Source organism: Schistocerca americana, chromosome 4 (assembly GCF_021461395.2).
Source record: "Schistocerca americana isolate TAMUIC-IGC-003095 chromosome 4, iqSchAmer2.1, whole genome shotgun sequence".
NCBI classification, from domain to species: Eukaryota; Metazoa; Arthropoda; class Insecta; order Orthoptera; family Acrididae; genus Schistocerca; species Schistocerca americana.
This window is the reverse complement of record NC_060122.1, coordinates 432,091,042-432,163,130: the sequence shown is the minus strand read 5'-3', so window position 1 is coordinate 432,163,130 and position 72,089 is coordinate 432,091,042. Positions and strand designations below refer to the sequence as shown.

The 72,089-nt window shown below is 42.8% G+C and overlaps 1 non-coding gene across 1 annotated transcript; it reads left to right on the top strand.

Annotated features, from left to right (window-relative positions):
- The first annotated feature begins 37,470 nt into the window (after positions 1-37,470).
- Trnad-guc lies at positions 37,471-37,543 on the top strand. The gene has a single exon. It is a non-coding gene; the product is annotated as a tRNA-Asp (tRNA).
- Positions 37,544-72,089: the final 34,546 nt, after the last annotated feature.

Sequence of the window (72,089 nt, the reverse complement as noted above, 5' to 3'; positions counted from 1 at the left end):
ATGCTGATAATTCTACCAGCCCACGATCGTTAATCCACCGTGTGGATAGAAACCGATTCTTGTTCAACTCCCTGTCTCTCTATCTAGCGCGCTGCGTGCTACGCTATATGAGAAGGTCAATGAATTACTGTTACACGTCTCAAATACTCTTGCCCTCGATAGAGGAGCTATTCAGAGGCTCTGATTAACAACAGGGCATCTGAATACAAGAGCTATAAAATTATGTTAGCTGTGTAAATATCGAGCACACACTGTAAAGAGAAATAAATGACCTGCACTGTCTGCATTTCCGGCAGTTAAATTCAGCCGCAGTTTAGACGCTACTGATAACAGAGCATTTGTTTATCTCATGTCCTCAGAATGGCCCATATTATCATCAGACTCAGCCTCCTGAAGCACCCTGGTTAATGGACTGGCTGATTTTGCGGTAGTGGGAAAAGTATATTATCTAAGAAACGCAAGTGATACTAGGGTCATACACACGACTTGAATAGAGAAGATTCTGTCGAAACACAATGAGAAACCTAGTACTAAAATATCGACCTGCTGAAATCCTCATAACAAAGATAATAGGAAGAGATTAAGCTCTGAAATATCATGATTCAATAACTAATACCTCAGCTTCAATCTATACGTATTTCCACAAACCATAACACGGCGTTTGCGTTCTACTGCATTGACAAATATTATCTAACGCACATGTATCCATCTCTGTAGAACACGATGAAGCGGAGCTCTTCCGAAAACGCTAACTTTTTTTCAAGCGAGCAACAGCGCTCAAGTGCAGTCTGAGTTCTGGACAATGTGGGCCTACACAATGGCGTGAGTTCCACCTGTCTGGTCCGTAGTATAAACCTCCAACTGGAAGTGTAATCAGATCCAGTGTCCCTGACATGCTGACACCATGGCGGCCATTCTTGTTGTGGACACAATGCCTGTATGGGTTGCACACTCGAATCTGTCTAAGTAGCATGACTTATACGAGTGGTAGCCCTAAAATTTTAATTCTTATTCGAAAAAACAAAGGATAATTAATATTTGGTTTGTTCACAGATACCTGTCTGCTGTCCTGTTACACACTGAAAGCCCTACATCTGAGTGCCATGACTCCACTACAGGACCCCAAAAAATGCTTCAGTCCATGGATAAAATGGGCTATCGTGTGAGTATTCACTTCCGGGATTTGAAGAGAAACAACGCTGCAGCAATCCATGTTGGATTAGAGGGAGAGTATGTCAATAATGAACCATAATATGACGCGATGGTTAGGTGGCCTATAGTTTCCAATGTGGTCGAAGTTTGAATGACGAAGAACGTAGGCAGACGATCTCCCTGTGAAGAACCGGAAATCAGAAGAGAAATAGAGGTCATAATGTTCGGAGGGCGACGTATCACATTTCCGGCGGTAGTAGAAAAACTGAAAATCAGTCATTAATGGTTCCAACATCTCGCACGACATTTGGAACCTGACAATAATCGTTGTCCGCTGGCTTCAGCAGCTGCTCACTCCCATCCGCTGCCTTCAGCGGCTGCTCAACCCCAACTGAGGCCGCAGCAGAAAAGTTTCAGCAGTTTCAGGTCAACCCAGCTAACATCTTTAGCCGCCTGACCACCATATCGTTATGAATCCGACCCAAAGCAGGAAGCAAGGAGTCGAAATATGTGGATTTGCTACTGCGGAAAAGGCGAAGACAGAATCGTCATCGGACAAGATGGTGCATTGTGTGTTGCTGTCAGATTAAACCTGTAAGGGGCAAACAGTCGCTGGAGACTTGCCTTGCCCCTGTTTTACCAACACAAGTGGTCCCTGCAGTCACTCTCTTCCCCTGATCTAATTTAATGGCGTCGCTCTTTCTTCTTGCCTCAAAGGCAGCCAGTCTACGAAATAGTCGCGGCTCGCAACCAGGGACCATGCTTTCCCATATGTGTTCCATTAGCTGTCCTCTCGTCGCCCTTATTTCTGCCGTTCCCCATCTCACTCACACCACAGTCCGTATTAAAACTATTAGCGACGCAGAATTGAACACCAAGTCCACTTATTTACATCTTGGCTACACATTAACGAATTCAGCTGTAATATGTAATGTTTCCTCATTAGTGGATGTGCAGCTGGCTGTTAACAAATCAACATGTTAGTTCCACTCAAGTGTCGGTGGGACCTCCTGCATTTTCCTTTCATATTTCAACATCGCTTGACGGCTTCTCACAGCATGAGCTTAGCGTACCAATCATGTTTTACACACTGTCTGAGCTGGGACGTATTCGAGCCATTATCTCTTGAAGATGCACCTCAGGAGTGTTTGCAGAATTGTGCATTCACATTTTCAGCCTTCATCCACCTCACATCGTATCAAAGTTTTAGCAACAGCCAGAATCTAACATTGTTTCGTCAAAGCAGTGCACTTGACCAACCTTCTAGTATAGACATCTAGAGATTAGTGTTGTGGAACTGTAACTTTGCAACTTTTGCTATTTGCTTATAACCTATTAATCTAATATTTCCAGAATGAGATTTTCACTCTGCAGCGGAGTGTGCGCTGATGTGAAACTTCCTGGCAGATTAAAACTGTGTGCCCGACCGAGACTCGAACTCGGGACCTTTGCCTTTCGCGGGCAAGTGCTTTACCAACTGAGGTACCGAAGCACGACTCACGCCCGGTGCTCACAGCTTTACTTCTGCCAGTACCTCGTCTCCTACCTTCCAAACTTTACAGAAGCTCTCCTGCGAACCTTGCAGAACTAGCACTCCTGAAAGAAAGGATATAGCGGAGACATGGCTTAGCCACAGCCTGGGGGATGTTTCCAGAATGAGATTTTCACTCTGTAGCGGAGTGGGCGCTGATATGAAACTTCCTGGCAGATTAAAACTGTGTGCCCGACCGAGACTCGAACTCGGGACCTTTGCCTTTCGCGGGCAAGTGCTCTACCATCTGAGCTACCGAAGCACGACTCACGCCCGGTCCTCACAGCTTTACGTCTGCCAGTATCTCGTCTCCTACCTTCCAAACTTTACAGAAGCTCTCCTGCTTCGTTCGCAGGAGAGCTTCTGTAAAGTTTGGAAGGTAGGAGACGAGGTACTGGCAGAAGTAAAGCTGTGAGCACCGGGCGTGAGTCGTGCTTCGGTAGCTCAGTTGGTAGAGCACTTGCCCGCGAAAGGCAAAGGTCCCGAGTTCGAGCCTCAGTCGGGCACACAGTTTTAATCTGCCAGGAAGTTTCAAATCTAATATTTGTTGAACGGCGCACGTACACACCCACACAAAAGAGTCTGCAGGGAGGGGAGATATAAACTTCCCTTCAGTACTGAAAAGAAAAATTTCATTTTATGAGTCATACTAGATGACAAAACCCGACACCGCCCAACTTTTCGTTTTGCCAATGTTGACTCGACTGTAAGAGTATATTAGTAGCAAAGAATAAATGTATTAAAAGTTCATGCCTGATGCGGCATTTTTTTACGCTTCTCATGTAAGTAGGCTGTTTAGGTTTTTATGTTGGTAACGCCACGTAGCGCTCTGTGTGAAAATCACTGACTGTGCTGTGTGCAGCCTGTGGCTGGTTGGCATTGTTAAAATATTCGCTATTGTAGTGTTGGGCAGTTAGATGTGAACAGCGCGTAGCGTTGCGCGGTTGGAAGTGAGCCGCCAGCAGCGGTGGATGTGGGGAGAGAGTGGACGATCTGGACGTGCGTCCATCAGAAAGAGTAAATTTGAAATACTGGATATCATGAACTGATGTATTAATATGATGACTTTTGAATATTATTAAGGTTCAAAAATGGCTCTGAGCACTATGGGACTTAACATCTGACGTCATCAGTCCCCTAGAACTTAGAACTACTTAAACCTAACTAACCTAAGGACATCACACACATCCATGCCCGAGGCAGGATTCGAACCTGCGACCGTAGCAGTCGCGCGGTTCCGGACTTACGCGCCTAGATCCGCTCGGCCACCGAAGCCGGCAATTATTAAGGTAAACACATTGTTTGTTCTCTATCAAAATCTTTCATTTGCTAACTATGCCTATCAGTAGTTTCACTCAGTATTAATAATGCCATATCTCTTAAACTATGTGTCACACAATTATATAGTTCTGTAGGTGTATTCATCAGCATATGTGGATAATGTCTACGATATACGTTACGAATATAGTTGATAGCAAAGAAGTAATAAATTTAAACATCATGTATGATGCGGCAGTTTTTCACGCATCTCAGTGTTTATGATGTTATATCTTCTGACCTATGTCTCATACAATGACATAATTTTGTAGGTACACAGAGCGGCAGCTGTGGATATTATCTGAAAAATGTGTTGCGAGTAGTGTTAGTAGCAAAGAAGTAATAAATTTTAATTGCCTGCATAAAGTGGCAGCTTTTTTACGCATCTCAGTGTTTATGACACCACACATCCTGAATTATATCATGATATAATTTTGAATGTGCATTTAGCGGCATACGTGAATACTCTCTGCTAAATTTATTGCGAACAGAGTTAGCAGCACAGAAGCAATAAATTTAAACGTCATGGATGATGCGGCAGTTTTTCACACGTCTAATTGTTTATGACGTCGTATATACTGAGCTATCGTACGAAGATGGTTCTTACCCCCAGTCCAATGATCCAATGATTTAAGAGGAGATGAGGAACACACACACACACACACACACACACACACACACACACACACACTCAAACGTGCGCCTGCGTACATCCATTTTTATAATATGTATGGGTTAGTCCATCAAAGGTATGTAGGGGGAATTCCTTGGAGTTTAGGCACTGGGAATGAAGTTACATGGGACAGTGAACTAACCTTTGGAAGGAAGCCAATCCCAATTCTTTTCCTGTTATCCAGATTTATGTTTTTCGTGATTTCTCTAAACTGTTTAATGCAAATACTGGGATGGTTCCTTGAAAAACGATACGGCCAATTACCTTTTCCATCGTTCCCCAATTCGAATCTGCGCCCTGTCTCTTACGACCTCATAGTCGACTGGACGTTAAACCCTAATTTCCTTTCTGAAATTGGTAAGAAGCACTGAGAGATAGAATTTTTGAGGCAGGTTGTAAAATTCTCTGGGTGACTAAGGCGGTAGGATGAGTGTCAGCGAAGATAAAAGTTTGTTTGATACGTTGTTCTAATTTGTCACGGAATTTGATAACACTGCTGAGTGAAAGACATTCTAGTTCCTGACTGCTCAAAGTTATTCTCGTCTCTGTATTCGTATTTATCTGACGGAATGAAGGAATTTTACGTCGGCATCATTATCGTGAAATGATGTAGGGAAATCCCTGTTAGCCGAATTTTGGCAGGTCTTAAATACTGCACCAGTTCGTACGCACTTTCCGACGTGTGTGTGTGTGTGTGTGTGTGTGTGTGTGTGTGTGTACGTGCGTGCATACGTGCGCATATCCACCCGCCTTCAAAATGCGTATTGCGTGTTTCTCTCTCAGTGAGAAGAACTTTTGCAGCTTAATTTGAAACACTGTGAACAGAGATATTACTTTCATTCCTGCATTATTCACATTGTACTTCCCTCGGTAGGCTACACAATTCCATCAAAATCTATTCGAGTCAGAACGAAATCTGAGAGATGTAAAATAAAAGTCTAATGTTAAAATGTATTCCGACTAATGACAATTTTTTAAAGTGGTAGTGTGGAATCCCGTGGAAATAGAGCGATAGTGCATACAAAAACAATGATATTGCCCACTGTAACAAAAAGCCTCAGTAACTCCATTTACGCTCTAGCAAAACTTTCACATCTAAAACCTGATTTGTACATAGGTTCTTTTCAGCATACACAGACCTTGGAGATGGATAAATAAAAGTAAAATACAAGTTGTAAACCACAAATGTATGCAATTAGTCTGTTAGAACATGGACTTAAACTTAAAGCAGATAGATGGGAATCAATGCTGTACATTGGTCGCTAAACGAAATGCCACTAGTTGAGAAACCAATGACTTTATTTGACGCGTTTCTGAAGATAGCTGTATCAGTTACAACGCGTCTTTATGCATCTGAATACCTAGACGTTCATGACTATCTGATGATTGGTATCTCTCGAAATGTGTCAAAGTCCCTGGTTTTTAACTAGTGGAATTTCATTTAGCAATCAATTCAGCAATTTTCAGCACTCATTTATTTGCAGTATGGTTGCATTCTTCCCGCGTTACTTTATGTCACAATTACAATATAGTCGGGCACTGGTAGGCTATGGTAGTGGACGGCGGTCGGGAAATAGCAAGAGAAATGTCCAGTCCAGTGTCACACAGAATATCAGAGGAACGATTGTAGACACGACAGTGACAAGGTCATACAAAACTGACATTTGTTCTCTCTGATGTATGCCTGTCACAGGCAGCCGTGCCTGTCACAGGACCAGGTGCAGCTGCAGCTTGGAACAGCATCAATAGAGACCTCAAAGAGAGAGATTCTACCGTCTTGTTTTTCGTTGTTCATTACTTGCATACCAGATAGCCGAAGGCTGACATTCACAACTTGTTAACAAGTCTAAATAAAAACTAGTATTTGTGCGAGTTTTCCTACTGTTGATGGTGCTGTTCGGTGACCCCAATAACTTAGGCTGCATTTTAATTTCAACACGCTATACTATTCGAAGTCCTTCCCATGTCAGCCAGCAGATGTAGCTGGTTAGAATGATATTTCTCGTCAGATCTAGAACGAGCACACTCTCTGAAGGTTAACTAGCATTTGGTTGATTCCGAATACGCGAACGTGGGAAAAAATAACTGTCTCAAATACTATTTAGAGTTGCCATGTCCTAATTCAATAGCTGGATCTAAACTAAAGGATTTCAATAAGCTGGGATGCGTTTATCTCTGCCCACAGGCAAATATTATTTGATTATATCATCTGTCACCAAAAGCGTCTATTTCCTTGTGGGAACTTTTGGTATTTTGAAGATTTTTAAATACTGTTAAAACAAGTCTTCAAACATGTTCTTAATATACTGCAATTTTAACGGTGTTCTGGAATCTGTGCACAGGGTGAATCCAAACTCATCCGATGAGATTTCCTCAACTACTCTCACGCAGTTCGGAAGCAATGTGATGGTGCTTTGTGCTGTTAAGGTCACTTGTGCTGTGTTGTAGGCGAGCAAACGAATGTGCATGATCGAACAGTACATATCTATGTCACCCGCCAAATGAGAGATGATGGAAGATGTAACAGAGGCCACATTTCATCCGTTGTAAGCATACTCCAGAGAAAAATCTCTCCGCCAGTTGTTTGGACGCTGTTCATAAGCAACATGACATCGATGCTCTGAATGACTGGAATGCAATGTTGGAACGTTGTAGCGTCATCTCAGAAATTCACGCGTATCTTCCGTCCGCTAAAGCGTCTTCAAGACTCTCTCAACAGCAACCTGCCATGCAAGTGCTGCTGCCAAAAAAGATACCCTATCTCGCTCACCCCTTCAGTTGCGGCTGCTGTTTTTATTCTAGCGGTAAGTGACGCCGTTCCCACGGCATCACAGAAGCGCTGCACAAGAATTACTATTTATCTTATCATTGACTTTAAGTATTCCGTAAATTTACGTTAATGACATTGGAAAATCGTCGGAAACTGCTGGTCCTGAATGCATGCATACTGAAAGACCTGGACAAATTTAAAAGCGTACACAAACAAAAATCTCTAGAAAAATTCAAAAATTAAAATTTAGAAGAACGTTACAGTTTTGCGCTTCAAACTGTTACATTTTATCAGAGGATTGCAGAACTGTATTTGGATTTCGGCTAGGTAAGTTATTAGCAAAGTTACTGATATGTCTTTAAGAATGTACATTTAATTAATGGTAGAACCAGAGTGTCTCAGGTGAATACAATATTCAAATAACTTACCGGTAAGCAGCCGGATTACATCGTCGACAGCCGCCGATATTTCGACGGGTGTCAGTCATTTTCAAGACAAAACTGCAACGAGTAAGCGCTGTGCAAGAGAATTTAAAACCTCGATTTGGAGAGCTATTCCCGAAACATAACATACACACACACACACACACACACACACACACTGTAAACACACCACATGGTCAAAGATGACCGACGCCACAAGGTACTGCTAGTGAAGATTATTGAAAAACGGGTGAAGTAGCATTAACTCTGTCCGTCTGTTTTTTAAAAATGGAGAGAGCAGGTCAGGAGGAAGGTTGATGGATCGTTGGGCATGTTGTTTACAGGAAGACTACTCACATTCACTTGTATCTACAGGCCGGTAGTTGTCACCATCCGGGCCAGCGTGAAGTGGTACTTCATACTTCGGTTCACAGGGCCCACGTCATTTCATGCCCTCAGAGATTGTTAGATGAGGTCACCTTCGGTCAGAATGGATACAGTGAAAGACAAATCAGACATGTGTTGCGCTGTCGACAAACCGTCGACCGGGTGAGTGGTGATAACGCCGACTTTGCGTCAAGGTCTACAGCCCTTCTGCCTAGTGCAAGGCAACAAGATTGGTCGTAGTTTGCGGTAATGTGATTTAAAAGGTGTTTTCCGTCCTCCAAGATTAGAGTCCTTTTAGGTTCCGTTAAGGATGAGTTATTGTGTGCATAAGGCGGGTGTCTACTGTATTCTTTGCAGTTGTGTCAGGTCCTATACTGGACACACTATCAGGACCGTGGAGGACCGGTGGTCAGGGCATAAGTGTCACACACTATTACAACAGCCGAGCAAATACACCATTGCAGAACACTGTCTTGGCACCGGTCATCCTGTGGAATATAAAATACAGAAACTCTACATACACTGGGATAGTGTTATTGCAAAGCAGTTGAGATTAAATTAGCAGTTAACTTTGTACATAGAGATGGAGGTTTTTGCTTAAATTCTGCGTGGAATTCTGCTGTCTCTCATATCAAAAAAACAAAGGGAGAGAGTTAATGCTCCCTCCCCCGCTATCGATAACGTCTAGAGTCGGTAATCTTTGGTTGTGTAGTGGCGATGGTGTTTACAGTGTGTGTGTGTGTGTGTGTGTGTGTGTGTGTGTGTGTGTGTGTTTTATCTTCCCTGAGTTGCTCTGCAAGCCGAGGTTTTAAATTCACTTGCACAGCGCTTACTTGCTGCAGTTTTGGGCTGAACACGACTGTGTGGTCGTCTGTCGAAATACCGGCGGTTGTCGACGACGTCACCCGACTGCATTCCCGAAAGTTATGTGGATAATTACTAGTAATTAAAACTTTGTCTCTTAAGTGGAAATAGCTATCAGCAGGTATTTTCACCTCATACTTTGACTGATATCGCATCAACTGCTTAAAAAGGCTGTTCTAATAGAATATCAACATTAAGACGAACGGTGTTTTCACATCAGGCTTTGCTAGATTAGTTGCTGGAAACCATCCGTCACAAGAAATATTCACTGCGTATAAGTGGTGGTTCTGATTTCCAGTACACGTTTGTTACGTTGCGAGTAATTTCGAAAAGAGAAGCCTCATACGAAAACTTGAACCACACATGAAAATCTGGTAAAGAAAAATAAGTACACAAGGACATCATTCATCCGGCTCTCACTAACCCGGATTTCCGATTTATTCGGATTCATCTTTTGTTTCCTTCTCTTTTTTTAAAAAAAGAAGAAAAAGCGAACATATACAGCTGTTATGTTGGCACCGTTGGTGGCATAGAAATCTCCAACGATTCCAGCTACCCTTACTGCGGTCTGTATGGATCTATTCCTTAGAGAGTCAAGAAGCTTATGGCGGCTTCCCTTTTCCTCCGTTCTCTAACTTTTCTCGTTTTATCAGCAATCGGCCCGTAAGGAACCTAGCAGTGCCTAGTCGGTGTCATCGACCTATGGGAACTCCAGATGAGTCTGGGGCCTGTGTAACTATCCGCGTAATTATCAATTATCTCACGGCAGAATTTCGACCCTGCTTTACTGTATCTAATTCAACAGCGACTGCTGAAGGCAAATTTGAATGTTTCACGTCTGGTGTAAAATCACCGTTTCCTCAGAATAACTCCCGGAATATTTGTTATTTGTTGTTACGAAAGTACACAACTTATCCTCCGTCCACAAGTACCTCTGATTAGTCCAATGATAAGTTTTTACTGTCATACCACAATACAAACCAATAACAATCACATGCAGTAACATTTAACATGCACGCCACTATATTTTACTAGCGTCATTTCAAATCACTAATGACCCTTTATAATGATTCAGTACAGTCAAAGAAACCGTTCTAGAGTATTCGGAGCGGAACACATCAGTAACACTGCGCACATATATTATTACGGAACAGCAGTTTCATTTAACACATTTTTTTGTAGTAATTTTCTGCGCCGGGATCCTTTGTTGATTGCTCTTTCCCACAGGGTCCTTGGCTGCCAGTCGCTACTTACAGCTACTCAGTTTACTGATCATTTAGGTGCAGCGTCGCCCCATCACTTACGCAGATCTTTCTGTAACACACTATCCCGTATGAGGAACAACCGCAGCCATAAGTAGACATCTTGAATAATAAATTATTTACAAGCTCGGCCAAGCGCTCATTACTCAAGATGTCCCTCTGTAACATTTTTCAATTCTTTCAATTCTCTTTAATACAAGAACCCCCTGGTTTCGGACAGTGATTGCCCCTCCTCAGCTGTCCTTACAATGTGTCTTTCGAACATGCTGATTCGGCGTGAACTCTGAGGATTATAATTAAAGACTGCCGATGTAGCCGGACAATCACAACTGTACCAGTAACTCTCTTCTGTCCCGCGTTTTAAATGTGCGAGAATGAAATGGCTTAAAAGCGAAGAAGGAGACAGTTATTTCGATGGACAAAAAGTTGGACGTGCTAAATAAAATAGACAAAAGAGAAATATAGCGCAGAATATGTTTTAGAGACATCAACTGTATCAGATTGGAAGAAGACCTAGAAAAAAGCCTGAGGACTTCAGCTTCAGAATGATGACTAATACTAGTGTGTAGAAGTGCAGTACAATACAGAAGGCAAGAAATGAAACACTCGATAAAGCATTATACGTTGGGTTCAGTTGGAAAAGAGAGTACGGTGTTCCGATATCTAGTTCAGTCCTACAGGAAAAGGCGCTAAGCTTAAACATCAGGCTACCCGATGGCGACCGTAACTTCACAGGCAGCCAACGTTGGTTGGAAAGGTGGAAAGCTCGTCATGGCATTCACCGTCTTTCAGTGACGGATGAAAATTTTTCGGCGAATATAGTGGAGGCAGGAAACTTCAAAAAGGAATTTGAAGCAGTTGTTTCTTCCGAAACTTAACTTTCAGTGACTACAGAGTTTAAATGCCAAAAAACTGTTTTTGTAAGTGCCGAAATAGAAAGATTTATGTAGTACACTACATATCTGAGTTTTTGCGTTAAGCAGAATATTTCCGGATTATCGGGAATTGTCGGTATTCCGGATTGCATTCGGTTCTACCTAGGTCGGGTAAACGAAGTTGCTGTGTAAAACGATCAATATGAAAAGGGACTGATAATTTCTATGAATTTTGTGTAATATCAGAAAGAGTCTGTTACTTTACATCTGAACCAATTTTTGTTATGCAGAATGTAGATTACGAAGAACAAAACAGTTTTTATGTGAAGCAATCGATTTGGAATAGATCGAGTGATCAAATGTAATCTCGGGTTTGTGAAGAGCGGGGCTGGTTGAGCAGAATTATACTACAAGCGTGATGCACCGTCTCATTGTACTCAATGGCTTGTATCGACCGATATTCCTCGAAACTCTGCTTGAAACGACCCTAATCTGTGTAATGCGTGTGCTCCGTGATGGACAGCGAGGAAAGGCATTCACAGAGGGCGGTGGCGTCTGTGCTCTGTTATCCAGCATAGAATTGCTTTGACTTGCTTCACCGTGCCTATTCCATTAGGCGACACGATCCGCGCCAGTTGGCGGCGACAGCTGTCACCGACAAGTTGTTCCCCTAGGCAGTTGACTCTGGCGCAACATTTTTCCGAGAATACCTTTAACGCGACGAAACGTAAAAATTGCCGCCCGACACGGCTACTGCCGTTGAATGCCCTTGCATCGGGCGTCCTCGGACGATCAAAGGTGCTGATATCACGTATCCTCCCCCGACCTTTGTCACAGTCGACGGACTGTACACGGTCTGACAACACACAATCACATTTCCAGCTACATCCTCAGGGCGATGACAGAACTGCTCTCTCTCCAGTAAAAATATATATAAGTTGTTGGAAGCCGTGGTATGCACAGAGATTCGTTACGTGGACGTGGCCAAAAACTTGGAAGAGACAGAGAAATTCGAGACAGAAAACGAGGCTTAGATAGCACTGAAGTCACAGTGTACAAATCGCAGAAGTAAAGGAAGTGGCTTTCTTGATGGGCAAATTGCTATTGTATGAGTAAAATCTAATCAGTGCCTAGTACTGACAAAATAGCATTTATTTCCATTAACAATCGCGACTACATTTTCTCATTGACGGTTTCAACCGCATCAAACGGCCAGCTTCCGATCATTACGCAGATCAGTAGTCTTAGACTTCTTCACAACAGTGCATGGCCGTTCCACTGACAATGAGCGGTCCGTTCCTGGTTCTCGACAAAGCTACACAACGATCTCAGGTTGGTAGTTTGAAACAGGTGCTATAATCTGACTGCTCATATGTGCAGAGTCTTGTAAAATCGGATTTATCTCTTCGAAACAGCCATTACTTCTACACGCATTATGTGATCAAAAGTATCCGGACACATTATGTAATGCGGGAGTGAACACCAGACGTAACGCGAGATGAGCCCGCCAATCCAAAAGGCGGCGTGAGTGGTGTTTCGTCAGTAGAGAAACAACAGCAGAAAGTTATTTTCATCATGGCAGCAACACCAGCAACCGTTACGAAACTGTTTCGAATGAAAAACAGCCCACAGTTCCACTAATTATGTTTATACTAAATCTTGACCATGGTTTCAACTATAATAATATAGCCTTCTTCAGAAGTCCTAAAAAGTGATCAAAATAATATTTAGACCAGTATTACAATCTATACATTACGTATGTGATAACATAATACTTACATAAGCTTTTAAAAATGAAAAACGTCTTAGCCCAGCGGCTGCGTCACGATCAATAAAGTGAAATAACTTCAACAGACATCAGCCTGTTTTATCATAAGTAAAACTACATGTCCTCCGCCGCTACATCTACACTCCTGGAAATTGAAATAAGAACACCGTGAATTCATTGTCCCAGGAAGGGGAAACTTTATTGACACATTCCTGGGGTCAGATACATCACATGATCACACTGACAGAACCACAGGCACATAGACACAGGCAACAGAGCATGCACAATGTCGGCACTAGTACAGTGTATATCCACCTTTCGCAGCAATGCAGGCTGCTATTCTCCCATGGAGACGATCGTAGAGATGCTGGATATAGTCCTGTGGAACGGCTTGCCATGCCATTTCCACCTGGCGCCTCAGTTGGACCAGCGTTCGTGCTGGACGTGCAGACCGCGTGAGACGACGCTTCATCCAGTCCCAAACATGCTCAATGGGGGACAGATCCGGAGATCTTGCTGGCCAGGGTAGTTGACTTACACCTTCTAGAGCACGTTGGGTGGCACGGGATACATGCGGACGTGCATTGTCCTGTTGGAACAGCAAGTTCCCTTGCCGGTCTAGGAATGGTAGAACGATGGGTTCGATGACGGTTTGGATGTACCGTGCACTATTCAGTGTCTCCTCGACGATCACCAGTGGTGTACGGCCAGTGTAGGAGATCGCTCCCCACACCATGATGCCGGGTGTTGGCCCTGTGTGCCTCGGTCGTATGCAGTCCTGATTGTGGCGCTCACCTGCACGGCGCCAAACACGCATACGACCATCATTGGCACCAAGGCAGAAGCGACTCTCATAGCTGAAGACGACACGTCTCCATTCGTCCCTCCATTCACGCCTGTCGCGACACCACTGGAGGCGGGCTGCACGATGTTGGGGCGTGAGCGGAAGACGGCCTAACGGTGTGCGGGACCGTAGCCCAGCTTCATGGAGACGGTTGCGAATGGTCCTCGCCGATACCCCAGGAGCAACAGTGTCCCTAATTTGCTGGGAAGTGGCGGTGCGGTCCCCTACGGCACTGCGTAGGACCCTACGGTCTTGGCGTGCATCCGTGCGTCGCTGCGGTCCGGTCCCAGGTCGACGGGCACGTGCACCTTCCGCCGACCACTGGCGACAACATCGATGTACTGTGGAGACCTCACGCCCCACGTGTTGAGCAATTCGGCGGTACGTCCACCCGGCCTCCCGCATGCCCACTATACGCCCTCGCTCAAAGTCTGTCAACTGCACATACGGTTCACGTCCACGCTGTCGCGGCATGCTACCAGTGTTAAAGACTGCGATGGAGCTCCGTATGCCACGGCAAACTGGCTGACACTGACGGCGGCGGTGCACAAATGCTGCGCAGCTAGCGCCATTCGACGGCCAACACCGCGGTTCCTGGTGTGTCCGCTGCGCCGTGCGTGTGATCATTGCTTGTACAGCCCTCTCGCAGTGTCCGGAGCAAGTATGGTGGGTCTGACACACCGGTGTCAATGTGTTCTTTTTTCCATTTCCAGGAGTGTATTATGCTAGGCGCACGGTCGTCAAATGTGCTGCATCCCGCTCGCCATAGGTGGCGCTCCACACAACGCACCGTTTATCAGGAACCCAGTAGATATCTACGATAAAATATTAATCACAAGCCTACAATTGCAACCGAAGGACTATATACTGTACTTATTAAGACGACTGTCCAACAGTTAAAATGCTGTTGCATACGATCAGTGAAGTGGTCAAACATTAACAAATTCGTATAACAAAGTTTTCATCACTATTTGAAGCATCATTCAAAAACGGGGCTATAAAACTCGGCCTATATCATACGCTCTAACAGCTTACAGGGCTAATTCTACGAGCCGACCTTAATCGTTGTACATAGGCACACTGCTAATGAATGACAATAGTTCTACGAATAACAGTCTAGTGCGTAATTGCGGCAACATAACTGTCTCAACACAAACCACTGTTAACCTAAAACAGCTCATGCCTCTTTACGACAATTTTCTACTGGAGCATTGCCCTCAAACAGTAGTTTATCTCCAATAATCATACAACACTACGGCACAATCGAGTCACCACTAGTGCCTATCTGCTATGCCCAGTACTGGCTGAAAACCTTCAAAGAAGCTGGAACTTTTCAAATAACACTGATCATTCAGTAAATTCCTATTGTCACACATTATGTGTTTGTATATCTGCACCTCCTCTAGTAAATCTAATTTCATACCCTTAGCTTCTTTACACAACAGCTTGGTGTCATTAACAGGTTTGGGGGTATGTCCTTCTTCAATCATGTGTTCGGCAAACGTTGACCCATTCTTATTCGTACCCATCCTCGACGCCATATGTTCTTTATATCTTATGGCTATAGATCTACCCGTCTGCCCTATGTAATATGATAGGAAATAGTGGTGACTCAATTGTGCCGTAGTGTTGTATGATTATTTGAGATAAGCTACAGAATGAGTCGGTCAGAAGAGGTCAGTGACTTGGAACGTTCAGTGGTCGCTGGACGTCAAATGAGGTCATTTCAACCATTGTAAGGCTGCTTAACTAGACTGTTGGTGATGTGATTGTGGTGTAGAAATGCGAAAAAAACCACACATAAAACCAAGACCAGGTAAACCTCATATTCTGATGGATAGGGACTATCAATAACTGCAGAGGGTGGTTGTTAAATATCACATGAAATGAGCAGAAGGAATCACTCATCAGCTCCAAAGTGCTGTAAGCAGTCCAGCCAGCACATATTTCTGTAGTCAGTGGTAGGAGAAGCTTGAGGTGGTGTAAGGAGCGGCACTGCTGGACAGTGAGTGACTGTAAATGGGTAATGTGGAGTGATGAATTACATTGTACCATGTGGTAATTCCACGGAAGGATTTGGGCTCGGCGACTGTCTGGACAGCGTTGTCTGCCATCATCTGCATTGCCAATAGTGAAGTACACTACAGAGCAGGTGGTGTTACGCTATACGGGTATTTTTTCGTGGTTAGGATGTAATCCCGTTTTTGAGTTAAAGAAAACGCTAAATGAAGAAGTGTACGAGCCCATTTTACAGCGTTGTGTTCTGCACACACTAGAGGAACAATTTAGAGATGATGTACGCTTGTATCAACATGACCTTGCACCCTGCCATAACGCAGCATCTGTGTGACAATGTTTTGTGGATAATAGCTTTCCCGAAATGGACTGGCCTGCACAGAGTCCCGACCCGAAAACCTTTGTGCTGATTTACGTCGACTTCGCTCCAGACTACCTTCTCTGGTTTCTGTTATTGAGGAAGAATGGGCTGCCTTTCCTACCCATAGATTGTGACGCCTCATTGAAATTGTCCTTGGCATCATAAAGGCGAGGTGTGAGCACAATCCATATTAATGTCCACTAAAAGCCGTCCGGATACTTTTAATCGTATAGTGTACATCTTGACATATTAGAACAATTTTTCCCGTTACATGCTGTAATGGTATCCTAGACACCTTACTGAACCTATAACGAGCTTATAAATTAATACAAAAATAATATACTGGTTGATTCTCGCAGAGAAGATAACAGCACCCAACCACTTTTTGTGTGGTTGCCGGTTGCTGTTATCTTCTCTACAAAAATTATCGTGTATTTTGTACACCGACACTGACTAAAAATGTCAGTTTTCGACAAAATACCAAAAATAATAATTACAGTAGGTAATAATAAAACTGAAGAAATCATTAGTGTACCGATAAAGGACTTAAACAAGACTGTAGACCGTCACAAACCTTGTCTCTTATAGATATAAATCGGCCGATCTCTGGATAGAGGAACCGCGCGACCGCTACGCTCGCAGGTTCGAATCCTACCTCGGGCATGGGTGTGTGTGATGTCCTTAGGTTAGTTAGGTTTAAGTAGTTCTAAGTTCTAGGGGACTGATGACCACAGCAGTTAAGTCCCATAGTGCTCAGAGCCATTTTTTTCTCTGGATAGAGATTAACAGAAATAAATATGTTTATATCCTTATGTATGCAGATGACGTTACCATTTTGGAAGAAAGTAAAGATGAGCTACCAAAAGCAGTTTATAGATTGTATCGGTAAGGAAAAACAGACTATAACCTTAAAATATCAACAAAGAAATCTAAATTTATGGCTCAACATATCCCAATAATAATAGATATACACTACTTAAGTAGGTCTCCAACTTTAATTTTTTAGGATGCAACGTAAGCTACGACGTAGCGTCTAAGATTAACAAACATTAATCAGTATGCGGAATGATAAAAAAAAAATCCAGAACAAAATACGGAAGGGAACAAAATTAAAATTTTATAAAACCGTGGCTACATTTGTATTGTTATACGAGAGCGAGTCTTGGATCAGTAAAAGACGCGAGAAAGGCAAGCTACAAGCAGTAGAAATGAGGTTTCTTAGGGAAGTGAGGTAAGTAGCAGGGAAGAACATATAAGAAACGAATATATTAGGAATGAATAGATATTCACAAAATTAATGAAAAGACTGAATAAAATAAAACATTGTAGATCTTCACGGCTGGCGTTTTCTTCAGTCAAAACTTACGGGCTAAGAGGTCGTGGTCAATGTATTAAACTGCTTCCTGACACTTCGTCCGCAACTGCAGGAGACATCTTCCGTTTTACGAAGGGAAGATGTCTCCCGCAGTTGGGAACGAAATGTCGGCAAGCAGTTTTATGCATCGACCACGACCTCTCAGCCCGTAAGTTTTGGCTGAAGCAAAAGAAACATTATGGAAACATCACCTGCAAAGTATAAGTGCAGAGGGGATACCACGTCTGGACATATTGTACCAGCAAAGAGAAAGAATGGAAGTAGGAAGACCAAGAATTGAGGTGGTAGAGAAAAGTGAAGACGGAACAAGCACAAGTGCCTAAGCCTTCAAGTTCAGACATGCTGTTTCCCTCTTTAAACTGAAGAGCAGGTTGCATTCAGCAAATTGTTATGCTCTTGTTGATGTACTTGAGGGAACAGGGGTATGCCGACACCCAGGAATAAGGCTTGTAACAGTTGGTTACGCAGAGCAGAATATCGGCGGTACAGATGCGGAGCGGCGCGATGGCGCGTGCGGCGTCGACGCCAGCAGGCGCGTCAGGCTCATGCATTTTAAGTGCTGTTTTGACTGAGGGCGGGCGGGCGGCACGGTACAGCCTCGCAGGCGGACACAACTGCTTCCTCTGCGCACTTACCCAGGCAGCCTGCGCCTCTTCCACGAGAGTGGCGGAAGGCAATAGCGATATGCACATATACGAATGGCGGTAGTATCACGTACACGAGCTATAAAAGGGCGATGCACTGGCGCAGCTGTCATTTGTATTCATGTGAAGTGGTTTCCAACGTGATTATGGCCGCACGACGGGAATTAACAGTCTTTGAATGACAGCTGGAGCTAGACGTATTGGACATTTCATTTCGGAAATCGTTAGAGACTTCAGTATTCTGCTAAGTGAAGTTTTTTCACATGATATCTTGCGAGCCATCGATGAAGGGTATCAGACGAATGCCATATTCCTTGACTTCCGGAAAGCGTTTGACTCGGTGCCCCACGGCAGACTCCTAACTAAGGTACGAGCATATGGGATTGGTTCCCAAGTATGTGAGTGGCTCGAAGACTTCTTAAGTAATAGAACCCAGTACGTTGTCCTCGATGGTGAGTGTTCATCGGAGGTGAGGGTAACATCTGGAGTGCCCCAGGGAAGTGTGGTAGGTCCGCTGTTGTTTTCTATCTACATAAATGATCCTTTGGATAGGGTGGATAGCAATGTGCGACTGTTTCCTGATGATGCTGTGGTATACGCGAAGGTGTCGTCGTTGAGTGACTGTAGGAGGATACAAGATGACTTGGACAGGATTTGTGATTGGTATAAAGAATGGCAGCTAACTCTAAATATAGATAAATGTAAATTAAGTCAGATGAATAGGAAAAAGAATCCCGTAATGTTTGAATACTCCATTAGTAGTGTAGCGCTTGACACAGTCACGTCGATTAAATATTTGGGCGTAACATTGCAGAGCGATATGAAGTGGGACAAGCATGTAATAGCGGTTGTGGGGAAGGCGGATAGTCGTCTTCGGTTCATTGGTAGAATTTTGGGAAGATGTGGTTCATCTGTAAAGGAGATCGCTTATAAAACACTAATACGACCTATTCTTGAGTACTGATCGAGCGTTTGGGATCCCTATCAGGTCGGATTGAGGCAGGACATAGAAGCAATTCAGAGGCGGGCTGCTAGATTTGTTACTGGTAGGTTTGATCATCACGCGAGTGTTGCGGAAATGCTTCAGGAACTCGGGTGGAAGTCTCTAGAGGAAAGGAGGCGATGTTTTCGTGAAGCGCTACTGAGGAAATTTAGAGAACCAGCATTTGAGGCTGACTGCAGTACAATTTTACTGCCCCCAACTTATACTTCGCTGAAAGACCACAAAGATAAGATAAGAGAGATTAGGACTCGTACAGAGGCATATAGGCAGTCATTTTTCCCTCGTTCTGTGTGTCAGTGGAACAGGGAGAGAAGATGCTAGTTGTGGTACGAGGTACCCTCCGCCACGCACCGTATGGTGGATTGCGGAGTATGTATGTAGATGTAGATGTAGAAGAGCGCGCCGAGTATACCGAATTTCATGCATTACCTCTCATGATTCACGACGCAGTGGTGACGGCCTTCACTTACGCGTTTGCGTAGAGTTGTCAGTGCTAACAGACAAGCAACACTACGCGTAATGACCGCAGAAGTCGATGTGGAATGTACGCCGAACGTATCCGTCAGGACAGTGAGGTGAAATCTGGCGTTAACGGGCTACGGCGGCAGACGACCGACGCGAATGCCTTTGCTAACAGCACTAAATCGCCTGGAGTGCCTCTCCTTAGCTCATGATCCTGTCTGTTTGACCCAAGACTACTGGAGAAACCGTGGCCTGGTCAGACGAGTCCAGATTTCAGTTGCTAAGAGCTGATTGTAGGGCCCGAGTGTGGCGCAGACTCCACGAAACTATGGGCCCAAATTGTCAACAATGTACTGAGCGTGTTGTTGGTGGCTTCATAACGGGCTGTATTTACATGGCATGGACTGGGTCCTCTGCACGTTCGGCTGCTTAGAGACCATTCGCATCCATTCATGGACCATGGACCCAAACAACAATGGAATTTTTTTGGATGACACTGCACCACGTCACTGAGCCACAATTGTTCGCGATAGGGAAGAACATTCTGGACAATTCGAACGAATGGTTTGGCCGTCCACAGCGCCCTACGTGAATCCCATCGACCGTTTAGTGACATATTCGAGACGTCAGTTTGTGCACAAAATCCTGCACCGCAACACTTTCGCAATTACCGATGGCTGTAGAAGCACTACGGCTCAATATTTCCGCAGGGGACTTCAAACGATTTGTCGAGCCCATGCCTCGCCGAGTTTTTGCACTACGCCTGGCAAAACGAGGTTCGACACGATGTTAGCAGGTATCCCGTGACTTTTGTCACATCAGTGATCGTGGGTAACAAGTTTATATCGTTATGTGTCCGCTACTCTCTCAACTGGCATATAGTAGCATTTTGTAAGTCATTTCTGTCGTGTTACGATATATTTCTCCCTGGAGAGGAAATACGGAGGATTAAGAGGTCATAGAACTCAAAATGCACTGAACGATAACGGACTTGTAAGTAACTAACGTTTTCGTCGACATAATATTTTGCCTGGCAATGAATGTGAAGCATCCATAAAGGAATGAGGAAACGAAATAAAACTTAACTAATTGACAGGGTTTCTGAAAGTATTTCAGTGACTACAAAATCGATTGAAATTTACGAAGAACTCGGCAGTATCGGCCTAGTTATCAGAAGACGTTGGATCGCCTCCGTCCAGGATGCGTGCACTGATTCGGTTGGAAAGGATATTATAAAGCCCGTGTATTCCCTCCTGACGACGCTGACTAACAGTTGTTGTAACTGGTGCTATATCCCGTATACTGGCAATGGGAAGGAGTTTATGCCCAAACTGGTCCCACACACGTTCTGTCAGGGAAGGGGGGCGGATACAGTGAGGGTGTAGATATGTGGATCTCGCTGGCCACGTGAGTCCCTGAACATCACGTTCACTGTTTGTAAAGTCACGTGTCACGTGTGGACGAGCATTGTTGTGTTGAAAAATGTCACCTCGATTCTGGCAAATGAGAGGTAACACAAGAGGATGCAGAACTCCTACCATCGTGTCGTGAGAGTCCTCTCTATCACTGTCAGCCGTAATCTAAAATCACACACGATCGCTCTCCCCACTATGATGCCACAACATTGCTGTGCCTCTCTAAAGCACTGGAAGAATGGTACTTCTTTCCAGGTTGCTATTCTAATCGCTTAGGATGGTCATCCAGGATAGTACTGAACAGCGATTCGTCACTGAACACAATACGACACACAATACGACACCATTCATCAACAGTCCGTGTTTCCTGATTGCGTTAACACTCCAAACACTGCCGTCTCTGTTATGGCGTTAACCGTAGCCTACGCATGGGATGGTAATTCCCTAGTCCGGCTCATGCTTACCTTCGTCCAGTGGTATAGAATGATAGAGAACGTTGCAGGGAGTCCATTACTTCTTCTCGGACGGCAGGCGCAGATATCAAAAAGTTACGATACACTTGGTGCACATCCACTAGTTTTTCCTTCACATAATATACTTATGTGTCTCAGTTGGATTTTGAAACAGGACCGCAATCACGGAACCAATAACCCTTTTTCTTTCTTCTTTCCTTTCTTAAAAGTGAAGTAGGTAACACAAATTAGTTTCTTAACTCTTAACGAATAAACTTTTTCTCTGATTTAGCTCTCACGATATAATAGATTGCAGTGAATAATCCAGAGTGGTTCGCTGCGTGTTTAGATATCCCATAGCAGCATTAAAGGTACTCCTAAGCAATTCGAACCGGAAGAAAATCTACCAGCCAAAATGAAGTTTGAGGTATAACAAAGAACGAGTTAGTAACACAGCTACACTCGTACAAATCCACCGGCAATACATTGAACAACGTTGTACCTGCTGGTGTCTGGTGCAATATTCCGTTTTATGTCGAACATGGGTGTATGACGGTCTTGCGTGGTCAGTACCCAGAACGGTGATACAGTATACCTCACTTTTGACGATGATAGTCTTTTCATCTTTTCACTTCCTCTGTGACTAGCGGTACCAGTAGGAACATTATCCTTAGTAGGCATTTCGGAAAATGCATAAAATTTGATTTTCGAAACAGGCAAGATGAAATTAATGTTTTGGCAATAATATTAGGTAAAGATCGGCGTCACAAAACTAGATATCGTAGTCTTCTCACAAGTTCTTCCGATATCGAAATCTGTATACGTTCCACGGCTGAACGCGTGCCGTCGAGTTCTTTGGGATCACCACATAAACAAGTTCCTTGTCCTCAGGTACGATGCTCGAACTGTTCTTTCACACTGACCACTCCAAGAAGCTAACAATAATACAGATGTTTCTCTCTCACTGCGAAAGAACACATCTTTCAAATATCTTTTGACCTGGTCAGACGTGTGTTTACAAGATTTCGATGCTGTCACAAGGATATTTGGGGCTTCACAAAGAGATTCTCTAATTCTCGATCCAATCTCACCATTGTTATTTTTAAAACTATGAAAAGATTATCAATTTAAATGAAGCTTCCTTGACTACAAGTGCTTACTTATTACCTGTTGTTGACATATGATGCATTCGGTTGTGGTAATTATCTACTGGCAAAGAGATTCTCTAATTCTCGATCCAATCTCACCATTGTTATTTTTAAAACTATGAGAAGATTATCAATTTAAATGAAGCTTCCTTGACTACAAGTGCTTAATTATTACCTGTTGTTGACATATGATGCATTCGGTTGTAGTAATTATCTACTGGCAGTCAATAGGGCTTCCTTCAACGTGATATAATGATATTCGCCACTCGAAGCTGATCGCACGAACAAAAATATTCGTCTATAATTAATTACATATTACAGTAGCTTTCTCCTGATTTCGTGATGCCGTTAATTAATTACATTAAGTACACTGTTTACGGAAAATATTAAGAACACTGTTCACCATAGCCCTTAGCACAGTCTCTATTATCGTGGCAGTGAGCGGTCTCACTTTCCTTTTCAGTGCGCTTCCAGTGTTCCGAAAGGGAATTCCATCTCAGGACAAAGCCGCATTGCGATAACGACGATTCAGTTTGCTAACGATATCCTTAGTATGACGCAACAGTTCTTTGTTACTAATCCACTGCCAAGATATCCTCAGCAAACGCCTCTACAACCAGAACTCTACCAATCCTCTATCCTCTTCGAATGCCTATTCATACTGTCTATCGTTGATAACCATGAAGCTGCAGTTCGTTCGTTGTTTGTTCGTAATTCATACGAATCTACAGTTTTATTCCAATCATGATGAAATGTGTTACACACTTTACCTCCAAGACAACAGGAGGATCACTGCCCACATAAGATTTAGATTACTATAACAACTATCGGTCCATGTTTCATGGCGCACAGTCTCAGTCTAACAGTCTAAAGTGAAAACAAAAATTTGCTTTTCGTTTTTCGTATAATTAGTGACCGAATTCAAAATGCTGTCGTAAACTATTATGAGGTATGACTTTACATTTAAGGTTTAACGAACTAAGAGAAGTATTACAGTTACACACTGTTTGTATGTCTTCAGGCAACATAAACTCACTGCGCATAAATACCAAACTATATTCATCCAATGTTTCTGATTGAAACACTTAGTGATTTGCAGCTAACTTCTGTATACATAAAGAAAAGTGTTTGTTTGTTTGTTTGTAATTCATATAGATGTACTGTTTTATTCCGACCTTGATGAAATGTTGCACACTTTACGTTCAAGAAGATTATGTAATTTGACTTGAAACTTGTATGTAATTTATGAAGGGGGGAGTTGCAACAAAAATCTCTAGAAGTTCTTGGCCGATTTACTTCAAATTTCTGCACGATCTCCTAATGAACATTTGGGCGGACATAGGCCACCTAGTTTTAATATGCGCAATGTATATTATAATGTATAAACGGAAAACGTTGTTACCAAACATCTCGAAAAGTACTTGTCCGATCTATTTCAAAATTAATGGCCGATTACTTCAAATTGCTACATTCAGGGGACACAATGAAGAAAATTAATGAAAAATTAAATGCCTAACAAAAGAAGTATATCATGGTAAACTGATTGTAATTGCTACCGCGAGAATAAATTGCAGCAACTACACATGTCTTGGAGAGAGTGCCATCGGACTTCATTAGAACGCCGGACGAGCAAAAACTCGAGAATTTGACATAAACGTGATTGCAAATTGTTATTTATCTCTTAATTAGCGTTGTTACATATGTCATATACCACAGAAGATATTTTAGTATGTGTTTAACATTTGTTTTTGTTATTAACATCCACACTACCATGCAAACGCTAAGGTAGATACCAACAAAATACACTAGGTCGCTGGCCGAGCAAAATATCGAACATAACCGGAGATTTTCCCTGACTGTGACGTAAACTGTTCGAAAATTTCGAGATGTACAGGAAGAGGGGAATGGTGGAGATGAATAGCGAGTGGTCGATGGAGCAGGTGGAGTGAGAGAGAGAGAGAGAGAGAGAGAGAGAGAGAGAGAGAGACAGCAGGCAGGATGAGATGGAGAGAGAGGGGAAGGAGATAGACAGAAAGAGGGAGAAGGAGGAGATGGACTAACAAAAGACTGGAATAAATACATACTCGAGAAACGTCGGGTACTCAGCTAGTCACAAATCATTTGAAACCTTTAAGAAACTTTTCTCGCTGACAACCCCCCGCAAAACGACAAAAGGGAAAAAGGCTATCGGTTATTACATTTTCGCTGCTCATGCAGTAAAACCGCCGCATTAGGCATGGCGTTTTTACTTATTACTTCTTTACTAATAATCCCATTCGCAACATATTTGGAGATAGTATCCACACATACCACTCTATGTACCTGCATCATAGTTCGACACCTAATTCAGGGATATCATGTCATAAAGATTCAGAAGTGAGGAAAACTAGTTTTTTGTTAAAATTGAATGCAAATTACACAGACTATAGGTCCTGTCATACAGTGGTTCGATAATGAGCGGAGCTAACGGCTTCCAACAAACTTTAAAATCATTTCAAATGTTTTCTAATCTTTTTTCGCTTGTGTGCGTAACGTCAAACATTTAACACATTAACACATTTATAAAGTAATCAGAAATTTGAAGCAGTTTTATACATGGCAGTCCGATTTTGGACTCGGAAGATTACTGTTATTATTCGATTTGGACTGTAGAATCCACATCAGTAGCCAGACGATGCTTGTTCTCAGCTTTTTTCGTAGAAAAGGAGACAACTGACGTCAGTATTAATATACGCATCAATAGAGGGCCAATTAATGTCTCTGGTGCTGCGGTTTTGGTTTCTCTCGACATTCAGTTTTAAGCCGCTCTTTCACCTTCATCTTTCACTCTCTAAAACAGTTGTTGCAAATGTCCTTGTTTATCAGATAACGTTTCAGATCATTATGTCCTCTCAGTTACAGACACCACTTCTCATTACGTCTGGGACCATATGGAACAGCGGGTGAAATGTACCAGTCAGTAACGCCGCACGGTCACTCTATGGCTCAATGAGTCACTTCAGCTGGATATGTCTTACGTGAGGAAATTTGTGGCCTGTGTTCCACGTCGAGTCGTGGCTATTGACAAGGCTAGGAGCCACTGACTCACGATGTTTCCTGGAGGTAATGAACTTCTGCCCAGCATACTTGTAAATCCCTGTGAAACTGGCACTGTAAGAAATTACGTGTGTGAATGTATGAAGCTTGTAATGTTTTACTTTATGGTTGTATTAACCTCAAATGTCTAAAATGAATATAATATTATCTGTAAAGAATTAACTACCTAACCAAACAAGAACTAGATGCTTTCTTCTAACTTGCAAACGCAGTCATATGAAAAATCGAAATCTATAACGTACTGGCAATGTCGGTAAAAATAAAATCTTATGAAAACGTCCAATAATTCGTAAAAATTTCCACAGCTGTGCTGGAACGGTAACTAGTGTACTACTTTTCTGTTTTTTGCTAACCAGAGAAACGAACTTAACATACCCTCATCACTAATTCGAGACAGTTACTAAGGTAGTATCGAAACACTGAAACACTGGGCAGTTTTTCTGTTGCTACGGGTCCTAAATTCGTATTTTCCGTCATTTCTCTAAACCTTTTGAGAGGAATTGTCCAAGAGAGCTACTGTCGATTCCTCTTACAATACTTGGCTAATTACATCACTGTCGATGGTTCGATGTACATATGAATTGATATGCGACTTTATAACAACCCGAAAACTAGTTTTCTCTCGTGAAGATAAAGTTCAGGCAGTATGGCGCGTTTTCACATTCACTCAGTACATACGTATGCAGTAACGTATAGCACTATAATAGAGAATCTATCTGTGTCTCTCTCTTTCTGTCTCTGTTTGCGAGGGCGCAAGCAATCATGTGTGTGTGCTTTCTAGTTATAAATACTGAATAAAAACTGAACTTACTCATAATTTATTTAAAGCTTGATATGACAATGAATAATATTGCGCGTTAGTCCCATGACAGAATTATTTTCTGTTATCCCTTCTGTTCACGAACGAATTAAATGAAGTGGCATAACTTTCAATCTCTTCTCTTTCATATCGTAGGTGACAAATGATGCAAACCTACACAGCAGTGACATACGCTCTCAAAGAGAGCATCATTGACCAGAATGAAAATACAACATAATCATCCACGAATTTACATGAATCATCGGGCACAGTGTGTTTTAACATTTAGTAAATAAATCGTATAATTCAATAAGTGTATTCCAATTTTATTCTACATGTTTCTGACTGCAGTATTTGCATTACTATTTCGTTTCTGACAAGGGTGACTCTCCCACTTCCAGCGTTGCACTGTTGTGTTCCATCCGACAAGATTTAAAGCGTGTGCTGGGCGCAGACATGAACCCAGACCACTTTCTTACGCGAGTTGTCCTTTCATCAACTCGTGATGCACCTTCAAATTGGTTCAAATGGCTCTAATCACTATGGAGCTTAACATCTGAGGTCATCAGTCCCCTAGACGTAGAACTACTTAAACCTAACCTAAGGACATCACACACATCAATGCCCGAGGCAGGATTCGAACATGCGATCGCACCAGCAGCGCGGTTCCGCACTGAAGCGCCTAGAACCGCTCGGTTACAGCGGCCGGCCGGTCCACCTTCACAGTTACTATTCTGCCAACATCTTTTCACCACTTTCCAGAGTTCGTAGCAGCTACCCTAGATATCCTGTTAACGCAGCACTGCTAAGAGAAGGGGAAGAGAATCTTGCCTGGATAAATGTACTGGCAAGAGAACAGAACGAGAAAGGTGGGCGGCAAGATTGGAGCACCGCTCCAGCTTCACATACAGCTTTTACATATTTGTGACAAGACAGAACTGTACGCCGGCCTCTGCCATCAGTGGACGGGGCGGTAATCGTGGCAGCATCCGTGTACCCCTCATGCACAGCCTATGAATTCCTTTTTATACATGTTCCAGTCACAAGTATAGTATACGTGCGCTTAGTATTGCTACTTCTCTGAGGTATATTTCGCGCGAGTACTAAATTCCTTATTGGCATTACACTGCGTTGTCATTTAAAATAGTTTCAGCAATATTAAATAGAAGCCGACCTTTCGAGCAATCTGCAGAGGTTATTTTCGAGGCAACTAAACAGCAGCGTCAGTTTCCTGAAGCCGACCGCTGTATGTCGCTGTTTTATACAGTGGGAGGCTGATGACTCACTTTCTGGGTCGATCTCTGTTGTTATTCAAATAACAGAAAAAAATATTGTATACAAAATGAAGGTAAGAAATGTCAGACTATCCACCACGTCAATATAAATCCACTCATTAAACACTTTGTTGCGTCCTGACGATGAAAAGTGGTCCACAGAGGAGCACTGTTATTAGAGAAAAATGCTGGAAAAACATTACCGTGGATAGAATGGAAACATGACCACTTACAAAAAAAAATCTTCAGATATATTCTTACACAACCTATTTCCTCCAACGTGGTTTTCTACTGTATGCATTTTCGTAGACAGACAATATCGTTTTGCGAGCTAGCAGACTGATAGGTCACAACCTCATAACAAGCTCTGCGCATTTATATACTCGACTATACATGTGCCATAACCAGGACTTAGAGTACCTCATATGAGAGTTCCAGTAGCTTCTGATCCGCTGGATTAGGAGAAAAAACTCGTCAGTACCGAGCAGTTTTTTGGTATAATTTTTCTCTGGCACAGACAGGAAATTTCTACAGTATTTTGAAAAGAACACAAAAAACTGCGGCCAGATCGGTCTGAGAGTTTATAACGAGTAACTTCACTCCCTGCAAAACAGTATTCATCATTCTTCGAAAAGAGCATTGTTGCAATGCAGTAACTAACATACAACAGACGACCAGTATATTTAAACTGTGCACTTATCCACACTTCCAGTTCTGTAATCCAAGCTTTCGTAAAATAAGGAATAGGGCTTACCAAATAACGCTGCAGCTGAGACAATAAAAAATCTACAGCACTTTTTGTAGGATGAAGAGGACGGCACATTGGAAAGCATGCCACAATTTTACATATCTGCTTGCTTCATTCTAAGTCAAAAGCTGCATCTGCACTCCTCAAGGCACTTTTCAGTGTGCTGCGAAGGGTACCTTGTTTACCACAGTAAACTTTCCCAGTTTCTTGTTCCAATCACAAACGATTTTCTGGAAGAATGATTGCTGGTAAGCGTCCATGTCAGCTTCAATCTCTCTAGGTTTACTTTCGTGGTTTTCTGCGAGAAACACATAGTAGGAGGCAATATATTAGATGACTTTTCTAGGAACGTACACTCCTATAACTTTGACAGTAAATCCCACTGCGATTCCGAGCGCCTCTCTTGCAGCGGCTGCCATTGGAGTTGGCTGAGCTTCTCCGTGGCGCATTAGTGCTTCGCAAATGAACCTGTAACGAAACGCACTGCTCTTCTTTGAATTATCTCTATTTCCTCTATCAATCCCTTCTGGTATGGATCACAAACTGGAGAGCAATATTCAAGTGTTGCTCGAACGAGGGCTTTGTAATCTACCTCCTTTGTGCGTGGACTGTGTTTTCTGAGGATTCTTCCCATGAACCTCTGTCTGGCATCTGCCTCACCTGTAATCAATGGTTCAAATGGCTCTGAACACTATGGGACTTAACTTCTGAGGTCATCAGTCCCCTAGAACTTAGAACTATTAAACCTAACTAACCTAAGGACACCACGCACATCCATTTCCGAGGCAGAATTCGAACCTGCGAGCGTTGCGGTCGCGCGGTTCCAGACTGTAGCGCCTAGAACCGCTCGGCCACTCCGGACGGCTGTAATCAATGTTATGTGTTCGTTCCACTTTAAAACGTTCTCTACAGGGATTCCAAGTTAGCGCGTCATGTAATATATTGATTATTCCTTACTACTGTAGTGTTATCTTGAACCTGTGCGAAAGGAGGACAGGCGTTCCAAGGCGCGGAAGCAGAGACGAAACTAGGAGAGATATTGTTACGTGAAGTAAACAGTAAGGGGAGAGTCTTGCGAAAATGCAGACGCCCCCAGACGCGGTCCCAGGGCATGAGTTACTGTTCAAGGAATTAACATGTAACTTCATATGTCGTCAAGACGCTGTAGTAGGTTGTCACCGTAGAGCTTTGTAACCAACAGGCACGTACTAGTGTATAAAGCCAGCTTGATACCAGCCCTGAGAACAGCAACGTCAGTAGACTCACTAGGGTTAGAAAGAGAGCGAAAACGCCAAAAACTGTTGACACAGGAGTCCCTAATCCGGCGAGCCCGAGGGGCGGGGCTAAATGATGTATAACAATAATGTTGCAAGCCTTATTTAGCAGAGCAGTTACGTTTAGCTTTGAGCTGAACAATGTTGATACCAAATACGGACTTAGTTTGTGCAACTGCATTAACATCTCCGCCTTAGGAGCAGTAGAGGGGACCTAACTAAACCATGATTGGCAGGCACCTGCTAGAGACCTACGGGATTGGCTTAAGGGCTTTAAGTCGGAAAACAGTGCCCCCACGCGACTTTTTAAAACCCCTAGCTTCCGCATTTTGGCAGAGTTCTCAGTCAGACGATCTGGGCGCCGAATACGCGTCCGCCGACTCCAGCCTCGGTCCAGCTCCGCGTAAGTCTGCTCTCTCTCACTTGGAGTGCCTCCGTGAACAGTGTCACATTCATTATGTTTTGTTTTGCAAACTAAGTTGTTGCCTTAATATGCTGCTAGTGTTTGCTACTGTGGTTAGCATCCATTCCTGGGACTGCTGCAGTGGCTTCTGTTGTAACAGTGTTATTCATTCTTTTTCTAACCCTAGAACTAGCCTCCAGTGTATTAGTCCCGTCTGGAATAAACAACTATTTCAAAACCATGTTTGTCCTAGAGTCTCAACAACGAGTTCCCTACCGAGTCTCACCACCTGCATTTCTAGTAAATGCCTTCACTGTGAATTGTCAACCTGCCTTCTGCTCTGTACCGCTCCGGAGCGCAGACTGACCAGCAACCCCTTTTTCCCTCTCCCACCTATGTCAGGACAGGACAGTCCGATTTCTCCGTAATTTATCTACGTATGAAATACTGATTTTTTTTTTCTTCAAAACCTTTCTCCTCATGTAACGTGTCCTTAAGACGTTGTATTCAACTGCTGAGCAATACTGACTGGTGGTTGGCCCTCTATTGCGCTTGTGAACAGTATCGTGGAACTTTAATCTCAGTGAGAGGCTGAATTTGAAATAATGAAAATGAATTTAATGAAATCCCAAAAAAACAAATTGTGTAATCAGTGTACACCAACTGGAAGTTAATACTGAACTACGTTATGAAAGTTACGTAACGTGAAGTGCAATGTCTAACTTAAAATCCCCAGAAAATAAAATATTGCTCAACTTGGAAGAAATAACTGTTTAAGACTACCTTCACTGTTCGCTGTAAATTAATCAGCTTACTTAACATAACACCTGAAAATACTCGGAAGCAAATTAAATCAGCAAATGTACAAAAAGCCAAAGAAAAATTTACTCTCCGCTTTTTTTTTTTTTCCAGAAACAGTCTGCGGCGTAAGGTGCAGTGCACACACGACAAAATATTAGAAACTTTACTAAGGATGATGGAGGAGGCTTTTAGGTTAAAGAGAAGTACTCTTGAAAAATTAAATCTGATAGTTGTCAAAAGATGACTGTACAATATAAGGAGACTCTAACAATTACGAAATTCACTCATTACAAACATTACAGACATTTAAACCAATTGTTTTATTTGTGACATAATGAAAATAAAGAGATCAAATAAACTGATCCCGACTATTATTAGTTATCTAAGGGAGAAAGAATTCCTTCAGTTAATAGTTCCGGCAGACAAACATTTCAGTCTTGCACTCCATTGGCTATCTTGAAATATTCCTCTAAAAATATCATCGGTCCATATAGTCAAGAAAATATCTTTAGCAACAAGTTTTCATCTTCATAATAAAGTGTTTCAGATAGTTACTCCCAGATTCATAATATTATATCTTCTTCTCTGAATCTCAACTGCTGTCTACTATGCCTCTAATAAGACTGCCCTGCCGTTGCAAAAGTGACATGACCAAGACTACGTTAAACACAGAATCAAGGACCTTATCCACTATACGTGCAGCGGGCTTATGCATCTCCGTCTCAATGTAATGAAGGTGAAATATGTACAATGGCCAGAGACTTATTAAAACCTTGCAATGGATGTGACTTCTTCTAATAACTGCTTTGGTGTTATGCAGTAATAGATCTCTTCCCCATTTACGCTCAATACGTTACAACTCTTTATGATGAGGGTCAAATGCCTATTCCCACATCAAACATCGATACTCCGTAGGTCTTCCTGCATTTTGCTACAATTTGCGTTGCGACATATCTCTAGACAAGAGCATCCATATGTAAAAAGTCGACTACTTGCACTAGTCATACTGTAAGTATTTTATCCATCAAAACATGCCATTACCAATGTGCTACTGTACCATTAGTTGCTTCAAAAGCAAGTGTAGGCCTTTGTTCTTCCTACGTTACTAGACAGAATAGAGACTTCGCTTTACGAATTCATCGGTGCGTTCAGTTCCTTGTGTTTAAATTTGCATATAAATCTAACATGTAAGACGAAATACAAAAACTGAGGCTATTACTGGATTCCTGAAACACGTAATTCCCGTTTGAATGAGAGAGGCGTTATTGTCGTCTTTTTTAAGCTCACTACACGACTTCCCGCAGGAAATCCTCTTTCAACATGCGGTCTCCAGCGCGGGCACGCATGCCTTTTGTCAGAAACGCGTCAGTACGTCCGTTCCAGACGAGGAGAGGCGGCTATTGTCTCTCGCCAACGCACTCCACTGTAGTGGGGCAGGCGGCCATTGTGAGGGCAGCGCGTGGACTGCCCAAGCCCTGCACTCTGCCGCCTTTATCGGCAGCCAGGCGCTCTTCCTCGCTGCTCTTTTCAGCACCTCGCCCCTCCACAGTGCCGCTCTTAATCTCCTCCTGCAACTAGACCGATATTCACGATATCGTTCGTTAAAATTGGCGCTAAAGACGTAAGAAACAATTCATCGTTACATCGCCATGCATATTTCTGAGCGTCGTCTCCATCCTGTGCGGTTAGCAGCTGCTCTTAGAGCCTGCTGAAGAGGTAGACCAGAGATCTTCTTGATTTGATTAGAAATATAAACTCATAAAAGCCTTACAGCAAAATTGTACTGCCCGTCATACCACGGAAAAAAAATCTTCCGTACATCAGATTCGTAATTTGTATTCATAATGCAAGTAAGGTGTCTTTTAAATTTCCTCGATGTACCGGAAGGAGTTCCATTAAGAGAACTAGTTCGTAAACACAAGGGGAAATCTTGAAATCTTCAAAAATCTGTCAGTTTCCTGAATAGTATAGCTCAAAAATAAGAGTTTTAAGCCCACGTAATTCTTACCATCTTTTAACACATCGCTTGGTAACTATTTGATGTTTGAATCACAGCATTGATCTAACACTTCTTCCCGATCTTTATTTTCTGTTCCAAGTGAAATAAAGCATGTTATTTATTTATGTACAGCATAGAAATACGTATCTCAAAATAAAAACAAAGTAGAAGCTTGATATTTTTCGGGAATTTCCTTAAACGGTTATGTTTAAAGTAGAGTTTTAAAAAGATGTTACCATCATAAATTATGCAACAAAACTTTTTTAACAACGATTGTCAAAAATTTAGGTAATTAAGTCATACTTTTTCTTTAGATAAGTCTTTAATTTTCAAATTTAATTCATAAGAATAGTATACTTTTAGTTAAGTATGCCTCAGGGCAGTGCTCAAAATTTCAGCCCTCGATCTGTAATAGTTGTTAACCAATGTGCAGCAGAACTTACAAAAGTGAACTTCCGGAAAATTCAAGTTAAAGTTCAAAACTGTCTCTTCTAGCAACCCTGCATAACACTAATGCGTCCTAGCTGCATATTCATCTTGTATCTGGTATTGTTCTCATTCCCTTTTCTTTTTCAGACTTTTTCTTCTTATTCTTGCTTCTTTCATGCATTCCAACACTGTTTTCTCTGCTTCGATGTGTCTCTTCCTGTCAAAGGAAATAAAAGTTATTTGCACTCCCATTAATTTCATAACCTTTAATCTTGACGCTGCACCATCACTGAAGTATACAGAGCATTTAGCACAACTATTTTCAAAGTATTAAGTCCTACTAGAATAGCTTTTGGTATCCGTTCCCATACACAGTTGTTAAAACTCTCATTTGCGTCTTGAATCCTTCCATGTAATTACTTCTCTAATAATCCTGTACACTGAGACATAGAGACTAAAAAGTCATAAAAGCAACAAATTATGTCTTCAACAGAGGTTCCTGCGTCACATGGGGGTGTCGTCATGTGTGCAAACATTTTAAAGTTCTGTAATTTTGACTTTCTTCAGTAGAATATTTTCGAAGCAAACTTTTTTATTCAGAGAATTCAGAGAATTTTTTAAGACAAAAACTAAAAAATCGATTTTTTGACATTTATTCACTTACTAGTCCCCTTAACAGCTACCAAACGTCGCAGTGATATGCAGTTAGGAATCAATAATTTCGCTTTGAATTTGTTATTAGAAAAGATTCTCTTCATAGCGGTTAAATGGTTTAGAAATGGAAGATAAACTTCCGAAACCTTCCAAGACATAGTAAACAACAATGTCCCCAGATGTACATAAAACTTTAGCACATGATGTGTAACCCACAGTCTAGCTGGCCGAGAGAGAGTGCAGATCCTATACCGGTAGCTGTAGAATGAATGATATTACGCTGCTGCAATTTCCCTGCGAGCGTCGAACAGTTGCTTGTTATTTTAAGACATACTGTGTCAGGAAACATTAGAAACACGGAACGTTTAAAAGGACTTCAGCACTGTCCTTGGAAGGGCACATTTTGACATCTTGCGGGGAACGTATGAGTGTTACGTTTATTCTAGGTGTACTTTGTATCCAATAAAATTGAACAAAATAATGCAGTGAGTGGTACCATGACAGTGGCGGAAACTTTAGAGGTTGGGAAGAAGTTTGGATCCGTAGTTATATTCTCCCAGCACTCTTATATGAAAACCTCCGAGCTATGTTGAGTAAAGGTAAGACATTGGACTCTCATTTGGGAAGAAAAGTGCTTCAAATTCCCATCCGAACATCTGGAATTAGATCTTCCATTATGGGCCTAAATCGTCCGAGGTTGGTTCTGTCGAAAAGGAAATGGCTGATTTACTTCCCCGTCCTTCCCCTTTCCGTATCCAGTGAGCTCGTAGTCGAATGGACTTCAAACCCTAATCTTCTTTCCCACTATCATTACTAGTAAGGCTGCCCACATTCGTGTTGCTGCCGTAGATACAGTAGAGGTTTTGATGTATTGTTACGTTTGGTATAAAAATACTTTCTGTCACTAACATTTCACAGTTACGATACCACCATTACATACTAGAAGAAATTCACTCGAATAAGATTGTAAAGTTTTACAAGTATACACTGTTAAGCCGAAACACTATGAGCATCTGCTAAATAGTGTGTTGAGCCACCTTTGGAAAGCAATACAGCAGCGATCCTGAGTGGCATCTGTTCTATAATTCTTTGGTAGGTTTCCGGAGGTACGTGGCGCCAGATGTCTACGTACAGGTCACGCAATTCCTGGAAACTACGGGACAGTGGTTTGTGGCGAGAAGTTGTCACATGATAGCGCACCATAAGTGAACCATCGGGTAAATATGAGGTGAGCGTGAGCTCATTATCATGGGGCTCAAACAACAGTAGCATGAGTCTGGCCTTGTTCAGAGCAGGAAGATGGTATCACCATCGGGGAAAGGGAAAACATCAACCATGAAGGGATGCAGGGGGTTCGCAACAATGTCGATGTAGACCACAATTGTCATGGTGCCTCCGATTACTCGGGAGGACGACGGTTCAATCCCGCTTCTGGCCATCCTGATTTAGGTTTTCCGTGATTTCCCTAAATCGCTACAGGTAAATGGCGGGATGGTCCCTTTGAAAGGGCACGGCCGACTTCCTTCCCCATCCTTCCCTAATCCGATGAGACCGATGACCTCGCTGTCTGGTCTCCTCCCCTAAACAACCCTACCCAGCCCAAACCAACCCAACCCAACCCAAACCAACCCAACCCAACCCTCCGATTACTGCTACAGGTCCAATGAAAGCCCAAATTAACGTCCCCATAGTGTAATACTGACCCCTTCAGTCTGCGCATGTGCATGTTTGGAGCAGTCGTTTGCCTGAATGGTGGAATATCCTGACATGACCATTGAGTGATTTGACAAGGAATGTGTTTCATCCGACCACACGACATTTTTCCACTCATCCACGATCCAAACTCGATTTTAATTGACAACGTTGCTGGGAACTCTTAGGGGTCGACTGCTGCGGAATCCCATGTGGGCACGGGAGATGTGCTCCAAAACTCTTGTACCTGCATCAGGACTGTTCTCCGTCTTCAGAGCTGCCAGAGCTCTTTGAAAGGTCGTCGCCTATCCTGATTTACAGAACGTGGGAACCGGACACCAAATCGTCATAAAAAAGTTACAATTTACTATGCAAGTGACTGAAATTGAGACTCGAAATTCAAAGAATTAACCAAAGAAAGGAGCATTTTTAATTAGACAACATTCTATCTGACATTACTGCGTTCGCCTCCTTGTACAACTAACATGAGTATGACGAATTTCCTCTCACAACATTATGTAAATCTTTAATTCTTTTATAACCCTCCAAAGTTAATGATCGTTGGGCGACAAGGATCATATATTCCGAAAAGCGCTGTTTGTACCAGAATAATTCCTGAATTCATTCAGTTCAGCAGAGAAGTAACACAACAGATTAATAAAATTGTTATTAAATGTTTTCCCTGAGTAGTGGGAAGAAAACAATATCTACACAGTAAACTTGGAAATAGCTTCTGTGATCCTTTCCCTACACAGATGTAATGCACAGAATCCTATCACAAATCTATCAGAATAAATTATTTAAAGTGGTGATCACGAAAAGTGCGAACTGGTAATCAAATGTCGCGATCTCCGTGGCTCCAGCAAGATGGGGCAAGGCGTTAATTTGAAATCAAAAGGTTGATCACAGTACGCTGGTGCTGCGTTTATTTACCAGTAGTAACTGCAGTTGTAGGCCGTGTTGTTGTCGACTGCCTGCAGTGCTCGGTGGTTTGCTACGTAATGACCCACGAGGCCGCAACTGCGCAGATGCACCATCGCAATAAACCACGTGTCATTGACCAGGCAACAGGACAAGTGGAACTACTATCACCGTACTCTCTAGTACTACTATCACCGTACTCTCTAGTATTCTCTAGACACGGTAGGGCAGCCAGAACACGACTCTCTTTTTCTCATTTAGAGTGTAGCGTCAGTTTCTCCTAATCTGCACCAGCGGCTGCCCAATAATCCCCTTGCAACAAAATTTCCGCCAATCCCCCGTCTTCCCTCCAAACACTGTGTGCGCGGGAATCATCGCACAACGCCACACAATTTGTCAATGGCTGGCATCTGGGAAGCGTTTTAAGTTGAAACGTTGTCGAGGTTTCTCCGTCGCTAACGGAACCATCGGAATGTTTCTGCAGAATCCCGCGCCAAGAGCAGGGTGTGAGGGGCTTTTAAGGAGCGCATCTCGCCATTTCGGCCGTAGCAGCGCCAGTCCATCTTTTGTGTTCAAAAATGTTCAAATGTGTGTGAAATCTTATAGGACTTAACTGCTAAGGTCATCAGTCCCTAGTCCGCCCCGGTAGCTGAGTGGTTAGCGTGACAGACTGTCAATCTTAAGGGCCCGGGTTCGATTCCCGGCTGGGCCGGAGATTTTCTTCGCTCAGGGACTGGGTGTTGTGTTGTCCAAATCATCATCATTTCATCCCCATCGACGCGCAGGTCGCCGAAGTGGCGTCAAATCGAAAGACCTGCACCAGGCGAACGGTCTACCCGACGGGAGGCCCTAGCCACACGACATTTCCATTTATATCAGTCCCTAAGCTTACACACTACTTAACCTAAATTATCCTAAGGACAAACGCACACACCCATGCCGAGGGAGGACTCGAACCTCCGCCGGGACCAGCCGCACAGTCCATGACTGTAGCGCCTAAGACCGCTCGGCTAATCCCGCGCCGTCTTTTGTGTTAATACGACGCCTTGGTCGCAAAGAAACGGAGTCTACGTCAGTTTTCCATGCGGTAGAGAAATCACAGCTTTGAGTGTTACGGTGCAGGATGACGGCGCCACCTTCCCCCCCCCCCCCCCCCTCCCCCCGTCCTATACAACGCCTGCGGGTTGCCGGGGGCGGCGTGCCCGCTGTCTTCCTCTCGGGGCCCCCGCGGAGGCTGCTATAAACCGCCCCGGCTCCGCCTTTTCCTCGCCTCATCGCGCAGGGCGCGTTGTGCTTGCTATCAGACACCGAAGCTAACTCAATTGAATCGTCTGCTACAAAGTTTACTATTTGCGTGAAATGCGATATTTAATCTCCACTTGCCCCGCTTGGTTTCTCCCGGGTGAAGGTAACTAGAAATACTCAGAATGATTCTGCAAAACCACGTGCAAATTGCGTAACTGTGTATTAAAAGTGTAAGGTGGGCGAGTGATATGGGCCTTTTACTCATTGTGAACGGAACACCTCGGTTGCCTCATTGCCACTGGCAAATCTACGACTTGCATGCTCTGTGAGGCGGCGTGAAATGTCGACAGCTTGTTGAACACTCGTGGTTTCATTCCTCTTCAGCCACTTATTTTCAAGTAAGATTTTTTTGCTTTGTGCAACCTTCCCAGTCTGGATGTGTTACAAGAAAAAGTGAATTGTGTACAATCTGGACTCAATAGAAAAAGAGGTAAAGGTGCCATTAGGCCCCGAAATTAGAAAAACAAATTACTTAAAAATCTCATTCATTTTATGTCAGGAAATATTGTAATATATTGGTGGTTAACTAATAACTTTATAACTTACAATTTGGTAGTTAATGCTGCTGCATAAACGCTCGTAATACAATATGTAACTGTACTGCGTGTTTGTAGAATCGTAAGACAAACTTAACAAATCTCATTTTCTTTTAAAAGTTCTTATTCTTTCATAAAATCTTACTAGTATGCTCTGGAAACTTATTCTGTTACCCAGATATTACCTGAAGCAAATTATCTGCTTCTGTTCCCTGTTTTTTGTGGTCTTTCATAAGCTTGGCGACTATTATCCGGAACACTACGAAACTTCAGTTCGTAGCTATTAACGGAGCAGTGACAAAAGCTTTTTTCATACCATTGTGGAGAATTCGTCTTAAACAACTCGATACTCATGTCAAATCCCATTTATTTGATTGGATACAATCCTTTACCTCATTAATTTCAGTGATTTGCTTGATTCCTTACTAAACTGTTTTAATATTTCCGTCTGCTAGTTCTGACTCATAAATCAATGGAATTACTATACTGGTTTCTTTAAAAAAACAAATTAGGTTCATAGCCTGCTAAGGAGATGGACTGATGAGATGTGTACCCACAACAACTTCGAATTTTTATAAAGAATCGTGAGAGAGTTGTTGGTCGACAAACTGATATTTGTAATTGTATTATCATAGATATAAGAAAACTTCCTTCGTTTGCAGCTGAAATTAATAGTCGAGTACCAGACATGTTTCGCCTATTCATGTTAGGCATCTTCAGTGGGCTATGACACATACAAACGTATTTAATTACATGTATTTTGATATGAGATTTGTAGGGATTCTTCGGCAGTTTGTTTAAATCTAGCTATTTCTCTTTGCAATAATACGGTTGTTTACTTTACTTGCAATCATTTTTGAGCCGTGTTCATGCAGCCATTTGTTTTCCTATGTTTACTAAATCCACGTAGCGTAGTTTCTTCCGGTAAATATTTCTTTGCACATAACCTACGCTGTAGTAAACTAAGCTGCGCGTGCTTGCACTGCTTTTGGTCACATGCTTTAGAGCTGACTCAGGCATTGGGGGAATTGTGGGCACTGTGTGTGTGTGTGTGTGTGTGTGTGTGTGTGTGTGTTTACATGCGTGCGTGCGTGCGTGCGAGTGCCGTTACTATTATCGTTATTATTTTATTGTTTCTTTGTTTTTCAATTTTTCGCTTTCCTTTCGTTCTTTATTTATATACTGCTCTTTTTCTACATTTTTATGTCCCACTGTGAATTGGCCTGAATATTGGTCTTCTCTTGTTGTTCTTTTTGTAATCGGAAATATTTTCGTTTATATTTATGGCCTTCTGTATGAAATATTTTACCTGTGGAGTGAGCATTCCCTTTCTTTTGTTATTATTCCATCAGATTACCATGCTTGTTCTTACCCCAGTGTGATTTTTTTTATTATATGTTCAGCACAAGTGACATGGGATATGGCATTCCTTGATTCTGGATATCAGCTTCTATGAAGGTTGTTAGGGAAAGGACTTTATTGTGCAAGTTCAAAATGGTTCAAATGGCTCTGAGCACTATGAGACTTAACAGCTGAGGTCATCAGTCCCCTAGAACTTAGAACTACTTAAACCTAACTAACCTAAGGACATCATATACATTCATGCCCGAGGCAGGATTCGAACCTGCGACCGTAGCAGTCGCGCGGTTCCAGGCTGAAGCGCCTAGAGCCGCACGGTCACTCCGGCCGGCCTATTGTGGAAGTTCTGTTTGGCCTGAGTTCTGCGTGTGCATCCACCATATTTTCAAAGATCTTAGGACATATTTTATTGTGCACCGTTCTTCCATAATAAGGCATACTAAGTAAGGCTATGAGTAGATTGTCATTTGGATTTAGCTGTTTTCAGTCAGACAATGACTTTTGCTCGTTTTTTTAAAAATGATATGTTACCTGTTTGCATAATGTTTGTGAACCACTTAGCCAACCACTTTTTCATACACTGATGTGAAAAAAGTCATGGGATATCTTCCTATATCATGTAGGACCTCTTTTTCCTGGTGTAGTGCAGCAACGTATGTGGAGTCAACAAGTAGTTGGAAGTTCCCTGCAGAACGCCAACCATAGTTGCGGAAGTGTTGCCGCTGCAGGATTTTGTGCACGAACTGACGTCTAGGTGGGATTCATATCGGTCGATGTGGGTGGCCAAATCATTTCCTCGAATTGTCCAGAACGTTCTTCAAACAAATCGCGAATACTTGTGGCCCAGTGACATGTTTGGGAACATGAAATCCGTGAATAGATGCAAATAGTCTCCAAGTATCAGAAAAATAATCATTTCCAATTAATGATCGACTCAGCTGGACCAGAGGACCCAAGCCATTCCATGTAAACATAGCCCGCACCAGCTTGCACAGTGCTTTTTTGACGACTTGTGTCCATGGCTTCGTGAAGTCTACGTCACATCCGAACTCTACCATCAGCTCTTACCAACTGAAACTAGGACTCATATGATCAGGTCACGGTTTTCCAGCCATCTAGCATCCAACCGATATGGTCACGAGCCCAGGAGAGGCACTGTAGGTATTTCGCCCTGTTAACAAAGGCACATCGGTCGTCTGCTGCTATACCCCACTAGTGCCAAATTTCGCCTCACTGTCCTAAAGGATACGTTCGTTGTACGTCCCACACTGATTTCTGCGGTTGTTTCACACGGTGTACCATCAGTTAGCATTGACAACTCTATGCGAACGTAGCTGCCCTCGGTCACGAAATGAAGTTCGTCGGCCACTGCATTGTCCGTGATGAGAGGTGATGTCTGAAATATTGAATTCCCTAACGATTTCCGAAATGGAATATCCCATGAGTCTAGCTCCACCTTCCATTCCGCGTTCCAAGTTTGTTAATTCCCATCGTGCGGTCATAATCACGTCAGAAACCGTTTCACATGAATCAGCTGAGTACAAACAACAGCTCCCCAGTGTACTGCCCTTTTATACTTTCTGTACGCTGTACTACCGCCGCCTGTACATGTGCATATCCCCATCCCATGACTTTGGTCACCTCAGTGCATATTGGCCTCAATCCAAAATTAATTTCGTGTGAAAGCTGCCGAAGGCCAGGTCTTTCCCTGGTTTCATTTCCTTTGTGGCAATAGATACTTTTTTATTGTCGAATGGTAGAGAATGCTCAGTTTTAGCTTTTTGAAATCTGTTCTGAGTGCCTTTAATTTCTACCGAGTCGCAGGAGTACGACTGTTGCTCACGTCCGCGGGATTAATCTGCGTGTGCATCTGGGTGTTGCTAACCGTGCATAAAAGCACTGGCAACCAGAGTGTTTTGCATCTATGCTGACAAATTTTACGTTACACATCAGAACAAGACATCATATATAAGTTACATAAAGACGAAATATTGCTCCTGACCATGACTGGTATCTGAAAAAATGCCCTGACTGCTTCCTAAAAATTCCCGTCAACCTCTGCAGAGGCTTCCTTCACACATTCTATTATCCGGAGATGAATTTCCCGTGTCTTACTTTTCCTTCAACCCAATGAAACTGCCAATACTCACATATTGGTATTTTAAAGACAAAGTTCGATACTAATTGTTATTATATTTTGTACAGTAGATATTGATGAGCTACTTTAGTTACCCAGAGGACAAGCAAAGTATCAGTCAACAAGCATCAAAAGTCAATAACATCTGAAGCATCGCGAGGAGACAGTAGGAGACATATTTTTAGGCCAATAAATTGCGTCCTGTCATTGAAATGTTCCAAAATGACGAAGATGTCCATTAACTTTGAAGAATTAAACAGAATTTATTTTAGTATTGTACAAGGGCTGACAATAGCCAACCATGTACTCATAATTTGACATAAAGTGATGTTTTTAAACACCTTTACGAGATTACACGTACACAGACATCGTTAACTGTATTCGTACTCTACCCTATATACGTTAATCAGGTTATGTACCTACAGCCTTACCCAATTTCCAGGGACATTTATAAATATGCAACAGTAGTTTATCGCATAGGTATGCGTACCACACAAAACTGAGTTTTGACGTAATATAACAGAATCGACGGTCCACGTGACATTATTATGTTTATGTAAATAAATGTTCCTGACGAAATTTTCCACATTCAGAGTATGTGCAGTATAACTAACACCCCTCATTAGGAGTTATATTCACATCTACTCATTTAAAATAAGTAAAATTGAGTCAAAATAATATAAAAAAGGGTAAAGAAATTTCCGATAGTTACTACAACGGATTACCTGGTAAATGATGTTTTGAATATATTTTACACATTCACAAACTGATACCCGTGATCGTATATTGAAATGAAAACTAAGACATAATCTAAAATCTGTTTTGCTATATCCCCTCACACGTTTTTCTTCATTATTGACCAGTCTGTGTGGGGTATGTGTAAATTTAATGCCTATGACATCATGATATCTTTGCCAATCTCGCACTGCGTCCTTGAAGCTTCCAGCATGTGCACAGAAGTAAAAGAGCAAACGTACAAACAATTACAAGTTCATTTTATTTTCGATTTTCATTATTTTGTGTAACATTTCTTTCGATTATTTTAATTTCACTCGCTTAACTATAGGTGTAATGTAGCCTTGTTTACTGTGGTGCTTCATTTGGCATGTGAATAACAATCAGGTTTTCGCTTCGTAATCACATTACGTACAGCGTCTGAAAACAATATACAGAATCTGAAATTACACGTTCTGCTGGTAAAACAAGAGAAATAATCCGAACGTTGATTATACAGACCCAATAAAAATTCAGCGAAAATTCTACAAAGCACAGTGAGTCCATTTGTCATCCTGTTCAGCGTTTACGCGGAAGAGCTGTTTGATTCAATCGACCTGCTCACAGCCTCATTCTGTTCCCTACAGAAATATCTAAAACACATTTAATTGTGTTATGAATATGTCATTCCTAGAGCTGAAGTTTTAACATAGCTTGTATTGACTGTAACTCAGTAAAATGAAAGTACGGAGAGCTGATCACGAGAAGAAATTTACAATCTCTTTCATTCGATTCAGGCGCCCTGATTCGATTTTCTGTGATTTTAATAAACTATTTCAGGTGGTTCCAATTAATTACTAAGGAAAGCACCCTGCCGCCTTCCCTTCCTCAAGCTTGAAATTTGTAGACTGGATTATCTTTCCTGCAGCGCGTTTATTAGCATAATTGTTGATGCTGTTACCGTTGCTTTGCTATATTATTTTCGTTCTAGTATTTCCTTATTCACCCTATGGGTGTTCTGTTCTTTCCATACGTTCTGTTCATATTACGCTGTGTTCTTTTAATTTTTATCATTGACGCAAGATTGCGATTGAATAAGAATTAATAAATACGAATGAAGATGTGGTGCGCTGCATATAAAACGTGACTCCTTAAAAATATTTTTGGACAATCGTGCTCTAATTGACATACCGGGAGGCGAAACCACTTTATCCTCAATTGCTCGATCTCTTCGGCATATTGTCCACTAGTAAAAGTTGAGACAACCTCAAGCATTTTGCTTGTGAACTTTGGATGCTCTTATATTCACTCTTCATTCCGAAAGTAGTACTGTACTACAGAGGACTTACGCGATATTTAACAGTTAACACTTGGTTTCCTTTAATCGTTTTCCGTGGATGAGGTTCAAAATGGTTCAAATGGCTCTGAGCACTATGGGACTTAACATCTATGGTCATCAGTCCCCTAGAACTTAGAACTACTTAAACCTAACTAACCTAAGGACATCACACAACACCCAGTCATCACGAGGCAGATAAAATCCCTGACCCTGCCAGGAAACGAACCCGGGAACGCGGGCGCGGGAAGCGAGAACCCTACCGCACGACCACGAGCTGCGGACCGTGGATGAGGGTTCTTGGAAACTTCAGACCCCTGCATTTCAAGTAACTAGGTTACAAATTTCTTATGAATTTTCTGGTGTGCTGTACAGGATTCCTCAAAGGAAATGTAAAAAAAAAAAAAAATGTGTCGCAGGCCATCATTCTCATTGGCATCATGTTAGCTATCCTAAACTATGCACTCATTTTACTACGTCAGAGTACTTGTAACGAATGAAAGAAAATCAACTGAACTTACGTACGTATCTGCAGTGCGTTTAGGAACTTTAATGCAGCACAGGTCAGGCGTGACGGTTATCGCTGAAACAGCGGGGTTTCGGTTACATTGCTATTTTCCACATCGGTTTAACTAGACTGTTAACAGCGTTCAAAATATTTGATTTCTGAAATAACCGATTTCTGTTTTGTTTTTCATTATTTCCTGTTATAAACGTAGAAATCGGGTAAAGATTGAAACATTTTACTCTCTCTGTCTCAAGATAGTACATACAGGGTGTTTCAAAAATGACCGGTATATTTGAAACGGCAATAAAAACTAAACGAGCAGCGATAGAAATACACCGTTTGTTGCAATATGATGGGGCAACAGTACATTTTCAGGCGGACAAACTTTCGAAATTACAGTAGTTACAATTTTCAACAACAGATGGCGCTGCAAGTGATGTGAAAGATATAGACGACAACGCAGTCTGTGGATGCGCCATTCTGTACGTCGTCTTTCTGCTGTAAGCGTGTGCTGTTCACAACGTGCAAGTGTGCTGTGGACAACATGGTTTATTCCTTAGAACAGAGGATTTTTCTGGTGTTGGAATTCCACCGCCTAGAACACAGTGTTGTTGCAACAAGACGAAGTTTTCAACGGAGGTTTAATGTAACCAAAGGACCGAAAAGCTATACAATAAAGGATCTGTTTGAAAAATTTCAACGGCCTGGGAACATGACGGATGAACGTGCTGGAAAGGTAGGGCGACTGCTTACGGCAGCCACAGAGGGCAACGTGCAGCTAGTGCAGCAGGTGATCCAACAGCGGCCTCGGGTTTCCGTTCGCCGTGTTGCAGCTGCGGTCCAAATGACGCCAACGTCCACGTATCGTCTCATGCGCCAGAGTTTACACCTCTATCCATACAAAATTCAAACGCGGCAACCCCTCAGCGCCGCTACCATTGCTGCACGAGAGACATTCGCTAACGATATAGTGCACAGGATTGATGACGGCGATATGCATGTGGGCAGCATTTGGTTTACTGACGAAGCTTATTTTTACCTGGACGGCTTCGTCAATAAACAGAACTGGCGCATATGGGGAACCGAAAAGCGCCATGTTGCAGTCCCATCGTCCCTGCATCCTCAAAAAGTACTGGTCTGGGCCGCCATTTCTTCCAAAGGAATCATTGGCCCATTTTTCAGATCCGAAACGATTACTGCATCACGCTATCTGGACATTCTTCGTGAATTTGTGGCGGTACAAACTGCCTTAGACGACACTGCGAACACCTCGTGGTTTATGCAAGATGGTGCCGGCCACATCGCACGGCCGACGTCTTTAATTTCCTGAATGAATATTTCGATGATCGTGTGATTGCTTTGGGCTATCCGAAACATACAGGAGGCGGCGTGGATTGGCCTCCCTATTCGCCAGACATGAACCCCTGTGACTTCTTTCTGTGGGGACACTTGAAAGACCAGGTGTACCGCCAGAATCGAGAAACAATTGAACAGCTGAAGCAGTACATCTCATCTGCATGTGAAGCCATTCCGCCAGACACGTTGTCAAAGGTTTCGGGTAATTTCATTCAGAGACTACGCCATATTATTGCTACGCATGGTGGATATGTGGAAAATATCGTACTATAGAGTTTCCCAGACCGCAGCGCCATCTGTTGTTGAAAATTGTAACTACTGTAATTTCGAAAGTTTGTGTGCCTGAAAATGTACTGTTGTCCCAAGCATATTGCAACAAACGGTGTATTTCTATCGCTGCTCGTTTAGTTTCTATTGCCGCTTCAAATATACCGGTCATTTTTGAAACACCCTGTAGAAACAAAATGTTAAATTAAATAGGCAAATAAGAAAATAAAAATAAAACTTAGACCTTTCATTGTTGAATAATGCTAAAAATCAAGAGAATTCTCTCATTGATTCTAATTTTATGGTAACTCTTCTCAAAAATCGTGTAGTGATTATGCATCATATGACTTTTTGCGCATTACGAATAGTCACTGAGGTAGAAGAACTCTGTCTTTAGTGTTAATTTGTCCGTTTCCAACGGCTACAAGCAAATAAAGGCTTATTAATGTAGACACAGACAGTAGATCACGCAATTCCTAATTTTTTGGTTTACTACTAATGAATTGTTTTCAAATTTTTACTTTATTACTGTTACCATAATTCCACAGTTTGGATTCCGTAGAAACACTGGAACACGTGAGGCAATACTGACCTTACGACTTATCTTAGAAGAAAGATTAAGGAAAGGCAAACCTACGTTTCTAGCATTTGTAGACTTAGAGAAAGCTTTTGACAATGTTGACTGGAATACTCTCTTTCAAATTCTAAAGGTGGCAGGGGTAAAATACAGGGAGCGAAAGGCTATTTACAATTTGTACAGAAACCAGATGGCAGTTATAAGAGTCGAGGGACATGAAAGGGAAGCAGTGGTTGGGAAGGGAGTAAGACAGGGTTGTAGCCTCTCCCCGATGTTGTTCAATCTGTATATTGAGCAAGCAGTAAAGGAAACAACAGAAAAATTCGGAGTAGGTATTAAAATTCATGGAGAAGAAATAAAAACTTTGAGGTTCGCCGATGACATTGTAATTCTGTCAGAGACAGCAAAGGACTTGGAAGAGCAGTTGAATGGAATGGACAGTGTCTTGAAAGGAGGATATAAGATGAACATCAACAAAAGCAAAACAAGGATAATGGAATGTAGTCTAATTAAGTCGGGTGATGCTGAGGGAATTAGATTAGGAAATGAGGCACTTAAAGTAGTAAAGGAGTTTTGCTATTTGGGGAGCAAAGTAACTGATGATGGTCGAAGTAGAGAGGATATAAAATGTAGGCTGGCAATGGCAAGGAAAGCATTTCTGAAGAAGAGAAATTTGTTAACATCCAGTATTGATTTAAGTGTCAGGAAGTCGTTTCTGAAAGTATTTGTATGGAGTGTAGCCATGTATGGAAGTGAAACATGGACGATAAATAGTTTGGACAAGAAGAGAATAGAAGCTTTCGAAATGTGGTGCTACAGAAGAATGCTGAAGATTAGATGGGTAGATCACATAACTAATGAGGAAGTATTGAATAGGATTGGGGAGAAGAGAAGTTTGTGGCACAATTTGACCAGAAGAAGGGATCGGTTGGTAGGACATGTTCTGAGGCATCAAGGGATCACCAACTTAGTATTGGAGTGCAGCGTGGAGGGTAAAAATCGTAGAGGGAGACCAAGAGATGAATACACTAAGCAGATTCAGAAGGATGTAGGTTGCAGTAGGTACTGGGAGATGAAAAAGCTTGCACAGGATAGAGTAGCATGGAGAGCTGCATCAAACCAGTCTCAGGACTGAAGACCACAACAACAACAACAACAACCATAATTCCCTTCCTCTTTTATGGTTCAAATGGTTCAAATGGCTCTGAGCACTATGGGACTCAACTTCTGAGGTCATTAGTCCCCTAGAACTTAGAACTAGTTAAACCTAACTAACCTAAGGACATCACAAACATCCATGCCCGAGGCAGGATTCGAACCTGCGAGCGTAGCGGTCTTGCGGTTCCAGACTGCAGCGCCTTTAACCTTCCTCTTTTATCATTCCATAGAAGTAGTAGATAAATCTTTAATCTTTTGAAGCAGGTGAAGCATTCTTTTTCAATGGTAGGTCACTTCGTAAAAATATTTGCAGACTAGGGTTGGTGTCATTCTGCAATACTACAGACGTCCAGAGACAGCGGCGAGAAACCTCCGTGTAGACCATATGGGGCCAAGTATTGCACACAGAATGAACACTCGTACATTCGGCCGTGACACACGAGAAAGGTGACGTTATTGTTTCAGTAATACTGTACCAATTCTTATGCCAACTTTTTGCTGCTCGTTTCTGCCGGCATTCGTATTAAAACAGCAATGACTGCTTTTCCCATTTTCTATAATTTCGCAATATTTCAAACCAATACAAATTCTGCGAATAACAAATAACAGTTACTCTTTTTTTTAAAAAAAAGGTTTATATAAATGAGAAAAATTTGATGTGGCTAATTGTTAATATGCTTATTTAACTCTGTCATTAGTAAAAAATAGAAAAACACCTGTTACAATCGAGACCAAACATATACCAGAAAATACCGGTTATTCAGACCGGTATCGGTTTTAACTGGTCGGTTGTTCCCATCCCTAACATAGGTTCTCCTACACGAAGTGTTAGCATAATCTTGCAAGTAGAGTAGAGAAGATTTCAGCAAGTTCATACGTCAGTTTAAGTTTAAAATGACTGTTGTATAAAGCTCTACTACACCTCCGTATAAATTTGTTCGTATTATTTCACAATTGCCCATTTCCTATGTTTGGGTCGGAGATGACGTCCAGATAACAACCAGTGTAATATGCTGCATAATATGCCACCGAACGCAACGAAAATCTTCTCCGGCGCAAAGAGCTGTCACCTCGTTAATCTTGCAATAAAGCGCCAAATAATTCTCAGTTGATGTCCACACAAAGAAGTGACATCTAAATTAGAACGACTGACGTTAATGGTAGCTTATAACACAGAATCTAAACTGCTTTATTATCAAGAAAATTAGTTCTTTACTAGGCAACGGTAATGACAACGTTGGGAGCATAGCCTCGGGGCCGTATAATATTTAAGACTATCTGGTGCCTGTGAAACGTTATAGACTTTTAGAGCTATGCTAATGAGCTCGTCCTCCGGGACCGTGCACACAGATTCTGGATTTCAGCTTCGCGCGGGGGAGCAATTTATCTCGGCTACTGCGCCCGTTTAATAGGCGCCAAGGGGCTGCTCATTCGTAGACCACTCTACCTCCTACGCGTCGCTTGCCGGCTCTCTGCGGTGCACTGTTCATTATGCAATGCAGAATTACAAACCTCCTCCCCATCCAACAAGCCTCACGTGAGAGAAAATTCTGGTTTTGCATCGAGAGATTTTGTTCTAGCTCATTACTATTACACCTCTTCTTGCGCATATCGTTCTGCATCAACTAAACATTACTGGTCCCACACTATATTCGTCAGTTCGTGACAGCACTAAGAGATACATAATCAAGGACTACTTGTTTGCAAGAGAGTTAAATTTATTGTACAGATTACTCGAGGGCCATAGTTTAGTTGCACTTACTTTTCAGCACCACAAAATTGTGTCATTTGGGCGGATGGAACTTCTTTGAGCAAGAGGACAACCTTCTTAAAGCGACCTCTCTTAACGGATAAAATTCTTATTTCACCTCAGGGCAAGTATTCTGCTCAAGTCAGTATATTTTTTTCAGTGGCAGAGATTGTTGTCTGCGTTAGATGTGTTAACGGCCGAGCAGCTCAATTCCACATTCCGAAAAGAAAAAGAAAAATACAAAAGCAGTCTGTGTTTACAGACCACCTCATTCGCACTCAGATCCAATAGATAACTAACTGGTCTGCACACACACAAACATACACACACACACATATATACAGAGTGCATTCCATAAGTAATGCGAGCAATTTTTGCCTGACGCAACGGTACACCACAGCGTGTTGTAACCGGCTGGGATAAGTGGAGAGGGGTGTTAGCTTCAAAACGCTCTTTGTCTCATTCGGCTGCGAGCTGCCGGAGAGTCACGACGTGCGTTTCCGTCAACCCCGTTTTGAGTTTATGTAACACAGTACAATGGATCATTCTGTACAGCAATGGTACGCTATCAAATTTTGCGTTAAACTTGGGAAGTCCACCACAGAAACGCTTCCATTACTTCAGCATGCCTTTAGGACCGATTTCTTGTCCAAATCACAAGTTTTCCGATGGCACAAGTCTCTCATGGAGGGCCGAGAGGAAATCACCGACGAATCTCGCAGTGGACGGCCATCAACCGCACAAGTCGACGAAAATGTGACGCGTGTGCGCGATTGTTTGAACTCTGACAGACGGCTGAGCCTTCAATTGATAGCACAACCTCTAAAAATGTCAAAAATAACCGTTTTCCGCATTGTGACCGAAGATTTGAACATGAGAAAAGTGTGTGCCAAACTCGTCCCAAAAGTGTTGACCGACAAACACAATCACATGCGAGTGCTTCAGTTCCGAGAAATGTTGGAAATGTGTGAAAATAATCCTCATTTTTTAAACTCAGTTATCACTGGTGATGAGTCATGGCCTTTTGAGTACGACCCTGAGACAAAAAGACAGAGTTCAGAGTGGCACACTCCATCGTCGCCCCTTCCCAAGAAGGCACACATGAGCAAGTCCAGGATCAAAACCACGCTCATTTTCTTCTTTGACGTCAGAGGCATTGTCCACCACGAATTCGTACCTACTGGGACTACAGTGAACTCAGCTTTCTACTTGCAAGTGCTCACAAGACTGAAAAGGAGGGTCTCACTCTGCCGAAGCGACGTCAAGGACAGGCGGAAAGTTCACTACGACAACACACCGAGTCACAGCTCCTTTATTGTCAACGACTTCCTGGCCAGGACCACAGGACCAAGACCCCATTGGTTCGCCAGCCTCCCTAGAGTTCTGACCTGGCTCCTGCTGACCCTTTTTTTTTTCCTCAGCTAAAAGGAGTCATGAAAGGAAAACAACATTGGGACACGATTGAAAGCTTCCAGGCGCATGTTACATCAGCTCTAAAGGACATTCCGGAAAAGGCATTAGAGGATGACTTCCAGGCATGGAAACACCGCCTCCAGAAGTGTAACTACGCAAGAGGGTGCTAATTTGAAAATTTTTGATTATTTGTACGAATATATTCAATAAATGATTATATATATATATATATATATATATATATATATATATATATATATAGAGAGAGAGAGAGAGAGAGAGAGAGAGAGAGAGAGAGAGAGAAGAGTGTTGTATGTGACCTACATGCATCGTAACAGTAGCACCAGTAGTTTTTAAACGGTGGTTTACATGACTGCCTGATTCTGTTCCCTGTACAAACCCTAAATGCTTTCTATTGGAGTCTGAAATTTCCCAGAGCTGCTGGCGAAATTCTTCGAATAAGAGGCCATATAGAAGATGAGCGATGAAGTATGAATAGTAAACACTCATTAATAAAAGTTTCTTTATGCATCCTTCCCCAATACTTAAACAAAAACAGCGTGTACTCATCTCTGAATTGAAGCTACCTCAGATCTTAATAAAAGTTTCTTTACGCATCCTTCCCCAATACTTAAACGAAAACAGGTTGTACTCCTCTCTGAACTGAAGCTACCTCAGACGGACATTTGAAGTGTTCCATACCCTGAATTTGTAGGACCAGATTCAAGTGTAATTTTTTCATTCTAAATGTTGTCCCTTTGCTGATATGCGTTCTCACATTAGTTTGAGAGAATATTTAGCACTTTTGGAACAAATTAAGATGTGTTCACTTTTCTTTGAAATGATTTTTCATAATTACAAAATTTAGCAATACACATATGTTTTGTACCCCTTTTTCTGAGTAACTTAAAACCACTGCATTTTACATTAAACAACATTTACATAAAAAACAAAACTGTGTACCGCTTCATGTAAAGAATAATTGTTAAATGTATGTGGGTAACTGACAAACTCAAGATATACAGTAAAGAAGGAAATTTTATAAGAAATGTCATATCTTACAATAACTTATTAAGATCACAAAAGCCAGATTTGTACTAAGTTACAATGTCAATAATTTTAGAGGGGGATCTACACATATGTATATCAGTACATAAGTGTGTACATCCAGGATCTCCTTCTAAACCCTTGGATCGATTTCAGTCAAATTCGGCACACGAACGCCAAAATTCACGAAAATCAACACTGTGAGATTTATAATTTCCTGGCTCATATAGGAGCAGAGATGTAGGGCAAAAACGCGTTTTTTTCAACCCCTTCAGAAGAGATTTTCCTACACAACAAGTGTATTGTGTGGGAATAACAGCAGCCTGCAACATCGACTTTGTTTGGAATACAGCCTACACATCAGGGCCACAGGCACATTTCCAGCCCCTGACGTGTAGGAACCCTGAATGCCAGGTGTGTTGCAATGGAGTAGCATTGGGCTGCTTTGTCAGCCTGCTTTGCATGGCATCTATATGTCAGGGGCAAAAAAATGATTTTCAATCCCCTGATCTGTAGGCTGCCCTTCACAACGTTTTGTGGGAATAATAACTGATTTATACGCCTGTTTTGCAGGGGCCACATGTGTAGATGGGTTTTGCTGGGGAAGACTGAGATGGATAGAGGAGGGGATAGGCAGAGAGATCATGCAAAAGGAGATGGATAGGAAGAGGGTTGGAGGAGAGATGTGGGCAGAACAGATTGACATAACAGTGGACCAAGAGACAGACTGATAGAAGGGGGAAGTAGAGATGGATAAAGATAGGAGGGTGGATGGGAAGGGCATGTACAAGTAGTGTAGTAGGAGGAGTTAGACAGAGAGGGGAGGAAGAGTTGAACAGATGGAGGAGAAAATATACTGAGGGGGTGTAGGGGTTGGACTGAAAGGGGGGATATGGACAGTTTGAAGATGGAAGGAGAGAGGTTAGGATGAGATGGAAAGAGAGAGGGGCTTGTGAGAGATGGACAGACTGAGGGGATACGAGGAAAAGGACGGGGTGGGGGAAATAGGAGATGGCAAAGAGACGATTGTGGTGAAGGATGTGTGTGCAATATTTGTAACGTAAAAACTGTGATGAAATAGCTAATATTAAATACTTTATTGGAATAATTCTCTTAGAAAATCATATGTTTTAGGATTAATTGTAATAGAATATATTATTAAGTAAGGTGAATTTATTGGTAAAAAAATTATAAAGGCCATCATGGCTGTGACCACTGCTCTCACAACTGGCGCATATTTCTTTGGTTCTGTATCTGTTATGACTGAGACTCTCTGGCACTGTAGTATTTAGCAGGAGGTTGTCAAATAAACCACTAATAAGAAAAGAAAAATGTCTGGTTTAACAGCTACAAAGCCTGATTCCCTCCATGTAATATTCAAGAACAGTAATAACTTTTAGCATCGTCTCTGTAACAGTGAGATTTTCACTCCCAGCTGAGTGTATGACTACCAAACTTCTCACAACTGCAGTGGAACATGATCGCCAACCAATGTAAAATGTAGTTTTCTTAAATATTACGTTATGTAACGATGACACGTAAAAGCGAGGAATGTTTCAAACTGATACTGGTATTTTCAGTAAGTTTATTCAGTTTTAGGTCTGTTTGTAGCCAAATCCAAAGAAACTTTGTTTCCTCTTTATTTACAATTGGTTGAGTGTTGATGGCTGCAACAGGCTAATGCAGGGTTTTATCTTGACAACTATTCAATTTCATTGATATTATTTTCCTGCTGTCTATTATCAGCTGATTTATAGTAATCATTTACTGACCTGACATGTAACAGAATGCTCTGCATGTTATACGTCTTCATTTTTTGTTGCTTTTACATTGGTGTCCAAAATTAAAGCAACAAACTGCTATTTCCCTGTCGTGTGTCTATTTCACGATATAATCATACAAACTATCAACAAATGTTACGATCGTGTTCTGCACGGAAGACGGCGTTTCGATCAATGGTCAGCCACTCCATCAATCACGTCGGGGCACCTATCAAGCGGGGTAGTGTTTGCATGATAGTCCCACATCCACAATGTATGTCACAGACGGTGCAGTATGGCACAGAGAAGACGCCTCCAGACTCTCTGCTTTGCAAGGCCATAGAAGGAATGCAAGCAGGAGAGTCACAAACTGATGTGACCCGATGGCCTAATGTGAATCGTTCTGTTGTTTCTTGGATGAGGCGACTGTTCATAGAGACCAAAACTGTATTCCGTAGTCCAGGACAGGGCCAGTCTCGTGTGACATCAGAAAGAGTAAACCGCTATTTGGCGGTAAATGCACGACGGTACCGCCTTAGTACTGCACTGCAACTGGCAATTGACCTCACAGCGTCCCATGGACGTGTCGTATTGAGGCAAACGGTGTACTGAAGGCTTCAGCAGACTGGCCTTTATTGTTGGAGACCTGCTGTCTGTTTTCCTTTGTAGTGTCTTCACAGAAGAGAATGTCTAGAGTGATCAATATAACACATGGACTGTCGAAACGTGAGCCGATTTTCTTTTCACACATGCGTCCCGATTTGGTCTAAAGAGTGATCCTCGACAGATTCGCGTCTGGGGGCCTAAACATTGTGGAAAGAGATTCATATCGGGGAGGATCCCTAATGGTATAGGCAGGGATTATGTTGATCACTCGAACACCATGAAATTGTATGGCTGAATCAGCAAGGTTCAACTGCTGCCAGATATCATGACGAGATCTTAGGACATCATGTGCGATTGTTACAATGTGCTGTGATTCCCTGATGTCCTGACAGATGTCCTACCATCCTGTCCCTTCTCCTTGTCAGTGTTTTCCACATACCTTTTTTTCTCCAAATCTGCGCAGAACCTCCTCATTCCTTACCTTATCACTCCACCTAATTTTCAACATTTGTCTGTAGCACCACATCTCAAATTCTTCGATCCCTTGTGTTCTGGTTTTCCCACAGTCCATTTTTCACTGCCATACAATGCGGCACTCCAAATGTGCATCCCCAGAAATTTCTTCCACAAATTAAGGCTTATGTTACATATTAGCAGACATCCCTTGGCCGGGAGTGTCTTTTTTCACCACTGGTAGACTGCTTTTGATGTCCTCCTTGCTCCGTCCGTCACTGGTTATTTTGCTGCCTTGGCAGTAGAATTTCTAATTTCACCTACTTCGCGACCATCAATCGTGATGTTAAGTTTCTCGCTGTTTTCATTTCTGCTTCCTCTCATTACTATCGTCTTCCTTTAATTTACTCTGTTCTGGCATAACCACAAGCGCCGGAACGAAGATGAAGAAAGCAAGACCAAAGAAGGCGGTGAAACGTCGGCCAATGATGCTCTGGTTAGGACTGTGCCACAATAGGAGCGACACCTGCAAGAAGTGAATATAAGCGCCACTTCTGCCAGCCTCGGCCGGACATTAGTGGAACGTATTCCGCGGAATATAGCACAGCCTAGCAGAGAGAGCTACAAGAACAGTTAGTAGTAATCCACAAACTATGTGACAGACTTTCTTGTTTGAACATGTGTATATCAAGGACTCGGATTTATGTTGCAAGTCGCCCATCGCTTGCGACACCTTAGTACATTAAAGTTAAGTATTGTCAATCTTCTTTATAGAAATAAAACTACTAATGTTATTTGCTTGAACTGTAGTATAGCATTCCGAGTATGCACCTTCCCTTAGGCACCCTATACGAGACGAGTGGGCGAGACCCAACGACTGGCGACGAGTATCCTCCGAACTCCGTGCCTGACGGCCACGGCATTTCGTGTATATTGTGCTGACGCCTTAATTCTCTCTTGTCTTTACTCTGGAGGCGCGCTTATTGCTTTAACAGTTTCTTGTCATTTCTGCTAATTCGTGTTTTCAGGTGGGCATTGCAGAAAATTTCTTTGTGTATATTTTTGTCTGTTTGCTGCATTTGTCACTTCCAATATGCCGACTCCACCTGTCCTGCCCCCTACTCGGGTGTCACTGCCGGAAGCGTTAAATGCCACACAGCTAATGCAGATGTTTCAGTTCCAAATGCAGCAAACATCTACACTGCTCAACAAGGTGCAGCAGCTACTGGCCAACGCTGCGTGCCCGGCAGAACACGCACCGCCTACTACAGCTGCTATACCACGTTTTCGGCAGTTTTGTCAACAACAAGAAGAATGGTTCAAGTGGCTGCACCAGATCGGTGCACATATGCTAGCTCACAATGTCCCAGGTACTGTAAAACTTCCGTATCTATTATCCATGGTGGAAGAACAGTGTTCACATTAATCCAAAAACTCTTTCCTAATGCCACTCCGAGTGAACTAGCGTATGACAGTATTTTCGATCACTAACAAACTATTGTGGCCAACATGTAAATGTGATAGCAGGTAAGTATCAATTCTTCAATTGCAATAAACGGTCAGGACAAACTTATCGCGAGTGGGTAACAGATTTGCAGGGTATGGCAAGGAAATGCAAATAGTGCTTGATATTCAGATATAATGATGCGTGATGCGATCGTGTACATTGTGCCTGATGTCAAAATCAGAGAACAGATTTTAAAACAGTCCGATCCATTATTTCAGCAGGTAGTGCAAATACTAAATCAGTACTATTCTGGTGCCTTGTCGGCTCATACATTTGAGCAGCCAGCTATTTATCGGGTTGAGTCCCTTGCTTGCGATCGCTCCATTCCGCACCGTCGGCTTGCGCTAGCCATTCGGAGTAAACAACAATGCATGCCGTTCAAGCAGTTTTGCTGAAAAGGTAGCTACACAGGTGAAAAAACTTAAGTCTTCCCCTAGGTATTACTCACGGCCCAAACGCCAAGACTGCAAGTCTCAACAAGCTGTGTTACGCTCGTGGTAGGAAAGCACATGTACAATCCGTATGTTAACAACGGAACAAACATAAGAATTCGCCCCACACACAAAAATCTAGTCACCAAGCCCGTGTCATTAACGCAGTGTATTCCAAGTCTGCAACAGGTATTAGTAAACCTAGCAAGCATACAGTTTCATCAGTGATACGCCAGTCAAACAAAATTTTTGTTCATTTACTTATTTGTGGAAAACGTCGGACATTTCAGTTGGACACTGGAGCCTCTATCACATTGCTCAATTGTCACACATATGAACTGTTAGGTACCCCATGCCTGTCTAAAGCTAGCACGCAACTGAATGTTTATAATGGACAGTACATTCCCGTTCTCGGAAAATGTAATTTGCCTGCAATGTATCGCTCGAATAAGCGAACAGTGACTTTTACAGTGCTACAATCATGCGAGTTTGAGAACATACACTCCTGGAAATTGAAATAAGAACACCGTGAATTCATTGTCCCAGGAAGGGGAAACTTTATTGACACATTCCTGGGGTCAGATACATCACATGATCACACTGACAGAACCACAGGCACATAGACACAGGCAACAGAGCATGCACAATGTCGGCACTAGTACAGTGTATATCCACCTTTCGCAGCAATGCAGGCTGCTATTCTCCCATGGAGACGATCGTAGAGATGCTGGATGTAGTCCTGTGGAACGGCTTGCCATGCCATTTCCACCTGGCGCCTCAGTTGGACCAGCGTTCGTGCTGGACGTGCAGACCGCGTGAGACGACGCTTCATCCAGTCCCAAACATGCTCAATGGGGGACAGATCCGGAGATCTTGCTGGTCAGGGTAGTTGACTTACACCTTCTAGAGCACGTTGGGTGGCACGCGATACATGCGGACGTGCATTGTCCTGTTGGAACAGCACGTTCCCTTGCCGGTCTAGGAATGGTAGAACGATGGGTTCGATGACGGTTTGGATGTACCGTGCACTATTCAGTGTCCCCTCGACGATCACCAGTGGTGTACGGCCAGTGTAGGAGATCGCTCCTCACACCATGATGCCGGGTGTTGGCCCTGTGTGCCTCGGTCGTATGCAGTCCTGATTGTGGCGCTCACCTGCACGGCGCCAAACACGCATACGACCATCATTGGCACCAAGGCAGAAGCGACTCTCATCGCTGAAGACGACACGTCTCCATTCGTCCCTCCATTCACGCCTGGCGCGACACCACTGGAGGCGGGCTGCACGATGTTGGGGCGTGAGCGGAAGACGGCCTAACGGTGTGCGGGACCGTAGCCCAGCTTCATGGAGACGGTTGCGAATGGTCCTCGCCGATACCCCAGGAGCAACAGTGTCCCTAATTTGCTGGGAAGTGGCGGTGCGGTCCCCTACGGCACTGCGTAGGATCCTACGGTCTTGGCGTGCATCCGTGTGTCGCTGCGGTCCGGTCCCAGGTCGACGGGCACGTGCACCTTCCGCCGACCACTGGCGACAACATCGATGTACTGTGGAGACCTCACGCCCCACGTGTTGAGCAATTCGGCAGTACGTCCACCCGGCCTCCCGCATGCCCACTATACGCCCTCGCTCAAAGTCCGTCAACTGCACATACGGTTCACGTCCACGCTGTCGCGGCATGCTACCAGTGTTAAAGACTGCGATGGAGCTCCGTATGCCACGGCAAACTGGCTGACACTGACGGCGGCGGTGCACAAATGCTGCGCAGCTAGCGCCATTCGACGGCCAACACCGCGGTTCCTGGTGTGTCCGCTGTGCCGTGCGTGTGATCATTGCTTGTACAACCCTCTCGCAGTGTCCGGAGCAAGTATGGTGGGTCTGACACACCGGTGTCAATGTATTCTTTTTTCCATTTCCAGGAGTGTATTTGATCTTGATTCTTTTGTTTTGTTTCGCTTCAACATTCAGGACAATGTGTTGTCAGTGTCTGCATTCAGTGCAAAAAAACGGTATAGCTAGCTTGCTCAAAGAATTCCCAGAACTCTTTCCTGAAGGTTTAGGCAAAGCTAACAAGTTTGTTGCACATATTACACTGAAAGAAAATGCTCAGCCGAAATTTTGCCGGGCCAGAACTGTTCCCACTGCATTACGGGCCAAAGTCGCTGCAAGAGTTATTGCTCATATATCAGCTAGTCAATGGGCAAGTCCACTTGTTTTGCTCCCCAAACTTTCAGGTCGCATTCGTCAACCCACAAACTGTAATTGATACGGTACTTATCCATTGCCACGCTCCGAGGATCTCATGGACAAATAAGGCGCTGGACGCAACTTTTTAAAAATTGATTTGCGCGACGCATATCTTCAAATACCGCTCGATGAAGAATCTCAAAAAATGTGGGTAGTAAATACTCAATGAGCTTGTTCAAATATTTGCTTTTTCCTTTTGGCAGTGCTTCAGCACCCGCCAGTTTTCAACGGTATTTGGAACAGCTGACTGCACAAGTGCCAAACTTCAAACTATTTGGACAATATTGTAGTAGCAGGTCGTACAACTGATGAACATAATGCAAATTTAAGTGCTTTGTTTCGTCTGTTATCTGAGGCAGGTCTAAAGTGTAGGCGGGACAAGTGTGATTTTTTGAACCTGTGTTGCAGTATCTTGATTCTGTCATAAATAGTCAAGGTGTACATCCTCTTTAGTCGCATTTCTTAGCCATACGTGTCTTGCCAGTTCCTCGCAATGTCACAGAATTGCAGTCAGTTTTAGGAAAAATGAACCATTATATTCGGTTCATACCGAAAGCTGCACAAATAGCAGCTCCATTGCGTCGCAAGAGTGCCCCCTTTGTTTGGGCAGATGAGTGCCAAGTGGCTTTTCAAAAACTTAAAGATGCATTCATTGCTCAGTGATCGATGCTTCGTTCGCATTGATCCTGACAAACCAGTTGTATTGCAAGCTGATGATTCCTCTTACGGAATCGGTGCAGTGTTTCTGCACAGAATTGGTGATCAAGACTGGCCTATTGCTGTCGCATCAAAAGTGTTGTCCAAGGATCGATGTAACTATTCAAAAATTGAAAAAGAGGCTTTGGCTGTTGTGTATGGCCTCCAAATTTCACCACTATTTGTATGGCAGAAAATTCTACTTAGTAATGTATCACAAGCCTTTGCAGTTCTTGTGTCATCCGACGAAACCGATTCCTGTACGAACTGCCCAAAAATTACAAAGATGGGCTTTGTAGTTGTCTCAACACCAGTACGAGATCATTTATCTTCAGAAACATGGTAATACGGACGCACTTTCACGTCTTCCGATTGGCCCTGACTCAGCCTTTGACGCTTCTTCTGCATCTTGTTGTCACATCGATACTTAGAACTCCGAATTGCTTCAGTCTTCTCCGCCGAACTATAGGCAAATTGCACATGCCACGGAAGCTGATCCATATTTGAACGTTTTGCTAACATACAGTATATTCGAACGTCTTGGCCTCACTCAATAAATAGCATAAAGGACTCTGTAGTGCGCCGATGCTTTGCACTTCGGCATAGCCTCGGTATACAGCAAGGGGTGATGCTTGTTCAAAATGACAGTGGACAGTCACCTGTGTTGATGCCTAGAGCTTTGCAAAAAGAAGTGTTACAGTTACTTCATCAATGACACTGGGGGATTGTTCGTTCGAAACAGTTAGCGTGTCGACACTGTACTTGGCAGGGCGTGGACGCCCAAACAGAACAGATGACGTCACAGCGTCACGCATGTGCAGAAAACCAGTCCGCTCCGCCACAAAAATTCTTTGCTTGGCCTAAGTCGCCATCGCCACGGCAACGTGTGCACATAGACTTTGTGGGACCTTTTTGGAACACTCACTGGTTGATTGTGGTTGGCTCACATAGCAAGTTTCCTTTTGCTGTGCCGATGAACTCGAAAACGTCACGTAGCGCAATTCAGGTGTTGTCATAGACTTTTTGCCTAGAAGGTTTACCTGAAGTAATACTTCAGGCAATGGATCTCAGTTCACATCAAATGAATTTGAAACATTCTGTGAACGCAATGGCATACAGCATGTAACTAGTGCACCGTTCCACCCACAGTCAAACGGCGAAGCGGAACGTTTTGTCAGAAGCTTCAAGCAGCAGATAGCCAAACTTCGCTCAGCACACACCAGGGATCAAGCATTGCAACTGTTTCTCGCCTCATATCGTTCTCACCAACGAGATGGACCATCACCGGCTGAACTGCTTCAAGGCCGCCGCCATCGGACACTGCTCCACCATCTCCACCCTCCTCAGCATCCGGCGCCGAAGGATGGCCGCAAGGGGGGAAGGGGGGGGGGGGAGGAGCAATGTTCTGGAGTAACCACAAGCGCCGGAACGAGGACGAAGAACGCAAGACCAGAGAAGGCGGTGAAACGACGTCGGCCAATGGTGCGCTGAGTAGGACCGTGCCACGACAGGAGCGACACCTGCAAGAAGTGAACATAAGCGCCGCTCCTGCCAACCTCGGCCGGACATCAGTGGAATGTACTCATGGAGCATAGTACAGCCTATCAGAGTGCTACAATGAGTAGTGATACACAAACTATGTGACAGACTTGCTTGTTTGAACATTGTGTATATCAACGACTCAGACTTATGTTGCATGTCGCCCATCGTTTGCGACACCTCTGTACATTAAAGTTAAGCATTGTCAATCTGCTTTATAGAAATAAAACTACTAATGTTATTTGCTTCAACTGTTGTGTAGCATTCCGAGAACGCAGCATCCCTTAGGCGCCCTATACTAGACGAGTGGCCAAGACCCAACGCTGCCAGTGCATATTCTGCACTCATTAGACTGTTCTTCCATTCAGTAAATCATGTAATTCTTCCTCACTTTCACTCACCATAGCTATGTCATCAGTGAATCTTATAATTGGTATCCTTTCACCTTGAATTTTAATTCCACTCCTGAATCTTTCTTTTACTTCCATCATTACCTCTTCGATGTACAGATTGACCAGTAGGGGCAAAGGAATACATCCCTGCCTTACACCCTTTTTAAGCTGAGCACTTCGTTCTTGGTTATTTCCTATTGACTCTTGTACATATTGTACATTACCCATCTCTCCCTATACCTTACCCCTCTTTTTCTCAGGATTTCGAACATCTTGCACAATTTTACTGTCGAACGCTTTTTCCAGGTCGACAAATCCTATGAATGTGTCTTGATTTTTTGTTTCCACTATCAACCGAAACATCAGAATTGCCTCTTTCCTGGCCTTACCTTTCCTGAAGCCAAACTGATCGTCATCTAACACATCCTCAATTCTTTTTGTTCTTCTGTACATTATTCCTGTCAGCAACTTGAATGCTTGAGCTATTAAGCATGTTTGTGCTATAATCCTCGCACTTGTCAGCTCTTGCAGTCTTCGGAATTGTGTAGATGATATTTTACCGAAAGTCAGATGGTACGTCGCCAGATTCATACATTCACACACCATCGTGAATAGTAGTTTTATTGCCACTTCGCCCAACGATTTTAGAAATTCCGATGGAATGTTATCTCTCCGTTCTGCCTTATTTGATTGTAAGTCCTCCGAAGCTCTCTTAAATTCTAACACTGGATCTCCTATCTCTTCTAAATCCACTCCTGTTTCTTCATCTATCACATAAGACAGATCTTCCCCCTCATAGAGGCTTTCAGTTACTCTGCCCACTCATCCACTCTCTCCTCTGCGTTTAAGACTGAAATTCCCGTTGCACTCTTAATTTACCTCCCTTCTTTTAATTCCACCGATGGTCGTTCTGACTTTCCTATATGCTGAATCAGTCCCTTCGACAATCCTTTCTTTTTCGATTTCTTCACATTTATCGTGTTGTGATTCTTTGGGCACCCAGAAGTTTACATTTTAATTTTACCAGGATTTGGTCTTAGCTTTCTTCCACTTCCAGTTTATTTCATTCTTCAGCGACTTGTATTTCTGTACTCCTGAATTTTCCTGAACATTTTTGTACCACCTTCTTTCATCGATCAACTGAAATATTTCTTCTATTACCCATGGTTTCTTCTCAGTTACCTTCTTTGTACCTATGTTTCTCTTTCCAACTTGTGTGATTGCGCTATTTAGATATGTCCATACCTCTTTAATTGTGCTGCCTACTGAGCTACTCCTCATTGCTGCATCTACAACCTTGGAGAACTTCAAGCGTGGCTCGTCATTCCTTAGTACTTCTGTATCCTACTTCTTTGTTTTTTGATTTTCCTGGCTAATCTCTTAAACTTCAATCTTCTGTTCATCACTACTAAATTGTGATCTGAGACTATATGCGCTCCTGGGTAAGCCTTACAATGCCGTATCTGATTTCGGAATCTCTGTCTGACCATAATGTAATAAAACTGAAATCTTCCAGTATCACCCGGCCTTTTCCAAGTATAGCTCCTCCTCTTGTGATTCTTGAACAGAGTATTCGCTATTGCTAGCTGAAATTTATTACGGAACTCAATCTTTCACCTCTCTCATTCTTTGTCCCAAGCCCATATTCTCCTGTAACCTTTTCTTCTAGTCCTTCCCCCACAACTGCATTCCAGTCCCGAATGACTATTAGATTTTCATGTCGTTTTACGTACTGTATTACCTTTTCAATATCCTCATATATTTTCTCTATCTCTTCATTTACAACTTGCCATGTCGGCATGTGTACCTGAGGTTCCTTTGTCGGTGTTGGTTTGCTGTCAATTCTGACCTGAACAACGTTATCACTGAACTATTCACAGTAATTCACTCTCCGCCCCACATTCCTATTCATAACGAATCCTACTCCCATTATACCATTTTCTGCCTATATTCATTACTCTATACTCACCTGATCAGAAATTCTTGTTATCTTTCCATTTCACTTCACTGACCCCTACTACATCGAGATTGATATCGCTTTTCAGGCCTTCTAGCTTCCCTACCTTGTTCAAGCTTCTGACATTCCACGCCCAGAATCTAGAACTTTACCCTTTCTTTGATTATTCCACCTTCCTCTCATGGTCGCCTCCGCCTGGGCAGTCCTCTTGCGGAGATTCTAATGGAGGACTACTCCGGAACCTTCTACCAATGGAGAGATCGTCATGACACTTTATCATTTATAAGCCACATATCCTGTGGATACACGTTGTATGCCTTTTATGCAGTGGTTTCCATTGTCTTCTGCATCCTCATACCATTGATCATGCCGATTTCCTGAAACCACAGTATTCAAACTTGTTTACAGACGTACTATGGTTGATCATGTCGAAAGTTTTGGTTAAGCATAAAACGATACCTGTTGCTTTTCATCGACTGCTTTCATAATGCTGGTTTTGCACACATGCACAGTCATCTCAGTTGATGTCTGGCTTCGGTAACCATGTTAAAAATTAGTCAATATTCCACTTTTGTTTATGGACTGCATTAACATGATGTACGCTAGTTTTGCCAATACTTCAAAAAACTAGTTCATGTAATGGGGTGATAAGTTTCACTTTCTTCTCTCACTTGCTTTTAAAACATCAGTAGACGGATTAGACTTTTGTTCAGTTACATTTTGGAGCGAGATTGTAAGATCCTGTTGGGTATGCCATTACTTCCTGCTGAGTGTATGGTTTTTAACTCATTGACAGATTGTTCTTTACTATTTTTTAGTCTTCAGTCTTCTGGGTGGTTTAATGTGGCCCACCACGAATTCCTCTCCTGTGTCAATTCTTCATGTCAAAGCAGCGCTTTCATCCAACATCCTGAATCATCTGTTGGATGCATTCTAGTCTCCCCCTTCCCTTGCAGTTTTTCCCCTCTACAGCACCTTCTAGAACCACAGAAGATACTTTATGATGTCTCGACATATATACTATCATCCTATCAACCTACGTCTTATTTTCTTGGCCCTTCTTCTTGTCTATATTTTCCACATGTTTCTCCCCTACTCGATCCTGCACGGAGCCTCTTCATTTCTCATATAATCAGTCCATTTGATTTTCAACGTCCTTCTGCAGCACCACATCTAAAAACTTCGTTTCTCTTCTTTTCTGGTTTCCCCACAGTCAATGATCAACTTCCATTTAGTTCTGTGTTCCAAAGGTACATCTTCAGAAAATTTTTCTTCGCATTAAGACCGACGTTTGACATTAAGAGGCTTCCTTTGGCCAGGAACACCTTCTTTGCCTCTATTAGTCTGCTTCTTGCTCAATCAATCATGTATTATTCTACTTCAACTGCAGCACCATTCCTTCACGTCTTTTATGTGTCGTCTCCAACTTCGGCGATAATTTTCTCATTAGTCTCAATTCTCCTACTCCACAGTACTAAAGTCTTTCCTCAGTTTACTCGCAGTCCAAATACTGTGCTCCACAGATTGATCTCTCCATTCAGTATACTGTATACTGTAATACTTTTTTCACTTTCATTGAGGATAGCAATGTCCAAAGGAACAGACTCCACACATTCGTATATAATTCATTTGCCTCGATGGGCACTTGTTCTCTGCACTTCTTGAGTGCAGATGCACAAATACGTCTGGCCTCCCGTGGAAATCTCAAGAGTAGCGATCATGGAGGACATAGAGACTGTGGAAAGGTGGCGCTGGGTAGGAATGTGGGTTGGCCGAGAGACGTGCCAAGATAGCCCGAACAGCGGCGATGAACACTGTGACCAGGTGGTGCCCGCACGGTAGCTCAGCGTGTTCGGTCAGAGGGTTAGCAGCTCTCTCTAATAAAAAAAATCTGAGTCAATCGATCAACAACGAACTTAAAAAACGGATGTCTTACGACGTCCGCCCCGAGCAGATGCAACGAACGAAAGCGAACAAAATGAGATTAAAAAGAAAAAAAAAAGGTGGTGCAGTGGTTAATGCAACTACCTAGTAAGCAGGAGATCCCAGGTTCGAATCCCGTGCGGCACAAATTTTCACTCGACGCTGCTGATTCCACATGAAATCCCGGTACCGCTGATATCACTGCTCCCTTCCCTTTTCTTTCCTCCACCTTCAATTTGCATATTTGCAACTTCACAGAAATATGCTTAGCGCTGTAGGAATAACATGCGCCAATGATTGCTGCTGCGACTCACCCATCACAGAACATTCAAGGACACATTTTTAACTAAGATTATGGACAAGCATTAATACACATGTACTGTAAACGATGTGCGCGCGGTTAAAGAGGTGCAAAGTGAACTAAACATTAATGGTGCTTTCACTCTACTTTTAGGCACACTGCGCGCTACTTTCGCAGTCTGACTATGTCTCCCAATTTAAAGCGTAGTGGATACTCTTAACTGCAGTTCACCTGCATTCCTATCCAGGCATTCGATATAAAAGTATTTTTTTTAACTACGCAACAGCACGGCAATATATCGACATGAATGAATAAGTTATTAATTTTCTGTTATCTGCTGTCATTTTGATCTCGTGAATTAATAGATCAAGCAGAGTTTTGCACGATCAGTGCATGCGCAGTCTGTATTGGTTTTCAGTGAGAAGAAAACTGAAGTTGTTAACTCAACAAAAAAATGCTTAAAATGTCAGTACCATCAAAACTTGGAGACCAACAATCCAACCAATTTAATACCTCAAAATTATATATCTGGAATATCCAGGTCAGTTACGTTTGTTTACACCAGGGAAAGGTTGTTACATAATAAGATGTGCTGTGTTTGCCGAACGGGCGCTTGGGCTAGACGCTGTGTATACGGTATCCGAGCAGTCTACCACACACTAGAGCCCTGCAGCCACGTGGCCTATCCACGTGCCCCGCTGGGCGCCTGTGATGTGCGAGTGAGAGTGCTAAAACGATTCGCGAAAGTTGCCGAAGATTACCGATTCTAATGATAGCCTCGTGAGCGTTATGTGTACGCGGCTGGCACAGCAACGTGGGCCACGCGGATTTCACGCGCTTGCACTCACATAGGTTGCGAATTTACAACGCAGCATGGGCGATGCACTTGGCTTAGCACCAGACCAGGGCAAAATTTGTGCGGATAGGGAATGACGAATACAGATATAAATTACTATTTGCTATTCTTAAATGAATAAATTCGTGATGTGTGAATAAACAGGGACAATAAATAAATGTGAGATCCAGTTGCAGTTATAGCTCCAATTATTTGTCATTCATTAAAAGAATAAGCTATTCGTTTGTTTTAAATTAGGATTCAGAAACATTTTTGGAACGTCTCATAAGAAATTTTATTTCATTTACGAAAATTTACCGTTGTGACGCAAAAGAAAATACGTTCCACACATGCAGTGCACTCCAGCATTCGTCTTTAATCATGACTTTGATGTACGACTTCCAGCTCATATCTTCTTCAGCAAAAATTTGGAAATCATCAATTTGGCAAATAATTCGTCGTGATTCCACTTTAACTTCACTTCTCAAATCGTATTCCTAACAAAATCTTTTTACGTCATAATGTCATTTGGAACTCGTGACCTGATTTCTTTGACATTTCCTTGGCCACTATATGTGTGAAGTATGCTGTAAGCCTGCCTTGATCATGGACGGCAATAATGGTGGGCTAATTGTCTTTAAATCTTGGGTAAGACTTCGCTGCAATAATTCCATTTGATATAGAATGGTAAAGAATGTCTTACAACCATCTCTTGACACTATCGCGTTACGCAAGTTGCAAGTGTGCTGTACTATTACGAACTCTTTTCTATATCCGAACTCAGTGTCTCCCCCGAAATCGTTGAATCTCAAAGCTCTACATAGTTGCATAGAGGGATGTCATATCGAAAACTACTCCATATTATAGCGACAACCTTACTCAGTCAATTCTAAGACACTTTAAATGACTCTGGACGTCCAGCAGCAATCCATAAATGTTTTAGGAGAGTTCAGATAAAATGTTTGGTGATGTTAATATTCAGAAGCCACTGAGTAATTGCTTGTAACACTTAAACCACGAACTGTGTAATTATACTAAGGAGACAGTTGTATCCGACAATGTTAGCAATCTAAGAGAGGTTTTGAAGTTTTCGAGTTTTTGTCGGCTGCTTACATAGAGTTCTTGCACCGTGTTAGCTGTGGGAGGGGGGACGTATTGGCAGATGCCGAGGCAGATGAATTGCATCCAGTCGGTAGTGACGTACGGCTGTAACACACTAGGCAGGCCATCTTTTGCAGCCAATAAAAAAAAGTCGTGCTATGCATCTGGCGTACTGCGGCACTGCTACAGCCAGCTGGCTCCGCGATACCTATTGTGAGCAGGCTGTCAGGTTGTCTCGTGGAGAACTTACGTGGCTGCCTTCTGTGTCCGTGCACTTGTCGAAGCAGGCACACCTTCCATGCATCTCAAGAAATTTGATGATGAGTTCTGACAACTTGTAGGACTTGGGAGACTTTTCATTTCTGGGGGGACGTACAATATGTTTCCAAATTTGTAGTCATCTCTTTCCGGCATATTGTTTTGTAACCTACAGCATGCATTTATTACAGCAGTTGTGAATTCATCTTGAACATTCTGTTGTGTACATAGTTCCGCGTAGTCAGCGCGAACACAACTTTCCCACTAGAGCGCGCCCCGCTAAGCACAACAGCGCAGGCGCAGTGCTCGTCCGTCTCCGCACTACGAGACGGCGCTGTCTTAGAGACGGACCAAATTCTGCTTCCGCCGATCCGCGTATTAATATGTAACGCAGCCAATGAGATTGCTGCTAACGTAGAACCTTTTCTCCTCGCGGATCAAATTCGCGCAGTGATACCTGAACGCGCGAGGTATTATAACGAGTGTACAGACCTCCGATTAGTCAGTCTGCATTAGTCTGCATTAGTCTATAGTCAAGTTTCAGTCTGCGCCTAATAAGGTTATCATATTCCTGTACATAGCCATGAAGATAAATGTATAGACACTTTGTCAAGTATCAGAGATATGTGAGAATAAGATTAACGTACCAAGACCAAGGGAACTTCAGATTGTCATTTGTAAATAGCATCCAGAACCAAGTTAAGTAATTTTATGCTTTTTATTATTTTAATAAACGTATGTGAAAATTAATCAAGTTCTGTTTAAAGTTGGTCACCGTCAATCTGCTACTCTAAGCGTGCAAGTGGCATTTCTATCGTCTGACCTAACGGCAGAAGATAAACACGCCACAATAAGACCAGGAGACATATTGTTGACACTCGCCTACTTCGTTAGAGCGACAAGTCAAATAATCTGATGGTGTGTGTACCGAAGGTCTTACAGTACGCACACCACACAATCACTGGGCTATGAAAAATTCTCCGTTCCCCATTTATTGCCAGAATGTATTCTATAAACAGCTTAGTCCTAGGCAGCCGGCTTTTAACGGTTCTTTTATTCTTTGTTATACCAAACGCCTCGTCTCCGACAATGACGCACGGCATCGGTACTGCCTTGTTCGATACGGGCTTTCCTCCGATGTTTGTAGATTTTTACTAATGAGTTTTTCAGGCATTACTGACTGCATAAAAATAGATGAGTCACTATATTTTCCGTATGCTCCAACATCTATGTAAGTGAACTTACAATCTGCAGTGCAAACAGAAAGCAAAACGACGAAAAAATAATTTTTATAATTATAGTAAAGTACGTTTGTTACAAGACAAAATGTATAACATATTCCACGTCCATCTCGCTCGGATGATCGGTCATGACTGACTGTCAGCGCTGAATAAATTGGCTGCTTAACATTGCGACTGCCTAGCGTTTTATAGCCCAGACTGCCGGCCTTAGTGGCTGAGCGGTTGTAGGCGCTCCAGTCTGGAACCGCGCGACGCTACGGTCGCAGGCTCGAATCCTGCCTCGGGCATGGATGTGTATGATGTCCTTAGGTTGGTTAGGTTTAAGTAGTTCTAAGTTCTAGGGGACTGACGACCTCAGAAGTTAAGTCCCATAGTGCTCAGAGCCATTTGAACCATTTTATAGTCCACAATGATGAAGCTGTCTACCTATAAACATTTTCATGTTTCATTTATTATGCTGTAAATCAAGTAAAGCCGTGCTCAGCTTGAAGGATGGTTTCAGCACTGCAGTGTTCTACTAAGCGTGATCGTGTGCCCTTGACTTCCTTCCACCTCTGAACAGCTACAGCCAGTTAGACACGAATCTGCATTTCTACAGGTACTCTGAAATACGGTGCAGCTTGACTTGGCATTATTTTCATTATTATTGGTGATAGAAGCGAAAACAACAGGGAAAATATTAGGACCATCCGGAGATTCAACCCTAAGCCAAAGTTTTGTAGGTTACAACTTAAGCCACTGAGCCACAAAGGCACATTTCTGGACACACGATTACGAAATTACTTATAAAACACATACTGAACTGAACCAAAGGAACAAACACTAATTTTGTACACGCAGTAGCCAAATAACATACAATGGCCTTATTTGTCAATCGTTATTTAATTCAAAGATAATTTACTGAGGAATAAATTTGCTTGAATGACCTACTTATTCGAATAATCATTCAGACAGAAACCTGTTCTAAAATGCTCATCTCTTTTCACCACTACACCTTTCGCTTTCTTTCTCTTTCTTCTCATATTATCAAATGTAGCGATTCCTACTACACCGAAGAGCCAGAGAAACTGGTACACCTGCCTAATATCGTGTAGAGTCCCCACAAGCAGCCAGAGGTTCCGCATTACGACGTGGCATGATCTCGATTAATGTCTGAAGTAGTGCTGGAGGGTACTAACACCATGATCCTGCAGAGCTGTCCATAAATCCGTAGGAGTACCAGGGGTAGAGATCTCTCCTGAACAGCACTTTGCAAGGCGTCCCAGCTGTGCTCAATAATGTTCATGTCTGGGGAGTTTTGGTGGCCAGCGGAAGTGTTTAAACTCAGAAGAGTGTTCCTGGAGCCACTCTGTAGGAATTCTGGACGTGTGGGATATCGGATTGTCCTACTGGAATTACTCAAGTCTGTCGGAATTCAAAATGGACATGACTGGATGTAGGTGATCAGACCGGACGCTTACGTACGTGTCACCTGTCAGAGTCGTATCTAGACTTATCAGGTGTCCCATATACTCCAACTGCACGTGCCCGACACCATTACAGAGGCTCCACCAGCTTGAACAGTCCCATGCTCACATGCAGGGTCCATGGATTCATGCGGTTGTCTCCATACCCGTGCACATCCACCCGCTCGATACAATTTGAAACCAGACTCGTCCGGCCAGGCAACATGTTTCCAGTCACCAACATTCCACTGTCGGTGCTGACGGGACCAGGCGAGGTGTAGACCTTTGTGTTGTGTAGTCATCAAGGGTACACGAAAGCCCATATTGATGATGTTTAGTTGAATGGTTCGCACGCTGGCACTTGTTGATGGCCCAGCATTGAAATCGGCAGCCATCTGCAGTAGGCTTGCGCTTCTGTTGCGCTGAACGATTCTCTTCAGTCGTCGTTGGTTCCGTTCCTGCAGGATTATTTTCCGGCCGCAGCGATGTCGGAGATTTGATGCTTTACCTGATTCCTGCTGTTCACGGTCCTCTCGTGAAATGGTCATACCGGAAAATCCCCACTTCGTTGCTACATCGGAGATGTGGGCCGACTATAACACCACGTTCAAACTCACTTAAATCTTGATAACCTTTCACTGTAGCAGCAGTAACCGATCTAACAACTGCTCCAGACACCTGCTGTCTTATACATGCGTTGCCGACAGCAGCACCGTATTCTGCCTGTTTACATATCTCTGTGTTAGAATACACATGGCTATAGCAGTTTGTTTGGCGCTTGTGTATAAACCGTAAAATTCTACTCACAGCTGGGCTGCTTCGAACGCTATAGCTGCCACAATCACACTAACAAAAACAAAGTAAATTGCTCTTAAATTTAGCTGTAACCAAGGGAATCATACTACACTATCAAGGTACACTAATTAAAGCCTTCACCGACCAGTCTCAAACAAAGATGACGCCTGATAACATAGATAACTGACATTAAAGAAGATAATCCTCTTTACCAAGATCGTTAATAATAACTTTTATTCCCGCTAAGCAGTTTCGGTGTCAATGTTAGCATCTTCTGATCTCAATAGACAGGTTATTACACATAACTTAA